Source organism: Electrophorus electricus, chromosome 22 (genome assembly GCF_013358815.1).
Source record: "Electrophorus electricus isolate fEleEle1 chromosome 22, fEleEle1.pri, whole genome shotgun sequence".
Lineage (NCBI taxonomy): Eukaryota > Metazoa > Chordata > Actinopteri > Gymnotiformes > Gymnotidae > Electrophorus > Electrophorus electricus.
Genome location: NC_049556.1, coordinates 6,599,987 through 6,670,651, shown reverse-complemented (window position 1 = coordinate 6,670,651; position 70,665 = coordinate 6,599,987). Strand labels below are relative to the sequence as shown.

Here is a 70,665-nt window from a genome sequence, read left to right as displayed (position 1 = left end):
GGCCGACTGTGGACAAGAGATGGGGAGATGGTGAGGCCTTTTCGAAGGAAGTGTGCTTTTCACCCTTGTTCTTCAAGAAAAAACATGGTCTCTATAGTGGCAATTACACCAGTGTTCCACTAACAGAACTCTTCGTGCTGGCTTTCCGTCATTACAGGGTGGAGTGACACTGACTTATGACCCCACTCCTGCTCTACAGAACGGGTGAGCTTGGAGTTCATCAGCTAAAAATGTTGATATTGCTTTTGCATTGTTTGAGAGACGGTGTTATACTCTTGAGTGTCTCACCCTGCTGCAGGTTCTACTCTTCACCCTACTGCATCACCCCCAACAGAATGATCACACAAACCTCCATCTCTCCGTACATGCATTCTCCCGTATCAGCATACCAGGTCAGAGCTGTCTCCACACCATGCTCTGTCTCCCAGTAATGTTCACTGTACTCAATTGCTCCACCCGTATGTGTATCAAAGCAGAGAGGCGGCCCTCACAAACACCACTATCTTTGACTGCCCTGCATGCATTTATCTGATCTGCGCTGAATTAATAATAAACACACTCTTTCCTGTACTGCAGGTACACAACCCATCTTGGGTACATCATCAGTCGTACCTCATGCAGCCAACGGTAAGTTATTTAATTACAGCAGCACCTCTATCAGTATTAGTACTGTATGGTTCCCATCTGTCTTACACTCTCTCTCTCTCTCTCTCTTTTTTTTGAACTGAGCACAGGGTACAGTTTTAACACCCACAATGGATCACACCCTGTCCATTCAGCCTGCAGCAATGATGGGGCCTCTCACCCAACAGCTCAGTCATCTGTCCCGGGTAGCACTGGCACGGTGGGTCCCGTTGCAGAGGCACAAGCACACAGTGTCTCATGGAAAACATGGAATATTTGCAGTAACAATACAATTACTGTTCTGATCCCTCTGTGTTTTCAGTATATACCTGCTAACACAGCTATGCAGGGGTCTTACATTACCCCAGTACACCCAAGTGCCTCCTGCAGGTGTCTCCGTTGAGGTAAAGCAAAAATAATCCAGCATGAAAAGTGAGAAGTGATTTCAAAACAGATTTCTTGCTCACAGAATAACACTCTCACCTCATGAAACCACAGGAGAGCAGCGTCCAGCAGCAGCAGGTTGCCATAGAGACGCCCCAGAGGAGCATGCAGCGTACTCCTACCAGCATGGCAAGTGAAGTGCAGGTGGGTGGGATTGCCCCATAACATATTTTACGTTGGCAATACAACCTTACATGATTGCCCTTGCATCTTTTAGAAGCCATAAATAACACTGCATATACAACACCTGCCCATTTTAGTTTTGCATGTCAAAGTTGTCAAAATCTCACTGCAAAATAATCTTCAGTTAAGTAGTGAGGTTTTTTCATCATGTAATGGAAAAGTTATTAAATATTTAAAAAGCTTTAAAACTGTAATTTGCCTCCCTTTTTTGGTTTCAGTTGGTGTAGTCACAATATTCTTTCTCTTAGTTAATCTCTGCCAGGAATCAGCGGATGGGAGCTTTACTGTGGGGCATCTGCTTGCAGTGTCTCCCTTATTTGCTGCTCTGGACCTCAGAAGAGTAGGCATTGCTGAAGAGGACCAAAGGATCATGTCTCTTTGTCGATTGAAAGGAAATAAGACATTAACATACTGGTGATTCTTCCAGGAGTGGAAAGAGCAAGCAGTGGGACGCTTAACCTTCTTTGGCAGCAAAAAAAATTTCAGGATTGAAGGAAGCTACTGGACTACAAAAGCTCAAAAGGAGAGCAATGAAAAGCCGCCAAATGTGCTCCTCTCTCTCTCTCTCTCTCTCTCTCTCTCTCACACACTCAGTCACACTGTCAATCTCATACATAGAAACACATTTTTCTGCAGGCAAAATATGATTTCTCCAATTTTTCTGGAGAACCAGAGTGAAACTAAGTTACACCTCCATGTCATTTTAGAATGTTCTTGTTGTGTCATTGCTTTGTTTTTAAAAACATTTTTATTTTTGTTTCCTTAAAATATTTTGACTGCTTTTAAAGTCTATTGTAGAGGTAGATTTTTTTTGTACATAGAAATTTTTTTTTTGCAAAGGTTTTGCTGCATTTTTTTTTAAATTGAATATCAAAGGAAGGGTCTTTAAAGGAATTTTAAATGCTGAACAATCTGCTTGGGAATGACTGTAAAGAAGTCATGATTTTTTCTCTGAAAAAGAAATGTTGGGACAACCAAGGGTCACGTCACCAGCCGATGACATGACTTGACTTTACTTAGTAGTTGCAACTTATAATTAAGGTCAGAGTCTCAGTTCATTAATACTGTTTTGCCTCTGTCCCTAACATGCTGCTTTGTCTCAGAATTGAGGTCATTAGTCTGAGAGATTTTTTTTTATTTAAAAAGGAACAGTCTTTTTCAGAAATTGACAGATTTTGTAGAACTTTTTCCTGACATTAAATGCCAATGGCTCGCGGTCTCCTTTGTATATCATTTTTAAAAACCAGTTCACCACTTATTTTCCAAAAACTTTAAACAGTATCAAATGACTTCATAAACAGCTTAATCTGTCATCTGAGACACACATCACTTTATCGTAAGCACCTTATTGGTATAATTTGTGTATAACTTTCCTGTTCTTACTACAGGACTGCTGCTGCTGAATGACACTGACATGAAAAGACCTCAGGAACATCACTAATAAACATACCTCCATATCAGTATTAATGCTGAGTTGAGAATAGTTTCACCACGCAAATATCTTACCAGTGAATAATGGTATAGAAAGTGGCCAATTGTCCATGTCAATACATGTCATGTCACTTAAAACTATTGGCTAGTGAGTGCCTGTATTTTAGAAGACACATCCCATCAGCAACATCAGTTTCCCCTCATTGAACGGGTAATCCAACCATTATTCCTAACAAAGCACGTTTATATTCGGTTTTTCTAGATACAGGTTTAGGCTAGGTTTTAATTATGCTGTCAGTAAGATTCTCCTCTTGAAAATCCTTCTTATCTTAGAACATTAATGTCTGAACCAGCCCCAAATGTGTTCACAAAAAGACTTTAAAAAACAAAAAAACACCACCTTTATAATCTACTGCTGGTGATCAAACTGCAGTCTAGTTTGTATGTTTGGCTTTAGTTAGAGATGTCTTCAATGAAGAACACACCACAACCAAAAAATAAAACAGTTTTGTACAGTATGCATCAATCCATTTTTACAGTGTCAGAGGTTTATTTCCAGGGATGACTAGATCTACATACAAAACCATAATAAAAAAGGTACAAAATGTGTATTAAATATGTCTTCAATTAAATTGTTCAGACAATATATGTACAATATAATGGGAGCAAATCTAAAAAGAATTGCTAGTTTCTAAATATAGTATTACTTACATAAAGAGAGAGGTGTGTCCTCAGGTGTCAATATAAAAAGGGAGGACGCTATCACTGCTGGTCTGCATGGGGAGTAATGCACAAGTTGAACTGCCGTAACTTCACAGGACTGGAATCCTGCTGGACTATATATCTACAGATATACCAATTCACCTGCTCAGGCCATCTCATCATGCAACAAAAATAACCTACAGGCCTTTCTTGGTTATTTAGTGTGCAGCGATGTCAAACGAAAGTTGCCTTTATTAAAATAGAAATACTAAAGTCAAAACTGCGCCACATAAAAACAATAGCCCTTTTGAGAAAAGGGGTCTGAATGCAATCAGTAGAGTGCAATGAGTGGAAAACACGCTCAGAAATGCTCTGTATACTACAAAAAGGTATGGATATCCAAAATATGATTTCTGGTATGATGCTTGTTCTGCAGGGTTTTTTTGGGTTTTTTTTTTGCCCTACCTTTTGACAGTTTACAAAAGCTTAAAGATTGTCAGATTTAGATGACTGTTTGATAGCAAACAGTTATTGGTCCCACACAGGCAGTCTTTTTGCAGAATACAAGTTTGAGATATTTTAATGCGAATACATTAAAAAACAAACAAAAACCCCCCAAACATTAGAAACTAACAATTATTGATTTCATATAAGAGTTGAAATGACTGGTCTGAATTAAGAAAAATGGGGGATTTTTTTTTTTAAACAACCATCATGGATGGCACTGGCAGAAGAAAATTAACTCTGACATTAAAATGTTGCAGAGGAATTATGGCTGAGATTGAAAAAGCATGTTTGAATTATTGAAGTATGTAGCAGATAGAGGGAAACGGTAGGGCTTCTTACGGGAGACAATATCCTTCAAGTTTGAGCCATCAGTCCAGTGGCAGTGAGCTGAGCACCAGTAAAACGGCGCACCAGCCGTGGACATGCAAAAGGCATAATTTCTGTCTGTTCCTAGCTGGGCTGAATCCTGTGGTACAGCCAGAACATTGCAGTCCTCATTTTCCCCATGACATACCAAGGTGAATCCTCAGTACAAGGTTCCCTCATCACAGAAGTCTCTGGTTCAAGATCTCCCAGGACCATTCGCCTCCGGAAATACGGCATATGTTTCTGCAGGCAAGAAGAATGGATATGAGGAGTCAGACCATGCACCATAATGGTGGCAGATTCTTCCATGCCGTGTTGAGTTTATTCACTGGGTAAATGTGATTGGCTTGTCTTTGGTGGATGTATTCAGCATATTTGCATGTGAACATTCCACAGTCACTACCATTCATTTGCTGAGGATCTCCTGCAGGGTGGAAAATAGAAAATCCACTTAGAGTCCCTGAATGATGCATCTGGTTACTCCAAAACATGCCATTAGCCAATATGCACTGCATTTACTGGCTTTATGTGGCTGATGTTGTATGCTCAAATATACTACTGTACGTAAAAATTTATCAATTTATTTTGGTTTTGAGAACTGAAAAACAGCTGCCTGAAGGCAACACAGTTAACGGCAAACATTAGGAGTATTCTTAGTCAAAGGCACACAAATGGTAAGCATTATGGTTCTTATCCAGATCTAAAAAAAAGAATTAGCAAAATTTCAGCAAATTTGGCAGTAGTAGGTATTTTCTTCACTAGTTTAAAAAAAAGAAAACATTATTAACTTAACTTCTATACTTCTACTGTTATGTCTATGGAATTCAGCATCATGTTTTATAAATGCACAGTACTAGAGTGACTCACACTGCGTTTTTTTACTTTGAAGAGTCCAGTCTGAGGTATCCAGGTCTTGGCCTTGTCTTGTCTTTATTTTCTTGCTTCAAATAACCTCTAAGAGAGATGTGAAGAGGATCCTCACACAAAGATAATAAAGCTTACAAAGCTAAATTCATAAGACAAAAAGGCAAAGGTTGCCGAGTCACCGGTTACACCCAGTGTTTCGTCATTCCTGTCTAGATCAGGACTTTACAGCAAAATCCTACATGCCTCATCATTGCTTCCTCCCATGGAGTCAAAATATGTGATGTTCTTTTTGCGGAAATCCACCACCTGACAGTGCCAGAGACAGGAAGGAGGAGCTCAGTTTGGAACCCCTTTCAACATTAGTCAATCCCAGCCTAATTTACTAGTCTAATCAAGATTTAGTATCTCAAGTATAAACTGTACCTCAGCCAAACCGGTAAATTCAGAAACAGCCTAATGAATATAACCTTGACCGAAATCATTTGCATGCCATAGCAAGCTGCTAGCATTTGCTCACATGCTGTGACTTACAGAGAGGCACCAGTGCACCCCCAGGTGGACAGGCACTAGGACGATGTCCACGGAGAAGATGTCCACCTTCTTGGTCCAGCGGCGCACGGCTGAGTAGCCAGAACTGCGCAGCTTGGGGAAGAAGAAGGTGTTGAAGGTGTAGACGGAGGGCAGGTGCTGCGCCTTGCTGCGCTCCACCAGTAGGTTCATGTAGAAGTTTATCACTGTGGGGTAAGAGGACGGGGCTCAGTCACCAGGTTTGTGGCTTAGGTGTAAAACCACAAAAATACCCTTTTGTCTAAGCAGCTACTGGGAATATGTTAAAGGATACACTGTCTGTTCTTTAGTTCATGTTGTCATGACCACATTGGACCACAAAATGTGGTGTGCATTGGTGGAGAGTGCTCCAGGGTCTGAGCAGTGCTACACAGTTTAGCAGCTGGCTAAAAACAGATGTTTCTTGGAAGTGTCCGTACATCCTATCTTAGGATTGTTATGTAGTCATTATGTAGCAGAATTTAATAATGCAATCTTGTGTTTCACTATACAAGTAGTTTTTGTTTGATTGGCCACAGCTAGCACTAATTTCCACCAGCATGGCTATGGGATTTTCTTTAAAGTGGGCTGTGCCAAGTGTACAGTAATATAATCTTCCTTAATTAGTTTTTTTTTTTTTTTTTAAAACAGTAGTTCTAGACAAAGATGTTCAACGCCATTAACAGATACCCTTATGGCATATTCTTTATTTTTGTTATTTTTACAGAAAATTTTCAAGAAAACTTTTTTTTTTTATGAGAAGCTTCGATGAAAATTACTAGATACACTGGTGAACTACCTGGTGTTAACTATCTGGCCCAGCTAGTCAGACTACTCTGGTGAAGCACAATAGTGTGTGTACACTTTAGCTAAATGTTATTTGTAGCATTTCCTATCTGATTACTTTCTGTAATCCACCATGTTAGAAGTTGGCATTCAATGTGCAGCAATAATTCTCAGAAATCCTCATCATGAACAATACTGTCAGTTGTAACTGCTGAGACACTCCCCTCGTCGTGAGCCAGTTTAGGTTGCTGAGTGTCTGCAAGTCTTTTACGAGTGATGGTGAGGCGGAAGCCCTCACTGAGCACATCATCTTGGCTGCCTGCTCGCAGAGCTCTGCTCACCTCCTTCTCCATAGCCTTTATACACACACACACACACACACACACACACACACACACCACACACACACTTAACATTTTATGACACGAAGATGGCAAGGTTAAAATCAGTCAAACTAGAATAGCCCACAAATAAAATAACTGATTGTTGATTTAATCAAAAAAACAGTGAAGAGAACAGTCTCAGATCAAATCAAACCAAAAACAGTTATACTATGATTTGAATTAGCTTCCAGATATGTATAAGTCAAAGGTTATCCATGGTGTAGATGAGTGCTTTCAGTTGCCATTTACCTCGGTCATCTCAGGGAACTCTTGCTCCTCTGCAGTACTGTCTGACTGCTCGGCAACAGGCGCCACAGGAACCTCCTTTTCCAGTGGAACACGCACGTTTAGCTCTACACCAGCTGGACCAGCTGACCCTCACCAGACAACGCTGGTTTACAACAATGAACAAGCAAAAAAAAAAAAAAAGGGGGGTTAGGGATATAGAACAACCAGTGAGCAGAGGGACAGGTAACGGAGGATCTGAACTCACCTGGCGCAAGAGTGAGATGCCAGAGCTTCTTGTTCTTCAATTAGCCTCCGCCTCTCTCGAGCACGAAAAGTCATAGAGGCTAGACCAGTGCAGGTGCACATGCGCATACATCCACCCCACCCAAGTGTAACATGTATGTACAAACCACACACACACACACACACACACACACACACGTACTTCACAATGCAGGCCAACTCAGAATTAAAACATCAGTTAAATAAAATGTCAAATGGACAGCAGTAGGGGACAGGAAATTGTTGTGAACTACAGAAGAGGAATAAGAGGGGCACTCACAGTTCTTTGATCCAAGTTCAGCTTGGAAACATGGCACGCTGCAGAGGCAGGGAAAGAACCATTGTTACAGCACTATTAAACTTCTGACAACAGGCGAGTCCTAGTCGACATGAGTTCTACAATGACACATAGATGTAGTAGAACTTCACGTGGAATTGATGCGGGCTCAGTCCTGATTTATGTGCAGTGACAAAAGCAGGAAGTCCTCCCTTCTTCCAACTTGGTAAGTTTTTAACTGTGATATTTGATTTGCTAGAAAAACAACAACACCCCCACAACTGTCTTGTTTCAAGTTCAACTTCTCTGAAACCTTTTTCTATAACCATGATTTGTTTGTCCAAGCAATTGCCTGGAAATGAGGCAACCTAACCACAGATGAGATCTAACTCATAACTAGGAATTAATGATGTAGATTTTTCAATGAAGAATCCCCAGAAATAGTTACTTTAGTCTAAAAATCTGCTTAATGTGCCTTGTCAAACCTCAGATGTCAAGGGAATGAAATCTTTCCACTTACCTGGAGCTCTCTGGGCTTGTGCCCTGCTGCTCCTTCACAAAAATGACAGAGTCCTCCATCATGAGCTATAGACGATATACAAAACAGATTTTTTCAATCGTTCAAGCCTCACAGTAAATGCTTGCTAAACCCAGAGCTTGATCTACTGCAAACATGCCTCTACTGAATTCTATAAAAGTAGCAGATTGCCCACCTGATGACTGGGTGTCCTGAGAGGAAGCATCCTGAAGAGCACCTGGTGAGGGCATAGAGCCAACAGCTGCCGCTGATCTCCCCGAGTCTGGCTCGCCGTCGCCATCATGGGCCCCAGGTCTGGGGCTCAGGGCCGTTGGAGAGCGGCCCAGGGCTGGGCAGGGTGCTCAAGGTGTGTGGACTTGGGGGAAGGCTGGACAGGTTGAAGGAGGGACTCGCCCGCTTACGTGAGCATGCTGGGGAGGCGCACCTGCAGCAGCCTGCGGCTAGACGTCAGGAAACTTGGAACTGTGACAGGCAGAGATTAAATTTAAAAAGTCTAAAATGCATACTGATTATTTCCATTAAGGTTTCAATCATCCACTCACTGCATTACCTCGTAGTATTAAGAGAAGGTGATGACACCAATACTGAATCATTATACATTATATATAATCTGATAAAGACCAAAAAGGAATGTGATGAGGCAATATGTTTTCATTAGACACCTTACAAATCCCTGTGCGATCGAATGCCTGAGGAGAGCTGCCATCGTGGATAGAATGACGAGTGGCGACCAGACACCACGGCCAGCAGCTGCCTGTACACCTCCTTCTCCTCCTCACGCACTGACTGTAATCAATGGGGGGTGGGGGTTTAATATACAAGAGTCATTACAGAGGTGCACAGTGTAACAAACAGACACCCAGTTTTAGCATGGGTGGAACTGGAACAGGAGGACATCAGACCTCTTGTGCAGTGCACCGAGTCCGAACTCGGCACTGACGGCCCGAGCTGCCGTGTGAAGGACTTCGCACCACCCGGATAGGAAAGCTCTTCTCATACATGCTTGGTGAAAGAGGTTTGCTAGACCCAGGGGGTAGAGAGCCGGCTGAGGACAAAGAAACGTCCTGACAATGCATCACACTCACGTTTGTCCATCTACCGTAAAAAAGAAAAACAGCAGCAAAGTAATATGCGATGCCAACTGCAGGAAGAAGACAAGTGAAGTGGACACACCTGGGAGATCTGTGTGGTCTATGGTACACGTATCGGCCGAGTCGGGGCAAAGGGCAGGGTTTAACAGCACAAGCATAGGTCATGCTGACAGAGTGGCCATTGGTTTGTGCTGCTCATCGAGTGGACGGTTTGCACAGACCGGTTGCCTATCGACCTTCGAAATAGTCACAGACTGCTCAGTCCTTAAAGAGTCTGCAAGAAAATGTCAAAATTCTGCTCAAACTTCCATGAAAGGTGCAGCAAGTACTGAAATAAATGAAAGCTGTGCTTGTCTTGTAACCTGACTTAATGATGGACTTCCACTCTACAGCAGCGGAGGGAACCACAAATGTGTCTTCAAATGTTCCAGGGGATCTTTCAACAAACTGTTAAAAATGACAAACATGTCAGCAGCAAGTGCAAAATGTTCAAATCTCAAGTAAATATTATAAATGTAGGTTTACCTTCAGAACTTTGTCAAAAACAAACAAACAAAAAAACAAACCCCAAAACACACAAGTTATATATTTTCAAGTTCAATATCTAAGAATGCTGAAGTACCTTGTTTTCTGTCCACACACAAGGTGATGCATCAGTTACAGGTGGAAGTGCTGGATTCGTTGGAGGTGGGCTAGGGGAAGCTGGGAGCATGCTCCTCAAAGTGGGACTAACGCTGCTGCACACCCAAGATGCCATGTTGGAGCCATGGTTCTTCATTCCTTCAGCGGCATTCTTCACTGTGTCCATAAAATCTCCTAACAAGGATAACCAAGGAGTGGCTGATAAATGCACCCAAGCCTGGACAATCATTGCACCTGCAGGTGGCAACGTATCCAGGGAGGATATCACTTTTGACATAGCGTGAATGTAGTGGCTTACCCATTCTAAATTTCTTGACACCTCGGTCCTCCTTCTTGATCAATTCCATCCCCATCTTCCAAACTGTCAATAACCAGGTTTGTGACGCATTTTAAACTGGCTCAGGAAATATTTTGCACTTTCAATCAACCAATTACACACTTGTTTTCATTTTACAATGATGACCTGGCCTACCACGTTTTCTTAATCGGGAACCCACAGAAAGGTGTGCTGTTTATCACTAGTGATTATTACAGCACAAGTTTTGCCGCCCACTTTGGAGTTATTATTGCTGCAACTGGTTTGTCCTTTAACTTACTATCCTGTACAAAATACTGGTAAACACACTTTGTGAATTCAACTGTCTGAATACACTCATACTCATAACTTACCAGTCTAAAGGTCTTTTTCTCCGAGAAGATCCGTCTTGATGAACTCTAACGGCGCCGGGGTGATCACCGCCAGCCGGTACTCCGTTGCGAAGATGTGCTATTCCCAGTTCCAATCCATTCATAGAATTTATTAAACATGTTTAGAAAAAAAAGCAAACCTAAACCACACAAAGAAACTTCTTAACCAGCAAGGTAGCTAACGTGGTTGTTTTAAATTTGCCTGCCAACGCAGGTCCCACATTCACGTCACTCCTGCCTGTCATTCGGCATGCTAGTACGTTAGCTACTTCTCACTGGCGACAGGACATTGTTAACCAGCTTCGTTAGAAGACCAGCTCCATCCGCAGTGGCTATAAATGAATAGTCAACATAACTTTGCTAGCTAGCTATCAAACCTTAAGTAATCTTAGACGTTTATCAACTAGCGTTAGCTAGTTATCTTGCTAACCAGGTTAGGTTAGCTTGCAATGCTAATAGAAGCTAGAAATGAATCCGATATTTTGTGTCTCAGCTGTGGTTAAATAGAATAAATCTTCCAAGTGTGCTTGTATCGGTGACTGGTTTTAAATTCAGTCGAGAATCCCAGAAGGTGTGAGAAGTACTCTGAATGAAAAACTGAGTACATAAAGTTGGTTTCCACGACAACCTCTCCCGCTTCTTCCTCATTTAAAACCACACACATGGCCGAAATTCACGTCTTAACGTTAAACGTTTTCATTGGCTAAACTACATCGACGTACGTCATCATCGCGCAGTACTCTGAGACGTGAATAGTTAAACCAGTCAGAAACGCTTTGTCCGGTTATAAATCCCCATCGCTTTAAATATTCATTCAACTAAATATAGGGCCCTTTTACCCTAAATCGACAGACAACCTTAACATATCTAATCATAATTGAACACCTTTATTAATTAAAACTCTATTATTGTTGTATTTTCAGAGCGTATTAAAATATAATTACAGGAAAATCTAGATAAGTAGCAATTTTGATTAAAAATCGATGCCTTTTAATTATGTCTGATATTAAGACCCCAAACGGAAGGCGTCATTGTTTGTGGAACAGTTGATTACGGTTACACTCAGTGTTTTGGTCCCCAATGATGATAATCCTTTATTTTTCAAAACTGTTTGAACACGATACTAATAAACGTAATAGCCTATTAGGTAATGGATTGTCAGTCATCTCGTTCTGCCTTTTTTTTTTTCAAACATATCTTAGTGTTGCAATATGAACGTTACTTCAGCTTCTTTTCCCTTGCTGGAAATATATCTTAGAATGTGTTTTCTTATCCATTTCATTTTGCTTGCAAACACTATTGCATACCAAAATGTGCTCACAATTAACCTTTCCTGCGTCAGTCCAGAAGCATGGCAAACCAGCAGCGCAAACTGAATTTTTTTTTTTTTCTCAACCTAATGTTGGAGGAAATTAAGAAATACTCTTTTCCAAAGCTCGAGGAACAACAGATAAAGATAAAAATATGAAATGGGAGAATATCTGCCTGTGGTGTCTTTAAAATATCTGGCACTGCGATAAGGAAAAATGACGACGTATACAGCATATACGTAAATGTATGAGCTACAATGAATTTTTAAAACGAAAATTAGCGGCCTCTATTCTTTTTTAGGTAGAACTGCACACGAGCTCGTTAGGAAGTTAGGAAGTAGTGCTTAGTTACGAACAGAGTGATTAAAATGTTCTTAAATACGATATTACGGTACTTGGATTTACGAACCACTTTGAGAAAACTCTCACCTGAATTGTGTCATTACTTCTGTTATATGGAAACACATACGTGAGAGAATACTCACTGTTATTCGTCGAAGATTCAGTTTGACAGAATATCTCGCTCTTAGCCTTATGAAACACTGAGCACATAAATATTTAGACTCGATTACATGAGTCATAATACGTTGAAAATCTGGAGACACTTAAAAACCCCTGTGTACGCCAAATATGTTACAACAACTCCTTTTCAACAAAGGATGTTGTGTTTTTTTCATGTAATTATTCCTCAGTGCTTATGATGTATACAAGCATGCAATTTATATAGAGGAACAGGAAATGTAAATTTAGGAATTTCTCATGCTTTGCATAAGAAGATAGTGACATTACACATTATTACAGTATTACTGTATAGATTAGCCTGTATATGGACTATTTAAAATAAATAGTTAAAATGGACATCTTGTTCCACATTATTATGAGTACTGTATATTTACATTTATTCTCCCCCTGCTAGCACACATGAAGCTATATAATGACACCATATTAATCAATAAAATCACTTACAAATTATTATTTATTATTCATTCACAACACTTCAACTGTTTTTCATACATTAAAAAGTAAAATAAAGAATCATACTATCAACATACAGTTGTTATTTGCACCTGTATTTGAACTGACATTTTTATTAAAAAAACAAAAACAAAACAAACACTGAACTGCACACCATTAATGGGAACACTATATTGATTAATAAAGAACATTATGATAAGAGTGCTGTGGGTTTTTTGGCAGAGAAAAGAACCCTACTGATCAATGTTATTCAGGAACGAGAATGTCAGAAAGAAGACCGCATATTATAAAATAAAAATATAGAAAATCTGAAAACTTCATCATAAACATTTAGATCTAACCTGGAAAAAATACATATTATAAAAATGATTCATTCAGATGTCAACAGGCACAACAACCACACATTAGCCAGCAGAAAATGAGGGTTTGGAGGACAGATGGGGAATTCAGTTTCTAAACAGTGAGTGAATTTTGGCTGCAAAAAACTTCACATATGCTTTTTTTCATGTGTTTGCATGTATTCTGATATATTTCACAGAACAAATAAAGCATCATCATGCATTTATGTATTTCACTTCTAATGTCTTCTATCAACAGAGCTTCAGTTTCACAACCTGCACATAAAGGTGTTAACCACACACATGCAGTAAACAACATCATAAACATCATAAACAAATACCATCTGGATATGTACATGTCCATAAGGCAGGACAAATGCCATCTCTAATCCACATATGCAAAAGGAGGTCCAGAAAACTATCAAAACACCCTAACATGAGGTTAAATCAATCTGTCAAAGAAAATAATGCATTAAGGCACTCATAAGCATGTCAGCAATGTACAAACTATGTGTCACAAAAAAGTATCTTATACCAGAACAGCATATTTCCAGCATATTATAAAAAGCCTTTCTTTCATGTTTTTAAAGCACAGAATGTTTCAGCAGACTGAACAAAACTAGGAGATAAAGCTGGCACTGTCAATTATTAGAGAGAACAGAACTGTGAGAATGCATGGAATAGAATAATACAACAGACTTAGGGAATGTTGAGATCAGTGGTGCAGATTGCCCTTAGACAGTGCAGGCAAGTTTACAACTAGGCTATGGAAATGTTTTATCTTTATCTTTGTTCACAGATATTTTGGGGGTTATATTAGGTTTACAGGGGAAAAAAGATCACGTACGTTTGTCTGAAAACTGTGATCGCTAGACAGACCAAGATACAGACGCAGATCACAGATCATCAAGACCTAGTACTGTTGTAACTGTGGAAGAAAGATACGGAAAGCAGAGAAGATCTTAATGTCAGAATTCTTTTTTAAAAATAATACTTAGGTTGCATATACCCACAGACAAAAAAACCCCATAATTATTAATATCCAATGCGGGATGTGTATTAATTAACATCCCTGACAATACGTGGAGTCCTGGTGTGGTGCTAGTGAATAGTCTGTAAACAATTTGATCAGATGCTATTTTTTAATCATTTAGTTGCCTCAAAAGCCAACATGCACATCATATTAATTGTGTGTTGTTTCATGCAAAGATGGGCAAAAAATAGCACAACACAAGTACACAAATGCAACACACTGTACCCAGATAGCATCCCTGTCATATAGAAAGAGAAAGAGTCTGGAATGGGAGAAATTACACTGAATGCTGATAATGTCTCCATGGACTTATAAAACTTTAACCTTGGACTTTCTTTTGTCATAGACTAATCAGTCATTGTTTTTTCTATGTCTACCAAATTAATAATGTGCTTAATGCGAAGTATGATGCAATTAAGTACTGATAGCCTAGATATATGTAACGATTGGCCACCCTTCTGGCATCCCTGTTTCCATAGTTTCCCTGTCATGTCTGTTTTCCTTTACCGACCTGTTCCTTTCCTTGGTTTTGTTTTCTCCACCCCTTGCCTGTTCCTCAGATCCAGTCCTTGTTTTGTTTTCCCTGTTCATATGTTCACCTGTGTCTGGTTGCTTAGTTTTGGTTATTTAATCCCTGTATTTTGGTTTGTTCATTTGTGTTTAGATTGTTTTCGTTATCACTGTCGTCGCCCTTGCATTGCCGTTTGCCTAGATCGTGTGTTACTGCTACATTGTTTTCCCTGTGTTTCTGTTTATCAGTCTCCTGTGTTTTTGTTTCCCTCGCTCAATAAAGAGCCTCCTGCATTTGCATTCTGCCTCTCGCCTCGTTCCTGCTGTATATGTTACAAAACATTTGCTGCCATATCTTGTGTATAATGATTATTTTAAGTGGATTAACAAACCACTGTAAGGTTGTTTTGACACTCACAAAGAATACCGACAGAATCAGGTTCCATGGTACACACTGTAATAAAGCTTTGAGTCAAAATGCAGAGTACACCCAACCATTAATTATAGCAATAAGGCTCATTTCAGTTGCATTGTGTCACAGATATCAAATAGATGACATATAAATTAATTCTAGAAACAAAGTTAAATAATGTGGCAGTATGATTGACATGTGAATGGTAATATGCCAAAATCTCACCTTGGTCCAGCACAGCAGGAAAGTGTTACTTGGGTAACTATAAATGCTGCACTGTTGCTTAAAAATGTAACACTGTCATTTAACTATTTAAGGTATTGGATATAGCAAGCAAAAGCTCTTATATCTGGGAAATAATAGTTAAATTCAGGTTGACATTATACAGCAAGAAGAATATTTAAAATGACACTATGCTGCCCAGTACCAGCCAGGATTGGACTGAATGTAATCAGTATTGGATCAATCACACACACACACACACACACACACACACACACACACACACACACACACACAGAAAGAGAGAGAGAGAGAGAGAGAGACAGAAACAGAGGGTAATTACAACAACAATACAATCAGAACAATCAGTTACTTTAGTAAGAGCATCACAGAACACACTCATTGTGTGACAGAGAGCTGAAGTACCAAGATGGCATACACCTGCAGATACATATAAACATCAGGAATGAACGTTATGCTTTTTATACATCTACTGTTCATCTCAACATCTCATCTCATAAATCTGGTTTCTCCTCTGCAAATATACCTTTCGAATGAATAACCGTCTTTTGTTCAGGTCATCCCAGCAGAACTTTGTGAGCATCTCTTCACCACCAGGGAGTTGCCACTATAACAGGGCTTCCACCTTCAACACACGTAATTATTAAGACATCTCTTAATAATAATAATGCCACAGTAACTGCATTTATAGTGATATATTTCTTTTATTTTTAACACATTGTTATTCTGGTTTTTATATAACTAACAATATAAGTACATTTCATTCCACTTTGTGTAAGAAAAGGTTATATGTGCAGACATGCATAAACTATTCCTATAATCAATGTCCCTTCACTCAGCTGCCACAGGATGGGCAGAAAAGAGCTTCAGTTGTGAAGTTATACTGTTATGAGTACAACTTGCCTCGTTTGAAGAGAAACTGCTTTTTGTAGATTTAAATGGATGCTAAATTTTAATTAATATTACCAGCAGTTGCCTCCATATAGCTTGGAGGGGCTGGAGGCATTAATGAACCATCATTAGTTTTGTTTGTTACTGAAACCTGTAAATAAGCACATATAAACAACAATGCATATGAATATTTGGGAATTCCAATGTATTTTTGCAAAGCCATAATCTACAGCAAACAATCCTATGTGAAGATGTTTCATTTATGTTTACATTTTTGGCTTGTAGGCAGACACTCTTATCCAGAGCAACTTACAAAAAGTGCTTTGTCATCTACTCAATGAATGTAGACTAGGTAGTACCGTAGGTTAAAGATACTGTTGAACTAGAATACTGCTGAAATACAGGAATCAATGGTAATACTAGCAAGCGCAAAAATAAACCTAAGCTCAATATCAGACAATGATAAGTGCAATAACAACACCAAACAAATACTAGAGTTTCAGTTACTCAACAGTAGAATGAAATGCCATAGGTGCAGGATCAGTGGTCATTTAAACATTCCACAAATAATATAAGTCTTCAGTTTTGCATTTGAAGACTGCAAAACTGCTGTCCAGACAGCCAGTGGAAGTTTGTTTCATCCTCTGGCATCCAGGACAGAGGAATAGTCTTGATGCTGTCTTCCATGAGACTTGAACCATGGTGCTTCAAGGTGAGCCATGCTTGAGGTTCCAAAGTACTCAAGGAATGGACCAGGACTATTTGAACTCTCTCCATGTAGGGAGGGGCTGTTCCAATTTTGACTTTGCGAGCATCAGGGTTTTAAATCTGATGTGGATGATGACATTTTTTACATTGTCCTTAGATGTCTTGAAAGGTGGCTATTATATGCAATTGTTTATAGTATTATTAATATTTATTATCTGATGGCGCATTCATTATTTAGTTTTGAAGAGCCACTATCTCAGGACCCCTGACTTTTGGTCCTGCCTTACATATGCTTGTAAATGCAGTAAGTGTTAATTTAACACTGGGCATGTGGTCTTCAGTATTTTCTAATGGACCTTGCAGTGTGAAAGTAAGTTCACGATGCAGTAATTCTGCTGTTCTATAGTGGCCCATACCACCTAAGGCTTATTTATATTGGACCATTAAGAGCAATCAATTATCAGTCTCAACTGATATTATGAAGCCAGTTTCTTTTAACTTAATTTATTTACATTTCTTTAAAAATATTAATTTCTCTGCATATCAAGCATTGTTCAATGTTCATTTTACCATATAGTTATCAAAAAATTCTCATTCATCATCCTCATTGCAATATTAGCTGTAAATATAGGTCTAGAAATTCTAGGTTTCAGTAGGTTGACTTTCAGGGAGGAGTTTTAGTTACCAAACCAAATCTTTCCATGTTATTTAGTCTCTGTGGACTTTATCAACAAATTTAAACTCCGCTGGATTCCCTGAGATGAAGCCATGGCAGGAAACAAAACCAGAGTCCCTATAGCAGCACATAACAGACATTACATAATCACCTAAATCAGTTATATGACAAAACATTTCCTGTGTAAACCAGCACGTTAAAGCAGACAGGTATGGTATAAAAGTCTTTAGGAGCTTACCTTGCATTAAGTCATGATGCCTGGGTGTTGTCCTGTTTATTTATTTGGCTGGACTAATTATCGATTCCAGAAAGTGGTGATGTAATCTTTCATAGTTCCTCAGGGTAAGACTGTAGTCACACATAAATACACATACACACACTTGTGTGCTACCAAATGAGTAAAAATGTTTGTCACAACTGTCTGCCTGCTCAGGTTGACCACCACCACTGCTCTAATAATCTAAGCCTCTTACAGGATCAGATAGATCCCATCCCTCACTTCAAAAGGAACATTCTAGTAACATCCAGTACTAAAGCACAATTGACAAAAGGCTGGACTAGACCAAATGTTACATAAAAGGGGATACCCCCCCTCCTCTTTAATGTGGAGTCAATAGTGCCTCAACAGTGCAATAATTCTAGAACCGCCATAAAGGGAATGTGAGAGTGAATGAAGTTAGATCATGCACAATCATGAATGTTTGGTATGACACTAGATTTTTGCCCTGAAATATACTCAATTGTACAGAATCACTTTTTATTGATTTATTAGGCTTTTACTCATTTTCCATGGACTAGCACTATGAAACTAACATGTTACTGTCAGAAGTGGTGGGTGGAATGTTAAGATTTTATGGACATGTTTGTTTTGAGAGCCAACAAAATATACTGTACTTGCAATAGAATCAGGCAAAAGATATTTTCAGCATAAGACAAATTCTTTTCTGATTAACATTTCAGAAGAACCATCAAAATAGGAGCAAAAGCAGCCAAGGATTTTTAATATTTTAGCAAGGTTACATGGCCTTGAGCAATAAAGTTAGGACATGTCCTAGTTTCAAGTTGTCAAACTGTCAGTATATTTCTTCAAAACACCTTTAACAACAGAGTCAAGCCATTACAGAAACATTTGTAAAGGTCAAAATCCAATACGATTACAGTTGCAAAGGCAGAACACCTGAAAAACCAGCTGAAGTACAGCCAATACTGTAAAACTGATACATAAAAAGCAACATAAAAACATCTCACTAGAAACAGAAGAAAGGCTTATGAAACTGTCTTTGGAATATGGCACTGGTCTAGTTCCCAACACGCAACCAAAAAAAACAAAACAAAAAACCCCCCAAAAATATACCACACACTGTAAATGACTAATATGGCAAACACACACAAAAAGCATTTTATTAAATGGCAAAGTAGGCTGGAATTCAAAGCCAACATTGTATATCAGAGTGCTCATATTAACTGATAACTCTTTAGTGTTAGATAATAATGCTCACTCTAAACATACTGAACACTTGTAGTATTTGTTAATTACAGTCAGTTTTGGAACACCAGCTGCCCACCAAACAAATTGAGTGTGACCTCCAAAAAAGGCAGAACACAGATGGAATGGACCTCTAAACAGTTCCAAAGTTTTGTGACAGTTTACTGTTCGTCAGCATGTCCCACAGGTGCACTGCAAACAAATTCCGTCTAGTGATATTTCTGCTCACTGGGGAGTGGAGGTAGTCCTGGAGAGAAAGGCTTTGGGTACCATACCTTATAGGACACATACCACCCCAAGATTCCAAACAATGTTCCCAGAACTTTGTGAATTGTATCATGGAAGTACACAGAGGTACAACCAAACATCCATATCCAAAGGACTACAATGGCATTCAATGCAACATACAGCACATCAAGAAAAGCAGTTCTTCGTTGTTGTACTAGGTATAGCATTGAATCCATTTCTTCAACAATTATGAGTGTCGAGTATGCTAAAATGAATGAGTGACCAGATATGTCAAAGCCATTCCATAGGAAACCAGCCTTTCTGCATTCTGCTTTTGTGTTGAATTTTCCAAGGACTACTCGCACAGACTCTGACTCATAGCACTCTCCTGTAATATCTTCAATATAGAAAAACGACTCTGTGCATAAATACCAAATGGCTGTTGCCACCACAAGGGACAAGAGTCGTTTTAAAACAAATGTGAGGTTTCTATTGTACGAGTTGGATAAAAATATAAATGGTAGCAACAAAACCAGGTTCCAGCTCCACGAGATTTTCACAAAATACCTGGGTGAGAAAGATAAAAACTCATTAGACCATTATTTAAAAGATAGGGACGGTCCATAGAGATATCTGGCTAAAAATTGTCTACACTTAGGATAGCTTGTTAGCTAGCTATCACTTATAACACTTCGGTCCAGTTATTTGCTTTAATGTAGCTGATCTCTCACTAAGACTGCTAGCGAGCTATTTGATTGGGTTTCAAAATGGGATAGGAAACTAGCCTTTGTCTACCTAAGTGTTTAGTTTAGGTAGCTTACCTGGCTAGTTAGCAAGATATATGTGCAAATAACGATAGCTGGCAAGATTAGCTAGTTAGGTGGAGATGTAACGCAAGCTATGCTAACTTAAATATCTTAACTAACGTAAATGGGGATAAGTAGACTAGTTACGTTATCTATATGTAGCTGGATATCATCTGTCATTGAAATAACCTCCTTTGACCGAGAGTAAAACTAGCTAACGTTAGCTAAATATTCGCACTTACAGATTAAAAATATTTCTTCTGTTACTGAAATATGTCTTCGGTACAACATCCAGCTCTTTTAATAGTGATCCTGTAAATGAAACACACAAGAAAAACCATTTCAAATATTTGCGGATAAACTTAAGGGTCCAAAAAGATACCAATTTATCCACAACGCTATTTAATACAGCCATGTTGTTTTTGCAGCTTCCTGATTAAGGTTCAAGCTGGTGCCATGACCCTGCTGGTTGCCCTTAACAACGGATCTGGTCTGACGTCATCATTACAGAAGGCGCACTGAGGATCCGGTTTGCAAGGTGTTATACTATTTAGTTCTTCCAAAGTATCCTATCAGTTCAAGAACTTATTTTTTTAAAAATATAGTAACTACCAAGTTAGCTTGTGTTTTGCCAAGATGGTCCAGATTGAACTGTATCCATGACATCACGCCGGATTATCAGAAATTGGGTTTAATGGTGCCCAAACGTGCCTCCCTGTCCTGAGTGTACTTCCATTTGTTTCTGGTGGTGATTGGATGAATCATACATACCAGACCTGACAATAAATAGCCCTGGGCGGAACCTCTATATGCTTAGGTACATGTCATAGGTGGTTTTACCTTTTATTCTGCCATGCAGCCACTGTTGGGCCCCTGAGCAAGGCCCTTAATTGTTTTAGCTCAAGTGACGCTGTATAATTACTGACCCTGTACTCTTACTGTAGCTTTTGGGGAAAAAAAAAAAAAAGCTGTGATATGTGAAGACTGCATTTTGTACTTGTACTAAACAATGACAATGAACTGAATCTTAATCATCCTTGATTCCGCTCACTAATTCCAAGTTCATATTAATGCAGTTGTTAAAACTTTTTTTTACACTTAGATTAGATGATTCCTCTCTCAGTATGCTGCTGAGTCTCTTATTCATGCAACCTTGATTATTGCAATTCTTTTCTCCCAGGTATTAACACCTCCTTCACAAACTTCAAATGGCTCTCAGAATTCTTATCTCAGAACATCACACCCACCTTCTGTTATCACCACTGGTTTCAGGTAAAATATTGCATTCATTTCAAAATGCTCCTCCTCACATTCAAGGCACTTAATAGTCTTGCTCCCTCTTATGTCCCTAATCCCCGGTACACCCACCCGTGCCCTCAGTCCTCATCGGCCAGTCTGTTATGTGCCTCATCTTCCAGCTTGGTGATCGAGCCTTCCCTAGAATTGCTCCGTGTATGTAATTCCCTTCCTCCCCAAGTCAGATTATCTGAATCCCTTTCTAAATTTAAAGTCAAAAGTCAAATGTATTTATATAGTGTGATTTACATATGTTGTCATAAAGCAGCTTTACTAATATAGCAGCTTTATATAATATTAGATTACAGATCCCTAATGAGCAAGCCAGAGGCAACAGTGGCAAGGAAAAACTGCCTGAGCAGAATTAAGGAAGAACCTTTGGGAGAACCAAGACTCACTAGGGACATTCCCAAATGATGCACTCATTGTCTTCACAAATGCATGTGAAGATGAATGCTGCAAGGTCATAAGGTGTCCTATTTCTCATTTTGTTGATCATTTGAAAAATGGCTCATGATTCATTCAAATTTATTCCCAAAAATACTAAAATAAAGTACTTCATGTCAATAAATTATCAATTGAATATAAAAGGACAAAACTGCCAATCTAGGACATATGTCTATCATGGAAAACACTCTGCAGTGGTCATACCACATGGTATTTTCAAGTTCAGCCAAATTTACAGGCACAGAATTGGCAATCTAAACAACATAAGATTCCCATAAAAGGTAGTTATGAAATCTATATTTGTAGGAAAAACTTAATATTCATTGTTTTTAGGTCATACCCATGGTATCCAAATGTGGCAAATACATACCAGTTGTTAAAAGAATTTTTCTTTTTCAAATTTGAGAGAGTTACAACACTCAGACAAAATTTGTCTGATAATGTCCATTTTATGAAATATGTGGTGCAACCATGAAGAAACGTCCACTTTGGGAGTTTTATGTTGAAAACAATTGAAAATTAATAGACAGGAAGTTGCATCATATACCTTGTTGCCAAGGTCACATGGACGCAACAACCTGTTTCCTACCCAGCGGTCTTTTTCCATGGTCGCAAGGCATGTTTAATAAAATATGTATTATCGGACAAAGTTAGTTTGTATGTTATAATGGAAATAAAAATACTTCGCAATTTTATACAAGCCTCCAAAACCCTTTGGAAATCACGCCAAATAGGGCAGAAAATAAAGACGAATAGATTTAGAGTAATTTAAAAGCAGTCAGGGCCAAACAGTGGCAATGCATGATATTTTGACACTTAAAAAAACAAAAAACAAAACAAAACAACTAACTAACGTTTTATACATTTAAATATTGCTTTAACTGAAGAAAATGCAGTTGGACCGAAAATGTAGTTGTCACGTCACTGACCCAAAAACTGATTGAATTAGCAAAAGAGTAGCTCTAGGTTGCTAGACTAAGCACCTTTCCCAAAAATGTTGGCTGTGAGGAAGAATGAGGCAGAGAATTGGGGTAAGTTCAACTGGGGGTTCATCTAAGGTGTGTGATTACAGTGATTTATGGATTAAAAAGTGAAAACTTCGAAGAAATACCCAGGCCCAAGTCATCCCCAAGAGTGTCACTTTTTGTCTAAGAGGTTTTGATATGTAATGTAAACATGACTCATGATTTCAAATGTAACCGTTCTAGTAGCTAGTTAATGAGCTGGTCTTCTCGATTCACTTTCGGAGAACCCTCAAGTGGACACTGAACACATTTCAATCTTTAGACGTCTGGTCTTGTGTGCATGATACTTCCACCTACTGGATGTTATTGTGTCTTACAAATGGCTTCCTGTTCTCTTTACCCAACTATATACCTTTGCGGATCGCTCCAACCAACACATTTTTCCAACACATTTTTCCCAATTATATTAGCTATAATTATTCTGTATTCGATTATCGCAAGGTATTTACTTTTGTTAGGTTAGCTAACTGACAACATACGTTTGGTTATCGCTCGTATCGTTTTGTCGTTTAATCTAATACGCGTCTGTATATTACATTCGATTAATATTAAAAGGCCAGAAAAATAATTATATTAATAGTCTATTATGCGTGAACTAAATAGCTGAATAATAACCCTCCAGTCATTTCGCCAAGAAATCAACGTTAAAAACCCGTAAATATTTGCATTTTTAACCAAAACAATAGCAAGATTTTGTTGATTAACGTAAAGAAAATATACTTGGGCAGAATGACGCAAAGGTTCTGAAAGTGAAAATTGGCTTTATGTGTCAGGTAACAGGGATCGCGCCCATAACTTTGGGTAACGTTATATAAAAGTTCACTCAACGTTACAAGGAAACGTTCTTAATTAACCTTGATGCAAGAATTTCTTGGATCCGTTCACCTTAATTATTGGATCTTTCAACTTTAATTATTAATCCCGCTTGGTCACAGAAGTCTTGTGCTCTGAAATGTGCTCTGCTACGACATTTACGTATTTTGTAATATTAGAGAACGAACTGTACATTTTGAACTCATCTGTTTATGATGATGAGATTTTACAAACTAAAGGACCACTAACCCAATCATGTTTTTGTCTTTATTCTTCCCTCTTTCTATGTATTTGAAGATGAAAATATGAAATCGACATTTATAATATTTTCCTGTATCTGTTTAAGGAAATGCTAATGTTTCTGATTTCCTATAAGAATACATATGAAAAAAATACTATTACTGTAAAAGTCATATTCTGTTTCTTCTATGAATGAGCTCATACTTAGCTAACAATGAAAAACAATGAAATCCTATGATATACACAGCTGCAAGTGCAACTGGAAAATAGCCAAATTATTGACTTCATGAGTTACAGTGTACATCACACAAAAGGTCTTAACTATATGCATCATATTGTATGTGTGTGAAATACCTATAATGTTTCCAGATTACTGAACAAACACAAATAGACTTAAATACTTGAATGAACTTGTTCCAATGCAGGTGTTTTCTACATATTTCTTATATGCCCCCACCCATTTAACAGATGATAGCTCACCATGGAGGAGCTGAAAATGTTTAGACACTGCAAGGTTACAATGTGCGTTTGTATTCAAGTGTCTAGACAGAGTGATGTCAGAGCAGAGGAAGTCAGTTTTGTTTCTGGCATATGGTTGTTCCTCTAGTCTCTAGCCTTGTAGTCACGTTTGCATAAATTTATGGGACTTCCCTTGACCATGCCAGTCAGTAAACTTGCTTCATTTATGAAGTTATGGAGCTAATTTTAGATGTCCATATTTGAAATGCAACATTTAAATGTTACAAAGACATTTAAAGCTTTTATGGGGCCCTCAAAAGATGTGGTTAGAGCTTATGCTAAAGCATTTGGTTTAACAGTTGACTGACACTGCTGCAAGATGCTCAAAACATCCTTGGTCATGGATATTTGCTAATTCGGCTTAATTTGGGTAGACCACAGAGTTGGCTGCTTTTCCTCACCCAGTTAGTGCTGAATCACCAAGTGCTGAGAAAATCTTCCACTGACTACTCCGTTATCCTAATTCCAGTAAAGCCAAGTCAAATCAAGCCCATTGTTAGTGTTCTCCTCCAACTATCCATCATGGTGAATAGCTACATTGCTTGGTAAATTTACTCTCCGGCCGCCAAAACAAAGTTTGGACTGCTGACATGAGAAACGGATCACTGTGCAGCTGTGGCAGTAGAAGTGGGGGGCAGTGCGCAAGGATTCTGGGATTTATACTCAGTGACACGCTTCACACAGAGTCCTGAAAGACATTGTCAGCCCCTTCCTCTTCTTTTGCAGTGGAGGGAATAATCACACAGCTGCGTGCCATTCCCACCCACTATTCCTTTCTCACTCTCTCATCTTTTCTTGCAGGTTCAGCTCTCTTGCACTTCAGGTGGTAAAAAAAGATGAGATGCCACAGACAGCCACACAGACTCAGTTTCATTTGGCCTAACAGATTGCAGTTTGCATGTGGCTTCAGAATGGCCTCCTGCCTGGCGGCGCTGGTCACATCTTGGGCGGCTTGCTGGATATTGCTGCTCAGCTTTTTTTGCCGCTGTTGATGTGCAACGACGTACCTATTAAGTATGTGATAGAGCTAACATGGATCTGTCTGTTGCTAAGTATAAATGCAACACAACAGGTCTTTGTAGTTTCAATTGTAGCAGCTTGTTTTGCATATCATTCCTGATAACATGTAAAATCATCTTACATTTTCAGCCAAGAAATAAGGACTACACAACTGAGAATGTAACAAATAATTTGGGCAAGCATATATTGCACCTGAAATACTTAATGGCTAAATGTGTAAAAGTCTATATCCATGTGTTTGTGGTGTGAATATGTATTAAAATCTTTGTTGGCTTCACTTGCAACAGAGGGCTTATAGTGTGAACTTAAGTAAACAATCCTGTTCACTGTAGTCCTTTTTTCAGTTACTAAACAGAAAGAAAAAGTCTAAACAGATGTCACCAGGCTATGGGATGAACTTTGACATGGGAGAACAGAAACCTTTGGCTAACCCTGAGAACAGCTAACTTCAGAAGTTTCTTAGAAAACACAGCTCAAATGGCAGGCACTAAATCACAAAGTGATAGAGCACTGCTAGTTGCAAAGTCCTTCTTGTAAAGTCTTTGAACTCTTTTGAAAGTGAACCAGCTTGTCTGACTATGTCTAATATCATGTATTATGCTATCATAGTTTAAAGGTTTCTTTGCATGTTGAAGATGTCAAAAATAAAACCGGAGATAATTGTGAATTACTACAACGATTCACTTAAATATCCTCTTGTATAGCTCTGCCACCATAATTTAAGCTCTTTACAGCACTAGGAACAGTTGCTTACTTATAGCTCAGAAAACAGAAAAACATTGTAATGTTCAGTTGTCAAGTCTGTCTGTAATGTGTCAAGTCTAGATCAGGAAATGTTTGTTGCCTAATATTGGAGAACAAGAACTTAAGCTTATCCATCTTTAAAGGGTCCTCAGAATGTTTAAGTTTCCCTAAGTGTACAATTCTGAAATTTCTGAAACCATGACTCAAGTGACCCAAAGCAACTTGTACTAAAACCTCTGACTAAGCACATGTTTGCGTTGTGGAGCCGTACATATTTTTACTTCTTGTCTTTACATTCAAGTCCACCAGTGTTACCTTAGACCACAACTTTGTTGGGTATGCAAAGAGACTGACATCAAGCAAATTTTACTGAATGTAACTAGATGCAGTCCATGTTTCATGACTTTTTATAGGTCCCATTCTTGTGTCAGTGTAAGAGACAAGGACATAACCGCAAACATTTTCTTTGTGAAGTCCAATACTCTACCAAAACGACTTCAGTGATGGACCAGGGTACATCTGGTTTGACTGGCAGGAACTAAAACCTGTCATGTTAATTATAGTAATACTGGGGTGAACATCACACAGCCTTAGCAAACAGTATAAACATTCACAGTGCCCTAAACAAGAAGGACCCAGTAAGTGATAATGCCAGATGTCAGTGAAGAAGAATGCACTTTACTCTGTCTACAAAGCAACAACTCAAACCTGTGGAGAGAAACTAGTTTAAGCTTTATTACTGATGTTTGTGGTTAACATTTGGCTACAGTGACATGGACATTGTGTGCAAGATATGTAGTAGAATATTTAAAAAAAAAAAGAAAAGAAAAACATATTTTCTATAATAATTCTCAGCAGACATGACCAAGATGTTGATTTTAGTAGTATAACTAACTTGGGTGTGGACCAGCAGAGCAGCTAATCCCCACACTGTTAACCACAGTAATGAATCCATTTTAGGATTTCTGTGCTCTCAGTGATTCCAGGCTGGGGAGTTGAGCCAGCCCATTGCGTGTATTTTGGCACAACCAGGAGTCTAGCAGCGGTTGTACTGCAAATTTCCTAAGCCTTCCTGGAAGGCTTCACATCTTTGTAGAATCCTGGATAGCTGATGTGCTGGCTTAATGGCACAGGACTTCAAAAACTGGTGTTTTTATATGTTTTTTTCTCTCACTTTCATGCCCTTCATGTGTTTACCTGACCTCTTTATTGTGTTTGGTAAGAATGTGCTGGCTGTGTAGAGAAATCTCCTGAACCTTCAACTATGAGGCCAAAGCAAATGCAGGTGAGGAAAAAATAAATAATAGGACCAATATATTGTGTGTCAAAGTCACCCTTTAATAATAACTCAAATTGACTTGTAAGTTTAAATCAGTGTAATAGCATTTGTCCTTTAAATGTTTACATGGAGAAAATTACACCTCTCACCAGCTTTTGATTTTTTAAAATAAATTGCTATTGATTATTTCTGTTTGGAAAAACATGACCATTGGGAAGCTCTGTGCTCACACAGAGATTGTGCTGAAAAAGCAAGAAAGCCAATCAACATGTTTTATGGACCCAAAAAGAGCAAAGGATTTCTCTCATCGACGTCAGATGGTCCCAGACACTGCCGCCCCAGTTAAAGGGTCCCACTGCACGTCAAAGGTTGTTGTTTGCGAAGGCTGACACTTAAAGCTCAGAACTTCTCAGATGCTCCCCTTCAGGATTGCTGATCTGTACCGAAGTGCTGGAATTCTATTTGAAGGTATGCACAGTGAGGACATCTACAGCTCAGAGCTGCCTCTTTGTCTCGGGAGATTGCAGGCTTCAGTTCAGAGGTATAAATCAAATTGCAGTTTTCACGTTCTTTTAAAATTTACTCTCTATACAGATATTTGTGAATAATTCAGCACAGTAGAGATTAGGAATATTGTGTTGAAGTAATTCAATAAATGCTTCTCTCCATTGCTACGTGCTTCTTTTATTCCAGATGTGAGGCATTTTAACGGCCTTAGAACATTCTATTCACATACAGTGAGTGGATTTGGTCTATATATTTCTCCAGATTTGAACAATAGTTATTTTGGATGCAAATCCTTAATGTGCATACAATATACAATAAGTGTATTATATTTTATGTGGTAACATATGCTCTTCATTTTTGGTATTTATGTTTGGGCTTACTACGGAATACATAAATGCATAAACGCAGAACGAATTTACTCAAGTTCCTATTGTGCTATCATTAGCCAAAAATAACTGTATCTGGAAAGTGACCCGAACCATCTTCATGTCATGAAGTAGGCCACCATAATTTATTTAACGAGAATTTTCATCAATTTCTAATGCATTATTCTCTTGTCCACTGCGGCCAGATCACAGAGACGCGCCATGCGTGTGACCTGTGCCCACTTGTACTTGGCTGCCATCTTGTGGGCGACACCGTGCATTCGAGTGGGCGAGGCTCAAACCAACGCTACCGATGTCGCTGGCGCCATCGCCTCTGACGCAGAGGCAGTATTGAGTCCACGGGGTAGGAGCAGCAGCAGCATGCTTCGCAGCCGGTGGAAGCGCTACATTTCCTCCCGGGACATGACAGCGTTGCTGGACTTCCACAATCGCGTGCGCTCCCAGGTCTTCCCGCCCGCTGCGAATATGGAATATATGGTAGCGTTAATTCTCATCATCAGTTCTAATTTGTTTTCAGAGTTGATGAGACGTCATATTATCACACATTATATATACACATTATTATATTATATTATTGTTATTATACTATAATATACACACATTGGGTTGCCGATATTGCAACTCAATACACACTCCAGTCACGATACAATTTTTTATGTATACTTTTATGGGCTCCTGGTTGTATTTATAATGCTGATGTGATACCACTCTGTAATGATATAATGCCACATAGTAAGTATTTATAGTAATAATGAGGGTAAAAAGGTTCTCCAGTTCCAAAGCTGGAGAACCTCAGCCCTGCCATAGGGTAATTGTGTTCCTCCCATATACATGCAGCCAACATCTATTAGGATACAATAATGGAAATCCTATTTATTTAAATTAAGAATTTGTTCTTTATTCTTTTCTCTTCGGAAAGATGTGGGATGAAAGGCTTGCTAAGTTAGCAGAGTCCTGGGCCTCCCATTGCTTTTGGGACCATGGGCCTCCCCAGGTCATGAAGTACATGGGCCAGAACCTGTCCATCAGCTCAGGAAGGTATTAAGGGCTTGTGGATAGCTGACACACTTGAAGCCATATGCTCTTCTCTACTTTTTATATCTCATATTGCAGCTTTCCATTTTGACTGGTATTGTCTTACCACATATCTTTAAGATTAACTTTCTTTGCACTCCTTTGGAAGACCTATCATGTGTTAGCTTCAAAAAACATTTCCTCCTCCTTTCAGGTACCGGTCTGTTATCGAGCTGGTGAGGTCATGGCATGACGAGAAGCAATCCTTCTCCTACCCCAACAGATGCAATGGTGCTGTCTGTTCCCACTATACACAGGTGTGGTTTTTAACAAAACCAAAGTAAAAAAGCTTAAAGACTAGTACCTGGTAAGATGACCTATTGTCTTAGCTAAATGAACAAGGTTTTTATAATTCCCATGTTTATTATCTTCGTGCATGGCATTGGTATTTATGTTCAATTGCTGTATATTAAAATATGAATACTGTTCATTGTGGGTGTACAGATGGTGTGGGCTAGCACCAGTAGGATTGGGTGTGCCATCAACAGGTGTTCAAACATGAATGTGTTTGGCAGTATGTGGAAGGAAGCCATCTTGTTGGTCTGCAACTACTCTATCAAGTAAGTCCTGATTATATACTTTTACACTAAATGGAACCAATCCAAGTTTAAGTAACAACATAATTTATAGATCATCTCAGCAATTTTAAGTAGTAAGTGATAATGGGATTACTGTGAATATGTTGTTGTTGCAGGGGCAACTGGTTGGGAGAAACTCCATATAAGTTGGGGAAGCCATGCTCATCTTGTCCTTCTATTTATGGAGGATCATGTAACAAGAATCAGTGCTCGATGCCAAAACCCAGGAAGAAGCTCAAGAGGTTTTAACAACAATAACAATGACTGAAGGTTATTATGAATCATTTATGAATTATGACTGAAGAAGGAACTTCAAAGCACATTATTTTTAATCTTGTACCACTAACAATTCAGACTGTCTTGCAGTGTGAAATGCTATGGCGTTCCTGCCCTTCATACATATTTTTTGCTACAGCTGAAGTAACTAGCAAAAAAAAAAGTGAGGAAATGCATAATTAAATGGTCACCCATCAACACTTTGTTTAACTGGTCAAGTCACAGGCTAAATTAGTCTTTACTCCTTGTTGTTTCTTGTCTGATTCCTGAATTGTTTACAGTTTTCTGTATGTTTGCCAATGGGCAATGTAGTTAGGTTAATGTTGAGTTAGCAAACTTTTATTGCTTATGTGCACCCAATAAATTTTCTTTGGAATGGATTTGTGCACTGTTCTATAGTATCTAAATCACTATATTTATGAGATGTGCGATGGAAGAACAAATGTCAAGATGAGTATAACTGATGTATAACTTCTCTATGGATATAACATTAAAACATATAAAAACACAAAGTATAAAAAACCTAAAGTATAAACTGTAAAAACACATAATAAAATCAACAGTGTCAAAACAACAGTTATAGTGTCAAATTCATCCTTAGGTTTAGGCAAATTAGGTTCAACAAAGTACTCAGAAAAATCACATACTAATTGCAAGTAAAGTAACTGAAAAGCAATTAACAATGACTAATCTCTGCGATTAGTCAAATTAATTAATATTAATTGTATTATTAATGTTATTAATATTTCTGGACTACTTCCAGTTTCCAAATGTGGCCCAAGTTTTTTGGAGTTACAGATGCTCCCCTTTTGTATTTGTTTTTCAAATGTGGTCTATCTGAACTAGTATTATTGCATCAGTGGACAATTTACTTACAATTGGTTACATAGATGTTTTGATTCCAGTAGGCTTGTTAAAATTAAGTAAACAACAACAAAAAAAAATCAAGATTAAATTATACAACACACACATAGAGAAAAAAATACATACTGACTGATTGAGTCACATTTCATGATATAGGGTACTACTCCACACTGATAACAATCCTTGTTGGGGGGCATCCCACAGTGTGGTGAAGTCAGAGTTTTGGTCAGGAAGGCTGATCCTGCGCCTACTGTTAGGAAAATAATGAAAACAGCTTGGTATCATGCCCTTAAGGCTTCTATTCATCCAGCATGGTCAATTCTGCTATGAACTAACAGCAAATTGGTATATAAAACCATAAACTGCAAGACAAAGTAAGACCAAGTTTAGAGCTTATTGCCTTGTCAGAAGTGTAATATTGTGTAATGTGGATAAACAAAAACACCATACACTGGTACTGGACATTTTAAAACCTTATATAGTAAAAGCTTTTCTTTAGAACACCATACTTGTTCATTTTGGGTATAGTAGATCAGATTATGAATAAGTCTTTGTTAAAACAAAAGAAGAACATTTCACATTTCACTCTGTCATTAATCACTTGATATGACAGTATGAGAAGACAGTATGTGTGGAGTTTTGTGACAACTAATTTCCCATGAGCACAATCAAAAGTGAAAACTACTGTGCTGTTGTGTAATTCTATGCCTTTAGCTGAGTCCATCATTTTATAGCCATGGGAACAGCTGTTCCTGCTGGAAACTCATACAGGACAGCTACTGTATCATTTTCCACAGGTTCAATGCAGTCCTTTGTACTGGTCTGATTTCCTCATATTTCTATACTTGTTTATGACCGGATCCATTAAAATGTAGCATATGTTTTCTTCCACTGTGATCCATATTGTAAATATAATAACTCAAATGAAAAGGTACTGTTCTGCCACCTCAAAGTAAATCTTTTTCATTTTTCCCTCCTGACTAATTGAGTCAGTCTTTCTTTTTCTGCATTCTTCATTGTGAGACAACCTATAAAGAAAGACGCAGACCTTGAAAAATGGGGTGAAATTATAATAAATTGCCTGTTTGAGTTTCTATCATCCTGTTGCCATGGCTACAGCTGTCATATGGATTGGTCTCTATATGAGCTTGGTTACTGTTTAACTTCCCCACCCACATTTGCCCAGATTAGGAAAATCAATAAGATAACAGGAGTACCGGCCTTAGCCAGCGCCAACAACGCCTTCCTCTGAAACACAGAAAGCTGCACCAAACTTTTACATCTCTCTCTAAAAATTTACACACGTTCAGTGGAAAGGGTGACCAACATCTGGCTGTGCTGAACAGAAGAAAAGGAATGGTCAATGTTAACACTCAGGTCAGCACTAATATGGAGCTTCCGTATGGTGAGTACACACACTAGTTCCCTCTCTTTCTCTCTCTCTCTCTCTCTCTCTCTCTCTCTCTCTCTCTCTCTCTCTCTCTCTCTCTCTCTCTCCGTCTCCGTCTTTCTTTCTTTGTTCTCTCCTGTCCTTCTGCGTACAGCTTAGACAAGGTGCTGGTGGATTTGTGAAAGGGCCCAGATATTTAGCTACAGGTTTCAGGTGGCTGATGTGGATGTGCTGTTCTGTGGGATTTTCATTTCATTCAGGACAAAAACTGCCATTGATAGGTTTGTGAGGTTTTTGTGCAAGCTGTAGTTTAGGAGGTGGGGCAAAGTCATGATGGCTGGTATCCACTTGTAGCAGGTAAATGATGCAGACTCCCTGGGAGAACTTCCTCTTTTATGAGAGGGCTGGACATAATGCAACAAATGATTTTAAGGAAAATAATAGTGAATATAGTAGATAATAGTTATTTAAAAGTAAAAATTGAGAAATAAATACTCTGAGCTAACATGTACTCACATAGATGCACCACATTTTTATTGTAAGAACAAATGCAAGAAGAAAATAACTTTATTGTTCTAGGAGTCTTTTTGTCAAGGAAAACTTGACTAAACTTCTAGATTATCATTACGACTTCAAATTATTATCATTCTGTTTCAGAAAAGCACAAAGAGAAGCAGTGTTATAGTTATAAATGATATGTCTGGCATCAAAATGTTTAAAGGGTTTACTTTGAAAGTAATAAATGTTGCTTTGCATTCTAAATTATTCCTGCATAACACACTGGCCCTCTATGCTTGACATCACAAAGCACAATGTTCTGGTGACACCACTGTTGTACTTATATAGTACTTGTGTGACTCTTGCTTCTTACTTAGCAGTTATCATATCATGTTGTGCGACTGAAAAACCTTTTTGTTTAAATCTTAAAATAAGCTTTAAAATGCTTTTTAAAGAGTTTCTGGACTATTCAAATAGTGTACACTTTATGAGACAGTTATGGCAATATGACCACACAGGTCATCGGTTGTTTGAGTTCTTTGAGTTGTCTTTATTTACCTGTATATGTTTGCTGGAAGGATGTTAGGTAATAATTGTAGCATTAATGTTTTAGTTGAATGCTCTTGGCAGCCATGATGCTTAAGCCTCTTTCTGCCCTAGATCAACTTGAGGAATTGTAGTGTTTTATTTCCTTTGAAAACAAAGAATGCTTCAAATCACTGTCAGGCCAAGCTTGCTGTGACATTTTGCAAACTCTCATAATAGCCATAATAAAACTGAATATACATTATAAGTTACAGCAGAACACATTGGTTCCCTTCTATATATATGCATAGAGCATTCTGCAAATACAACTCTTCAAACTTCACAGTCAACACCAATGCATCAATCTTTGTTTTTGCTGATCTGGATATCATGGAGATTTTTGTAGGTTATATGCATAATGTCAAGTACAGAATGCAGATATTTATAGAGTCTCATAGAAAACAATCCTGTGATACAGTCTCAGTTAGTGTGAAAAAGGACGGGAAAAAAAGAAAAATACAGTGTGGTTTTCCAACTTCCACAAGAGGCCTGTAGTGAGAATCAGCTTGGGCTAATTACACAGCCATTAGAACAAAGACAAAGAGCTTTCCTGCAAAGGTAGTAGTAAAAGTAAACACAACAAGAGCAGTAAACAGCTCTGAAACGAGAAGCTTTGTTTGCTCTGTAGGCCAAATGATTCCATAGAGGACACCCAACAGCTGAGAGGGCTCACCCCTGCAACATGGACATAAAGGCACAGGAACGCTTCTTAAAGTGAATCAGGCTGTCTTCTCAGCTTTGGGAGTATTTGTTCCTGATCAACAAGGTCGCTTTAAAAATAAAATGGCTGTCTTTGTCCTTCTGAAGTAAGGGGGATGTGAAGGCATTTCCTGCTGTGATACCTCACTTGAGTGTCAGTCTGGCCTTGGAGTCAATGCAGAGCAGGGTAGCAACGGTGAAGTCTGATTTTCCGCGATTCTTCTGCCAGGGCACTTACCTTCCTCCTTTTAGGAGATCTGAATGGTGTATGGCACACACATGACATGTTTATAGTTTTACATTATACTATTTTACATTATAGTGTTATGTTTTACATGAACCACAGAAAAGGTAAGATAATGCAGGTATACTAATGCAGAGTGACTGTAGTCCCTCAAACGTTTGCTCACATCTAATTTTCTAAAAAAAAAAAGTTTCCTACAAACATCTAATTTTAAAATAAAGAAAATAAAATGTTTATCAGATGGATATTCTAAACATTGCAATTTACCTATATCCATTTTTTCTTAAAAGGGCAGCCCAGTGTAATTTTGATTGGCAAAAAAACATGATAGAATACATATGTAGAGAAATGTGGAGTAGATGTGGTGACGTTATGGCCATGATTTCTTTTATCAGTGGCATCTTGATAATAAATGTAACTTGATGCCACACATTATCATTCACATCATCTGCACTCATTCAGTTTTTTCTTTCTCTATTATGTAATAGAACACGATATAATTTTTGTTCTCCTGTACAATTTCAAAAGATGACTCCATACTCAACAAAGAGGTAAACTTACACATCACAGATATGTCTGCCAACGGCTAGCCTGGTACCGTAACTCCAAGGAAACGGAGGTGTGCAATGGGGAATTATCCATGTGGTTGACACTGTTAGACTGTGAATGCATGCCTCCAATCAAATCTCATTGTGACAAGCATTAAAGGATTAGGTTAGCTGCCAATCAGTGTGTACACTGCAAAGAGGTAGCAGCTCTCCCACACCAACATCCATACCAGGAGCTCAAATGGGCAGACTGTTACATGAAGGAGGCTGAGGAGCCTGAAACTGGCCTGCCAGAGCTCAGGATGTATGGGGAAGATGGCGTTGGTTACCTCAGCACTGCTCCAGGTACTGGTCTGCTAGAATTAGCACACATTTACATACTACAAATCGAGCGACACAATTGTACCATTTTACTAACTATTGGAAAATGGTGAGGTGTTTGCTTACTCGCATGAAAATGATGAAGCGATGAAAAAACGATGAACAAATTGAACAATGAATGTTGTGCCATGTGCTACCACAAGCTACTAAACTCTGAGGGGGAAGTTTGGTACTAAACTAAAATTTATTTCTGTGAGAAAGTGTTTCAAATTGCATATACAAAGTGTTCCAAAATCAGGAAGAGTTCAGTTTCTATATGTCACTTTCAAATGAAAAACATCTCAAATTCACTGCCATTATAGCTTTCTATATCTATTCAGTGTATGAGTGTTTTGAATATAACTTTCTGAAACACTGAGAGAAGGTATAGAGCACCTGTCTTTCTGTGTCAGATTCAAAATACAGGAAGAACTCCTTTCATTTTAGATTTTCTGTACTGTGAGAAAGAATTTTATCCTCTCCACCTATACAATGAAATAATGCTGAAGCCATTGTTTAAACCTTTGCTCATTGTGCTTCTTCACTTTTTTGGAAGGTACAGATTTATGTTGATTCAGGACACAATTCATAGTCACAATGAACTAACATAGCCTCTCTGTGTTAGGAAAAAACACCTGTTGACCCATTAACAGTAAAGTGTCCACATACCACAGTTTCTGCTCCATCATTTTAGGTTTTAAATTGTACTGGATTTTTCTTGTTTATCTGGTGGATGGACTATTTGGACACACACACACACACACACACACACACACACACACACATACATATATATATATATATATATATATATATATATATATATATATATATATATATATATATATATATATATATATATATATATATATAGAGAGAGAGAGAGAGACAGAGAGAGAGAGAGAGAGAGAGAGAGTGTAAGGTTCTAATTTGCCACATGGTGGAGCTGCTCTACACAAGAAAAGATGACAGAATTGTAAATTATAAATTCCTAGCCAACACAATCACAATATTTACTGTTTTCAGGGAATTTTATATGGTCTAATGGTTTACCAAACAAACAAATATCCAGAAAAAAGGCAGTGAAAGGTTCATTTTTAAGACTTTGGTTACATAATTTGATCAGGAAGCTGATAACTTTCCATCCTGTGTTTAGACGGCATTTGGATTATTTTTATAACAATAAATTCTTTGATACACACTGGTTGTGTATGAAGCAAGACTTTTTAGCTTTTCCATTCCATAATTGCTTTGTAGCACTGTTTTTGTAGGCACCATTTGCTGAGTAATTCTAAAGGGTAACAATATTAAGACATATTTTTAAATGTTTGGAAAGAGTTTGGAAAATATTTATAAAGATCATCTAGAGCTGGATCAGTTATGCTAATATTTAGAAAAGACAATTCGGAGATTAACATGATATGACAAAAAATAATAGATTTACATTTTCATTTTTGAGTACAGGTTCACTGAAACAACCATATTTTTAGATTTTCTGATGCAAAGGTTATTGTTTCAGTGATGACTAAAAGGCATGATTAGTGTCCTCTCTGTATCTCAGAGTCAGCAAAGTGGGGCCCACAGTCAGACCCGAAATCTCAGCAAAACAACGGTTAATCATTGAAAGGACCTTATCGGAGACCATGATTGATTTACGAAGAGCATTGCGCTAAATGTTTATTGATGCCATTTTTTACTTATGTCATATTCAGACATCCTCTTAAGTGTTTATCCTTTCATGAAAAAAGAAGATTGATTCTGTTCAAATTTCAGTGACATTAAAAATGTTACATCAGTTATTTCTCAGTGAAAATATCTTAAGGAAAATATTACATTTTTTGATTATGTGATTAAAATCAAGAGCAATTATATGAATGGGAGAGAACGTAAATTTGGACATTGTTCTGATGAAGAAAATCTAAGATGAAATCAGTGCAGTCATGGTGCAGACAAGCCATGGAAGATCCTGCCAATGTCATTTGACCTTTTTCCCCCCGCAAATGTCTTTATTACCCAGCAATGTTGAGGTTTAAACAGAAATACTTTATGGGGACTGTGCAATATTAGGTGATAGAGGTTTATGATTACCCAGACTCCAAATAGTAAGATGGGTGAGGACTTTGGAAACTTCACAGATTATGTCCTTGTTAATGGTTATGGAAGAGCCTAGATCTGTCTTGGAAGCTCTATTGGGAATCAGCATAGCAAAATATTCTAAAAACATGCAGCACAAACACCAGTGATAAAGTGGACAAAAACTGCTGCTTCATACTTGCACATCGGTTCCAATCGCTTAGGTCTCAAATAAGACAAGTCATATAAATAATACATTTATCTAAATATTTGAATGTTGGTTTATTTTTGTCAGAGAATGTACACCAGAAGGTTTGAAATCGCAGTTGCATGAGTATAGTACAAAAATATAAGAAAGCCTATAAGTAGAAAAACCCAGAGCAGGACTTAGGTAGAATATTAGCTAGTCACATAAAATAGCTGAAATTATGTCCCACTATGAATTACATTAGTAAATTTTCTTCAACATCATTAAGTCTTACCAACACTTCAGATGGAATAACTCAAGCAAAGAAGCCTCATTTTGCTTGTCCAAGCTGTCAAACAGTAGCCAAATAAAATGATTCTGAATTGATATCAGTGAAGTGCACTTTTTCTTCTTGCACTTATATCTTTTGCTCAGTGCACAGAATGCTCTGATTCATCTTATCGACTAAAATCAGTTGACTGAAAGGTTTTTCTTCCAACAAACCCAAAGCCAGACAACAAAATCAGCTAAGGGATGGGATTAGGCAGTTCATGCTTATCTGTGACTCCTATAATGACCCAAACACTCCACAATTTAGTCTCTCTTCTTTGCTTCACCACCATTGATTTAATTTCAGAAGGCCTCTCGAAAGTAGGACTGCTTTAAAGAGGAGGGGCATAGATCACGTTTATCAGTTCTCATTGTACACACAAAGATATGAAAGATTTATCTCACTAAATTTAGATTTTTGCAAATCTCATAAAACAGCAGTAACCGCAAAAAACCTAAATAATGTTAAAAGTATATATTTTCCATACAAATAGGAGAACGCATTCTACCCCCACAGCCAATTTTCAAGGGGTTTGCACAAGCTGTGTGGTTTGCAGATAGCAATCTGTTGACAAGGTCTTCCATGTCACTTTGCTACGTACCTGTGCCATCTACCCCAGTCAGTCCACACAGCCTGTTCTACTGGCCTCAGATGTGCTGTAGGAAGTATACTACCACTCACCCTCCCTCAATCCTATCAAGGCAGCTGAGCATCACAAAATCATTTTTTTCTGTGCCAATTTGGCCAAAATCAAAAGAGACAGGGAAACAAATATATTCCCAAAGTTATTCCACAGGTATTCCAAGAATGTGTTATTATTCCATGTGGGTTGGAGTATGAGAGTGCTGGTCATTTAGCTCGCGTCACTACCACTGCATCCCATTTGGTCAGGCAGTGGAAATGAAAAAGACTCATTCAAGAGAAGGTACAAATAGGCAGCAGTTACAAATGGAGTTTGGTCAGTGGTCGGAGATCTCTATTGTGAAGATAGACAGGACTTTGTTCACAAACTGGAGTTTGAAGTTTCAGAGAGGGGGAAACAGGCAGTGGAATTACATCAGCCCTGAGCAGTCCTTTGACTTTTAGCCCCAGGCGGCATAGGTGACTGATTATAGGACTCGGACATGACATGGCAGCCTTACATCAGATGCAGGAGACAATCAAGGAAGGATAGAGGATCCTCTCCCATGTCATCCATAAACAGATTCAAAGTTCATAGCTCATGCTGTAAATGCATGTAAGCATCTAGTTGCACATGACAGAAAATGTCTCACTCTTCCTTGTGACTGGTGTTGTAGCTTGATGTAGTAATTCCATAGTTCCTGGTCACATTAGTCTACATTGACATAAACACTGATTTTGATCAGGTACTGAGAAATTTGTTGAAAGCTTTTCACCCTTATTTGAGGCATTTGATCCCTGAAAGACAACGTGTTTCAATCTGAACACCTTTAATGGCATCAGAAGTTTTCTCAGAACTGTGATTTACAATCCTGTCAGTGAGTGACAGTGACGTTATCATTAAAGAATGAGGTAGGAGATTCACATCAGTTACTCACAATCATTAAAGGGTCTGGGTCTTCAGTATTGATTAAAAAGCTGAATGAAAATGCAAGACATTGCTTGAGTAATAGATTAATTTATGAATGAGTGCCAGTTCGTCTGTTAATCGGGAAGCCTTTTAGTGGATGGGCTATTAAAGGCAGCCAGTTGGGCTTATCTGAATGTATCTAACAAGAGTGTGGTTGTGAAACACTACAGAACAAATGCACGTATTGATTTATTTTTATGTCTAAATAAGCAGTGTATCCACTGTGAGAAAGATATATTCACAGTAATTAACTAATGTCCAGTGAAATATTAAATAAATGGTTTAATATTATTCCTTTCAAGCCTGAGTCCTGATTTAAGTTAATGTTAGTGCAGCAACATTCACTTCACAATATAAGTAATAGCCACAGCTGGGAGTAGTGCAGGCTGCCAGTAATTTAACAATTGTCTTAATAAAAAATAACAGAGTGAAGCTTGCACTCAGTAAAGTATAGCAACATGTATGTCTAACCTGCTCTCTGTTGCTAAAGCAGCTCCTTTTCAACTATTCCTGGTTACAAACTACACAAATACACAGGGCTGTAGCAAACTGATTAGACAAACTGATTAGAGTTAAACTAGTTGGTTAGTTTGTGAAGAAACCTTTCCCATGTCAGGAGTATAATGATCTTGTGTAATTCTTTTGAATCTGACTGCTTGAAACACTCTGACTTTGCATGTGAGGGAGAGAGTCATAACCTTGCGGATTAAGTTTTATTGAGCCATCCAGGGCCACAGTGAGGAGATCACAGAGCCATGAAGATCTGAGTTATGATAAAGATTTTAATGGTAAGGGAGATAAGATTTGCAGTGTGTGAGTCACTCCTCCCTCAGTGATTCTTTGCATTATTATTACTCCCTAGGTTAATTGTTGGTGTGGTTAGGACAAATCTTTTAAGCAAACAAGATGATGTGTAAGAAAAGGATATGTTTAGGCTGACACAAACATCTAGGACAAGCTGGCCAAATATGTGAATGAACAATATTTGAGATATAGATAGAAATGATTAAATTCCTCAAATAACTTTTTACAATTTTAAAACACTGTCCTGTTGTCAGTTTAGGGCTTCTGAACAAAATCTCCACCTCGACCTGTAAAAAACCATTGCTGTTAATCTAAGGTCCCAAATGTGAAACATCAATTGCAGGTATAAATATTAAGTAACATTTTGTAAGAAAATGCTGAAAGTTGCAGATTTGGTACTAATGTGATCATTAAAATTCTGACAACAGTTGTTTTTTTTCCTAGTACAAACAAAAAACCCATAAAAACGTTTTTGTACATAAGTAGGTGGGAACATACCACTGAATGTGTCCCTAGCTCACAAGTAAATTGCCAGTTATCCAGTATGTAAGTCTAGGTGTTTTCCAGCCTATTCCAAGCAATTACAGCAAATTTAATATGCACAATGTCCAGAGGGATCTGGAGTGTCAAATAAACCAGGACATTATCAGTAATGTTTTTACACTGCAATTTATACATACACTCTTTTCTTCAGGAGAGCAACCAAACAACAATATGCAACAGTAATGGCCTCTGACACAGTGAATCACTTTGTTAACTCATTCCTCCAGTGATCATTTGGTTTTTCCCAGTTTAAGATAGGTGATGGACATTTTATATTGTATTTACTGCATTTTGGTTTACTTGGTCATCATGTCAGTCAGCTCCTTTTTCGCCTCATGTATGTGGGGGTAGATGCAAGGATCATGAGTATGGTTTTACTGCCCTCATGGCTGTATGAACTGGAGAGTGTTGACCTGCAACTTTGTACTGTCACTTTCCCTTCTTCAAATATATCCTCTACTGTGTTTGCCTTGGCTCTTATACCTGTGCACTAGTCATGGTTATTTGCGTAAATGCACCATATATGCTTTCCAGTTGAATAACAAACCAACATTTTTACATGTAGGCATGTTAACGACGATGCAGTAATAGGTACTGCATTGAAAATTACATAAAGCACAGGCTGGTTTATGGATAGTAACAGCTGTTAATTAATAGCTCTGAGGTGACATTTTCAAAAATCTTGAAGGACAAATATTTTAGCATAGTAACATGAGTATCGAACACTCTCCCTGATAATTAATATATATAACTCTTTGGCCCTGTACAGCACTTTAGTCTTTATGATTTGCTTTTGGCCATAGTACACTGCATAAAGAATATTCTTTGATCATTTTAAATGCATTCTTTATTAAAGTGTAAGTGCTAATGCTCTGTAACAACCTCAGAACAGACCTTAGTACCAGTATCAAGACCACAACTTTAACAAACAGACTGCAAACTCTTTCACCACTCATTTTATTTAGATAAGCTGTTAATAGTAATGAGTGAGTTATGAGTGGCAGGAAGTAGAAATGCTGTCTATTCTTTCCTCTACAGTTGGAACAGGACCGTATGCATACTTCTGTAGAACAATGAGTTCTTTTACATAAAGTTCACTGTTTTCAGCTAGTGAGAGTCACTGCTTTTGTTTATTGTTTAAGAATTAATAGAGACTTAGAAAATCATTTGAACATGGAAATCAGCCTAGCTGGTTTTCAGTCTTTTTCTGCAGGTACATAATATAATACAACTTGAGAAATATCTCTCTGTGGTGGCCTCGATGAGGATTGTAGTGAAATAGGCTATATAAATGTGCTGGCTATCTAAGAAACTGGCTTGGACTGGTGAGACAAACAGTTAAATCCAACTAGAGCAACATGTCAGGGACTGGATGTGGTTGCTGCAATCCCAAAGTTGCTAAACCTTTACTCACATTAGATATTGAGAGAGAGAGAGAGAGAGAGAGAGAGAGAGAGAGAGAGAGAGAGAGAGAGAGAGAGTGAGAGAGAGTGAGAGAAAGAAAGAGAGCGAGAGAGAGAGAGAGAGAGAGAGAGAGAGAGAGAAGGAGAACATTTGCTCATCTATATCTAAAAACAATCCTGATTTAGCACTTAAAAAGGCAGACAATGATTAACCTAAGGGCCACCCCGCTCCAGGACTGAGCCATGGCCTAGGGGGGAGGTCTGACCTGTCAGTCAAAGTCAGTATCATCTTTGCCCTAGGGGACACAACCCATGTCACTCAGAGGTGTCTACCTCTCTGAGGGGGCGGGGCTTGGTCTAACAGGGGGCGTCCAAACTTCACCGAGAGGACAAGTCTTTGCCCCCAGCATCAGGTAGCTGAGAATGCGTTTGTCCAAAGCACTAGCAGACATGGAGATGGCAGACTATAGCGAGGCCCTGGACCCAGCCTACACCACCCTGGAGTTTGAGAACATGCAAGTGCTGGCCATGAGCACAGGTGAGTCATCATTCTGAACTTTGAGTCCTCTGACTTTATATTGGCTGCTGTATGTGTGGTCAACTGTGAGGTGATGTGATTTCATAGGTTTTTGGATTTTATAGACATTTGTAGCCTTCTGTTGGGATGCCCCCTGTGGGATGAATGTTTGTGATGACTTATTTCAAATTTCCCACACTGACTATGAAGGCAGGTAACATATAAGATGGATTGACTGAAAGTCAAGAAGCTTTGGGAAAGATGAAATTTGCAAGCTCTGTCTTGAAAGGTGGCTTGGGTCATGTTTCATTCCAAGACAGAGTTACACCACTAAAAATCCCAGTGCGATTTCCTCCAGCTCTTCTTACCTGATGTTGGCTGTGGACAGTTAAGGATAACATGTCTATTCAGAGTAGTATTTCCAAGGGTGTTTGACAGTAAAATAAACTGATGGAAACTGTATATTGAAGATAGAAATATTGTGCCGTTCAGTCTCCCAGGTCTAGGTTAATAAAAACAAACTGATTCCATCAACAAAAATATCAATACATTTTAATTGACTATATCACTGATTAATGTTGCTAAGCCATGCAGTGTTTGACACTGTCGGCTGTAGAATAGCTGCTTTGTATATTATTTTAACACATCACCGGTGAGTGTCTGCATAGCTGTTTTGTGTTAAATAATACTGAATTCTTACATCTTTTTTAACTGATTAGTTTAATTAAACTGCACAACATTATCAGTTAAGCAATGATGAGATGTTCTTTCTCATTCAAATAATGACTCAGTTTAAAATCAGCCAGTTGACACATCTGTTATGTAGCATGCATTTTCCTTTGATCAGCAAGTTGCTGGTTTGGCTTTAATGTGCTCTTTTGGTGATAATCATTAAAACAGTATGTTTTTATTATTTTACTTTGTTTTTATAGGGTTATAATAATAATTTAATAAGGTCTGCATAAATTGTTTAGATTCTGATATTTAAAGCTATCTATCTTCTTTGGTGGATATCTATCTATCTATCTATCTATCTATCTATCTATCTATCTATCTATCTATCTATCTATCTATCTATCTATCTATCTATCTATCTATCTATCTATCTATCTATCTATCTATGTTTGTTTATTCATTTATTTATTGTGATTTGCATGAATCAGTTAAACTTCAGAAGTGCAGCAGTGGAACACAATCTCAGATTATTTTGGAATTGATGTTTGTATTTTCCAAGTCATGTTCAAGTTTAATTCAGTGTAAAGACTTTTAAACCTCAATCAAATATTTATTTTATAATATTTATAATATTTATTTATGTATTTTTGACTATTATTCATGTGTTAATGGCTGCTGTTAGCAAAGATCTGTTCTCTTGATATGGTTTTAGATATATTCACTTCTGGATTAATTAGCAAAGACTACTTTGGTGGATATTTTAGAACAGTGATTTATAGCTAATTATAAGACTAGTCTTTTCAAACCATTTCCTCTTCCAAATCTGTTTAAAAGGCCACTTTCAGTTATCTGAGTACTATTTAAAGAGACCAATAAGTTCAATTGATCAATAATTTTAACTCACTTCTCTTATTTCTTAATTTCTTATTAAACTTGAATTGAACATAAAGATTATCTTAATTGTATACAGTTGTTTCTCTTATAATGCTTAATTTTTCTCGTTTAATAACTATTGAGTCATTATGTTTTTGTTATTTCTCATAACGCCATTATAACAATACATCCAAACACACCCTTAAATAATTTAAAATTCTTATAAAAATGTAGTGATTATAACTAACATTTATTTCTTATAAAGAAAAAAGGCAGCTTGGGTTTTCCACAAAGCTGACTTTGCAATTACTAAAAGTTGAACATTTCTGGTTTTAGACTCCTCGCCAGCTGAGAGTGCCAACATGAACACTGCCAACCACCTGGGTGCCGGTACCCTGTGTGCAATCTGTGGGGACCGGGCAACGGGCAAGCACTATGGAGCCTCAAGCTGTGATGGCTGCAAGGGCTTCTTCAGACGCAGTGTGCGCAAAAACCACATGTACTCTTGCCGGTCAGTATCTCCCTCAATAACAGTATCTGCAACTACTTTATTCTGCACACATAAGGTTTATAATTCTTATATGGCTCTTGTTCTAAATTTGGTGCTGTGTGTTCTTGCTTATATAACAGGTTTAACAGACAGTGCATAGTAGACAAAGACAAGAGGAACCAGTGCAGATACTGTAGACTCAAAAAATGCTTCCGGGCCGGAATGAAGAAAGAGGGTACATACCCATTCAATGTTTAATGAGATTCACATAATGCTATAATAGCAAAATTAGAGTAAAAGAAAAGTTCACATCCTATTTGATAGAAGCCGCTGTATGTGAAGCACAATGGACTTTTTGCAACATCAGTGTAAGACGAGCAGTTTGTCAATGTTCACTTCCCAATGACTTGTGTGGCTAACTTGCACACTAATGAACAACCAAACCTTGAGCATTTTTTCATAAATCCTTTGTTGATGTTCTCTTTGGCACAGCTGTACAGAATGAAAGAGACAGAATCAGCACCAGGAGGTCCAGCTATGAGGACAGCAGTTTACCCTCTATCAATGCACTCATCCAAGCCGACGTCCTCTCCAGACAGGTTTGATTAAAATGTGTCTATAATATAATGACTGCATATGTCTTGGATATTTTCTAGAATATTATAGATTAAAATATATAAACAGGAATAGGTGTGATAAAACCTTCCTATGCTTTAGATCTCCTCTCCGGGACCTATCATTAATGGTGATATCAGAACAAAAAAGATGGCAACTATCACAGATGTGTGTGAATCTATGAAGCAGCAATTGTTGGTACTGGTGGAGTGGGCTAAATACATCCCAGCCTTCTGCGACCTACCCCTCGATGACCAGGTATGGAGGACCTGAAATCTGGAGCTACTCCTGCTATATGGCAACAGCACCAAAACATTCTAAAGCCTAATCTTCATCTTTGGTGAAGGGGGCACAACTCTGATCCTAGTGGGCCAGAAACCAGCACAATTTGGTTGTTTTGTTGTTCTTGCACACCCAGTAAAACTGAGGAGTGGAATCAAGTGTGTTTGGGCAGGGAAATTATCAAATTGAGCTGCAATCTGGCACTCTAGGTCTGGAGATGTTCATTCCTGGATGCTAAACTGTCTCTGTTGTGTGCATTAACTAAAAGGTTCCAGTGTGGATTTAGTCACCGATTACCACACACACACACACACACACACACACACACACACACACACACACACACACACACACACACACACACAAAAGAAAAGGCACACATCATTTACTATGATACTGTGTTCTAATGGATATTCATTTTATAATTACATATATATTTAGATAACTGGATATACTGGACATACTGCATATATGTATTGGTACAATAGTCTAGCTAAAGTTGAGTAGAAATGTGTCTACTGAAAATAAAATGTGATGGCAGAGACAGTGAAGGAGGAACATTGGGATCTGTAGTGGTATTGGTTAATGTGTTTTGATGTCTCAGGTTAGAAAGTGATGAGTTAGTTTGAAAGTTTGATCTCCTCCCGAAGACCTCCAGAATCATTAACATTGCAAATACCAGGGCAGGGTAACTCATTCATGGATTTTGACCATGTAGTGCAACGTCTCCTACACACTGCTGTCCACACAGAAGAACACATACACAACCTTTTTCTGTCTCACTGCCTCCCTATGCTCTGTGGGAACATCTGATTTGAGCTCTAACCTTTGTAGTAGTAATTACACCTTTTCCAATGTGCACACTTTTTCACAGTTCTCATGTCTTCCCATGTTTTAAGTGTTAAGGCATTTAATTTAAATGTATAGACCCTACAGATGTTTCTGAGTCACCTGTATATGTGTGTATGTTTCTGGTTCACCTGTATATGTCACCTGTTTACTCTCAGGTGGCTTTGTTGCGTGCTCATGCGGGAGAACATCTCCTTCTTGGGGCTTCCAAGCGCTCCATGCTGTACAAGGACCTGCTGCTATTAGGTAAAACTTCTTAACTTCATATTTTTAGACTTGAGACATCAGGGGACTGAAGTGTCCATTATAATGGCACTAGTATCTTTAGTAAGTTTTATGTCAGATAAATTTTACAAGTTCAGTGTAATTACATTAAAAGTAATTCTGCCTCACTCAGGTAATGACCACATAATTCCTCGGAACTGCCCTGAGCTGGAAGTGAGTCGAGTAACAGTGCGAATCCTTGATGAGTTGGTCCTTCCTTTCCAGGAGCTCCAGATAGATGACAATGAATATGCCTGTTTAAAGGCTATTGTATTCTTTGATCCAGGTAGTCAAACCATCTCCAAAATGAGTAATTACATTGTTTTACACATCTGTACAAATACCAGTATGTAGACTATTGAAATTATTTTGATCAAACAAATAATGAATTTATTAAACTTTCCCTGCAATGGTAGATGCCAAAGGTCTAAGTGATCCAAGCAAGATCAAACGGATGCGCTACCAGGTGCAAGTGAGTTTAGAGGACTACATCAATGATCGACAGTATGACTCGCGGGGACGATTTGGCGAGCTGCTGCTTCTGTTGCCAACACTACAGAGCATCACTTGGCAGATGATTGAGCAAATCCAGTTTGTTAAGCTCTTCGGAATGGCCAAGATAGACAACCTTTTGCAGGAGATGCTTCTAGGAGGTAAGGATGAGAACCACTAAATTTGGTTTAAATTGTTTACTTTGATTAAATTGTTTCTGCCATTTATAAATGGAACGGTCTAATGTGAATGGCAAGGCTAATGTGAAATTAAATCAGTTATAATCACCACATTGTTATCTTGCCACATAGACTTCCACACACACTGAACTTTTGTTGACCTTTAAGTCTTTTCTTACAGGGTCTGCTAATGAGGCCCCTCATGCTCCACCCTCTTTACACCCGCACCTTGTCCAGGAGCACCTCAGCAACAATGTCATTGTGACCGCAAACATGGCCACTTCTATTCACAATGGACAAATGTGTAAGTTCCTGAACCCAAACATTAGGTTGGTTTTGTGTTGGCAAGTGATGTATATTTCTCAGTGTATACTCTCATGTATGGCAGCCAGGTAATTGGAGGGACGAAAAAGCAAGCCGAAGTAATCCTTCTGCAAGCTAATCAGGCTTACTTTATCAAAGAGAGCTATTCATCTTCTTATTTTTTCACCCTAATACCTTCAGAAATTCAAAAACCAATACTTTCATTCTTTCCACTCTTATTCTTCTGTATTCTTGGAGTTTAGTTGTATCCTTACATGGTCCTGTGATTTAATGCATTTTCTCACTTTTTGTGTCCATAGCCACACCTGAAACTCCAATTCCTTCTCCTCCATCCGCTTCCAGCTCTGAGCATTACAAACTGGCCCAGGGGGTTATAGCCACAGTGCCCAAACAGACAGCAGCCATCCCCCAGCCCACAGTCACCAAGCAAGAGACCATTTGAGACCATCACAGCAAAACCTTTCTAAAAACTTGTGCAGTAGCACTAATGAACCACACAACCACACATCAACACAAGGCTGCTTCAGAGACTCTTTACATAAAAGTAGTAAAATATGATAAATAAAGCTCTTGGTAAAAGGATCTGCCAATTGATGTAATGTACATTTCATTCTTTTTTTTTTTTCATTTTTCTCTTTACAAATATTAGAGTGAGCAACAAAGGAATTTCCCAGTTATAGATAATTGCATGTAGACCACCAGGAGCAGTAGTCAGCAACCTCAGGAGTGTACAGTGACTATGCTGACTTTTAATGCATTCTAACCTCACTTGTAGGCTAATGCATTTTTTAAAAGTAATGGTGCCTATTTATACTTATCTTTCTCTTTCTCTCTTTCTCTCTCTTTCTCTGTATATATATATATATATATATATATATATATGAGCAAGAGAGAGAGAGAGATACAGAGAAATAGACAAATTCATATTTAAGAAATGTTACAACAAACCTTTAATCTGTTAACATTCAGATGTTTATGTTGTACAGTATTGTAATGACTGATTTAATATGAATGATTTTTTTACAGTACTTGACAATAGGGTACATAACATTATGCCTTTAGATTTTGAATAAACTGCTCATTATTAGCTATTCAGAGAAACATGTATATTTCCTTTCCTTGTATCACAGACAAATATATGCATCTGCTTCTGCTTTGCCTTGTGAACAGAATATATATATATATATATATATATATATATATATATATATATATATATATATATATATATATATATATATATTCTGTCTTTATTTTTTTGTGATTAACACAAAAGAACTGTTTAAATGTCCTGTTCTAAACCATTACTTCATAATTAAGGAGTGAAATCTATTTTTCTTAGAATATAATAATTGCTTGAAGTAAGGTTTTGAATGTTTGTCACAGAATATGAAAGCCACATGTTTGTTTAACACACACATTTACTAAAGTGGTCGTATTAGGATATAGAATAACGTTTGGAGAATTTTGAATAAAAAAAGTGCCTTGCCATGCATTACTGCCTTCAATGACAAGGGTGATTTCAACCTTTCAATGTGAACTCATATTAAATGACTATGTTATATTTTTACTTAAACATGCAGTCAATTCATTTTGTTTTTCTGTTTCATAATTTATCAGTTTTATTTGATATACAACAAACTACATACAAACAAAAAACTTTTTCAGCATCCAGTTTGTCTTAGACCAGTCTGGTCCTCTTCCCATCATAGTGTTAAGATCATCTTAAACGAGAGAGTGCTCAGTGTAATACTTGCTCTCTCATTTAAAGTTGAGTGTTTTACATACTTTTGGGAAACCCAGTCCTGAGCAGGAGTTGTTTTAAATATGGTTAATGAATTATGAAATGTTTGTAGATGTTTAGAAAAATCACCTCTCAGTATCATTAACGTGATGTTCTGGCTTTCTTGATTTTATTGCCTTCTAAACACGTTTATTCGCCTTTTCCTCAAAATGACTTAATTGTCATAACTTAAAAGGGTAACCAAAAATAAAGTCACAGTGCATCACATTATTGAAGTTAAGAAAATAAATCTAAAACCAAAGTATATTTACATAGGAGTATTCCTATAATCTTCAAATCTTTGAAAAATAAGATGATAAAAGTAACAGCCTACGTGGCATAGGATGGTCAAGGAGTTTAGTGCTGGGGGTGTGTATTGGACTGATAAATGTCATAAAACAATTCAAGATAGCTTGAGGGCTTCATTCTTATATCTGCAAAGCTATGTATGAGTCAATACTAAGCTTCCCACTCCACCAAGGCTAATTACTCACAAATCTCCCACCATGAGAGCACTGGGACATGAACAGTCAAGAAGCCATGCTGTAGAGTACACAACCTGACTAAACTTTAACACATGACATGTTAAAATTGTAAAAGATCAAGAAATGTGAACTGACATCTGGCAGAGCACCACTAGCGTGAACTTATTTGTGGCATGCTAAGTGTGACAGAGAATCTGTCTGAGCCAAAACACATATATGGTTTGACTCCTACTGGTTTGATTTCTATGTTTGTGTGGTAATACTTCCACAAGCTTTGTCTACATGCCCAAGTCCCTTTCTGGCATGACCTACCTCTAACTAACGTGTTGCTTGCTTTATGAAGAAGACGCAGGGGTGTGCATTCTTAAAATTTGTTTAGTAATTTCATTCTAATTTTATTTATTCTAAAGTGTATATTTTTTATAAGGAATATTAGTTTTCATCGATGACACTTTGGTTAGCATAATAATAGAAATTAATCTATTAAGCACGAAGGCTTAGTAAACTCTAGATAATTCCTCCAAAGATAAGGATTTCCCCCAACGTGGCAACACCGACCGAAGTGACGAGCCTGACGTAATCGTGTACATGTCACAGGATAACCAATGGCAGAGCGGTCCTCTTCCTGTACACGGAAACTAATTGAAGATTTGCTGATTTGCTTGACAGGTAGGTTATCGTTTTGTAGCTAGCTACCTAATCGATGTCGTGCAGCTACATTTTATTTTTTTTGCATGTCAGAAGCCGCAGGAATATCAAGAAATCAAGCACTGACATGTATGCGCATTTTGTTATATGTTTTATTTAGCACATAAAATAGCATGCTTCTATGAATATGCAGCTCATATTATAGCGCCGGAAAAGTAAATAAACATACTAGCTATCGTTAGCTACCTAGCTAAGCTAAGTAGGTTAATTAGCTATTTATTTGACCTTTCGCTACCTCTAATTGATTAGCTATATCACATTGATTCTGTTTTCCTAGTCACATATAACAAATCACAACCGAGCAGCAAATTGGAAAATGTGTCTTACTTTAGTCAGTTTCTTTAAAACGTCTAGAATACGTCGTCGTAATCTTTCCCCCTTTCTTTTAGTTAGTTGTTGGTACCTTTTTGGTGCTTTTTGTTGACCTTTATGTTAACTTTATTCATTTAACTACGTTTACCTGCTAATTTCAGACATACACAGGTAGTCCATGGCAGATCGCACTGATACTACTTCTCCGTTGGAACCTGCGGCAGACGTGGGCTTTCCTCCCCCTCCTCCCCCTATCTACTCTTGCACTCTGACCCCAGAGCTGGTGGCCAAGGCACGCGAGGAACTGCAGGAGAAGCCTGAGTGGAGGCTCCGAGATGTGCAGGCGCTGCGCGACATGATCATGAAGGAGCAACCCAATTTGAGAACACGGCTGGATGATGCATTTCTCCTACGTTTCCTTAGAGCCAGGAAGTTTGATTATGACCGGGCCCTGCAGTTGCTCCTGAACTACCACGGCAGCAGGAGAGCCTGGCCTGAGGTGTTCCAAGACCTGAAGCCCTCTACAGTGAAGCATGTACTGGATCTGGGCTTCCTCACTGTCCTCCCGAGGCCAGATCCTCAAGGTCGCTACATCCTGTGCTTAAGGCCAGGTGGGTTAATCCAGTTGTAGAAATAGCAACATTAATTGCTCTAAGATCTTTCAAAGTATATCCTTATATAACGCTCTTTTAAAGTAACTACATTTCTTATATTTGCCTTATACAGGGAGATGGAAACCAAATGACTATCCATTTGTAGACAACATACGGGCCATTTATTTGACACTAGAGAAGCTGATTCAGCCTGAGGAGACCCAAGTGAATGGCATAGTTATTCTAGTGGATTACAATGGAGTTGGCTTGTCTCAAGCCTCCAACCCAGGTCCTCTTCTGTCAAAGAAAGTTGTTGGGATTCTTCAAGTAAGTCCTTAGTTTAGTAGCAGATATGATGAGATGTTTTACTTGTTACAAATTCTTATGGAGCCAGCTGTTTAAAAGATCTTAAAGACATTTTTTTCCTGATCACTTTCATTTTAAGCCAATCACTAATCATCTGATTTTGTATTTCAGGATGGATTTCCAATCAGAATAAAGGCAGTAAATATCATAAATGAGCCTCTAATCTTCAAGGGTATATTTGCAATAATTAAACCTTTTTTGAAAGAGAAGATGGCTGAAAGGGTAATTGAGATTATGTTTCTTGTGATCACATTGTTCCCTCACCATGTTTTTTTTAAAAGAATGCTTGGACATTGTGCTAATTCTTTACCTGAGGTGTCTTTCTCTTTCTTACAGTTTGTCTTGCATGGCTCTGATCTCTCATCGCTGTACCGGGTAATCCCTCGCTCAGTGCTGCCAGAAGAATATGGTGGGATGGCTGGCCATCTAGACATGTCCGTTTGGGCACACACTCTGATGAAGGCTGAGGAGGAGTTTGTGGTTGAGTTCTGCCAGCCTGATCCTCTTGAGGGTGCCGTACTGCCTGACTCCTTGCTCTTTGAGGGTGAGCAGGTTGGGGTTCAGGGTGAGGACTCTTACAGAAGCCTTCGTTCTCAGCTCTACTATTGCTACTGACCTACATCAGCTTTTGTTTATTTTGAAATGTGTCTTTTTTGGTGACTGTAAGGTTCAAAGGTCCATTTTAAATTTCTTAAATGCATAATGATAGCTAAAGAGGTAAGCACTGACTTGCCTTCTTGAGTTAAAGAAATCTTAGGCTAACAGAGTTAGTGTTCAGAGTCAGCATGTTTGTTCATTATTAAATTGCTCTTTTTTTGAATCTTGTAAGAGAATGTGATTTTATCCCATCTGTGAAAAAAAAGACCTATTCCAGTGGTTGTTCTTATGTGTAAGTTGTAGTTTTTTCTTTACTTAAATTATTGTTGCTCACGCAGACTGTTCCAATAGATTTTCCGTTCAAACTAGATTTGTATTCTCTCACCAGGAGAAATACTGTAGTAGTTTTAACTAATTTATATATTGTTACATTTTAACTCTGAAGTAAGGCGCATTTACATATGCTTGTGTTGTTTGCACCTCACAATAACTACAGAATGGCAGTCTGACTAATGTGCATTCATTGTTCTTTCCTTATTAATCTTTTTTGTTTACACTTTGTCATATTCATGCCTTAAAGTTCTGCATTTTACCCTTTATAAGTTCTTTGTGCTTACAGCAATATGTTATAGTTGGTTATTAAAGTTGAATTTGCATCTCCACAAGGCTTTCTTACATGTGGGTTTGACCCTGCAAATTAAATGTAAACACCAGCTAGTAAAGTACCACCTAAACATCATGCTGAATAAACCTTTTGAGCCCAAATATGCTTATATAAAAACCCTGGTTTAAGGGGCCAAAATAACAATTCAATATATGCTGTTTGGACATGTGTAAATACAGAATAACATTGTTCTAAAAATGTCATTAATCTGACATTTAAATTTAATTTGTTTTTGTCTTGTGCGTGATTTAGTTAGAGGGCACTGAAACACTCTCTTCAAAAAATCTTAACTCGTTCATTGAGTATTTACCAGTAGATGGAGACATTGTACTTGCTTTATGAATGGTTTAAAAAATAAACATGCATTTCGGTTTGCTTTCTGGCTCAGTGCCTTGGTGTGGTCACACTTCGCCAAAACTGAGAAACTTTTGGAGTTTAATGAATACTAATGGTATTGCAAAAACCATTGCATATCCAAATAAACAATGATCTCACCGAGGTTCCAAGCTTTACCTAAAATGTTTTAACTATTTGTCGGGAAGCAGTTTAAAAAAAACCAAAAAAAACCCCAAACAAACAATTGAACTTAATGGTTAAAATAATTTTTTCATGAGCTGACATCCATGTACCCCATTTGCGACAAACACACTTTTTAGTACAAATAGCGGATGCACACGAAGCGGCATGTGCCCATTGGAGAGAGTGAACTGGACATCCGTAAAGCGAGGTGGGATTGGTTGTGGGATAACTCCATTTTGGAAACAGCTGTTCAGGACGGAAACTCGCTCATTGTTTTCAAGGTGTTGTCAAAGAAACGTTGGTCTGACATGTTATTTTCCATCGACATATTCCCCTCATTAAATACATCGAATAACTATAAAATGGTGGAAAGAAAATAGGGCATTTATCTTGAGAACCTAAACAACAGTCGAACGGCGTGGTAACAAGTGGAGAATACTAAGACGAATAAAGGTTAGTCGTTGATGAAATGTTGCATCGATACAAAGATTAATATGCACACACCGCGACATGTAAAAGAAATCGATATGGAAATATCAAGGATTTTTCTTTCAGTATTACAATAGAAGAAATGCAGAAGGTAAGGCTGTCTCATTAGACTTTTGAAAGGACAGACAGAGCAGGCTGATTTAGTGATGTACATTCGCATCCTAAGATAGAGGGGAACAGCTAGCTATAGCATTTTCTACTTTGTAAAGCAGACGACGTTAGTATGATCACACTACCCTGCGCAGATATGTATATATACCGTATTGTAGGGTTTTGCTGAATGTTAGCTAATATTTAAGAGCATATTAAAGAAAGGTTAACCTAAGAGCATGTTAGAATTCATTCTGAATTCTTTTGAACTTGCGCTAAGTCAATGTCCGTGTAGGCCTTTTGTAACTTCTCAAAAAGTTTTCGTGTCTTGAGCTAACTTGATATCGAAGATATCCCAAATAGAATTTGAACATGTTTTTGTGACATTGCTTGAAACCCAAGGGAAATAGTGAGTGTCCTTTAGGTGGTGATATCTTGGTGCCCTCTCTGTTCACTTCAAGAAGGACATAATTCTGTGTGCAACTCGTGGGAATACCATGTTTCACGTGACCACTAAGTAGCGACCATTAGGAGGTGTCCTTCTGCTTCGAGGCAGTTTAGAAGTGAACAAATATATGTAAAACATTGGTAATCTGAATAAATAAAAATATTGTTAATTTGTTGAAATTGTAGTTTACATTAAAAGTAGAAGTAAAAACTTATACAAAAGCTTTATCCACATGACATTATCACACATTTTATGCAAAGAAGATGAAAAGCAGATAGCCAGTGGAATGGCTGGTTGTCAAAAGTTTCATTGTTTATTTATTTTTAAATTAGATATATCTGCATTGTTTTGTTTGAATGTAAAATAAGAGAAAGTATTTTATTATTCTGAGGGTAAATAGTTGTTATTTATGCATTTTGCAGAGACAATGAATTCAACAAGATGAATGATTACATAACAGTATTATGTAAAATGAACAATATCATGAAAATGGTAAATCCTGTGTGAATCTCACAGATGATGCCAATTAGAGGTTAGTTTTTTTTTGTTTTTTTTTTCCTGAAGCAGAAACGGTGCTGCCAGCCATTGTTGAAGGGTGTAATATTAATCCTATTTTTTGTTTATAAAGACCTACATTGCCAAGTCATTTTTTAAAATCTAATTTGGCTTTGTGTGCTATCAGACCTGTTAATGTTGAGTTACACTTGAGGCGCTCAGCTAGAGCTGCTGAGTAAATTGAATGAAATGAACACAGGCATGGTTAAGTTTGTATGGATTTGCCTAGCCAGTCTGTCCTCTCTTCTAACTTGGAGCAAATCAAATCACTTTACGCCCACATCCTTTCCGATCAGTGGGAGAGAATAGAGCTGCAGCTGGGTGAGAGAAGCTTATGGCTGAGGGCATGAGCATCTCTCTCTATCCCTTTTCACAAACACAGAAGTTGATGGCACCAGTTTTTCTTCTTTTTCTTCCTTTCGCCAACTTATAATCATTCCGGCTCTTGGATATCTTTGTACTACATTACCTGGATTTGGCATGAATTTGGTAAGTACTAAAACCCAAGAATATTGCTGATTGGTTGTGGTCAGTAATACTGAAAGTGAGTCTTTGGTCAGAATAAAGCAATAAAAGAACATGTGGCTCCTCCTGGTTGCTTCTAAAAGCTGAATAGTCTAGCATTGCTCACCCAGTGTGTTACTTTGTGCTTTTTGGGGTTTTGTTATGCATTTTGTTATGTTAGTCTCAGTGAAAAGTCTTCAGCCTTCTGCTGGTCACTTTCCATGAACTACTTTGATGGACCCAGCTGAAGAGTTGTGTGGTAACCTGCAACTGAAATTCACAGAATTCCCTGAATTGATCTTTTCCTCCACTCTGTGTGTATAGTAGCTGGGTAGAGGTTCTATCCATGCTGAACTACATTCAGTATCCTCTGGGTGCTGACCTTCACCTAAGCTTTCAGAATATTTCAGGAAAATATTCAGGAATCCAAGACCTAAACACCATGCACAATTTTGGATTTTCATGTGAACCTCAAGGCCTCAAGAGTAAGCATTATATGCAGCTGTGTTCTTGTCCTTTCCCCCAACTGTGCACGTCCGTCACACAGCGGTGTGGCCCCTCCCACTCTTTTTTATGCTCCCCCTCTGTGGTGCCGCAGCATCAGGACATCCCACCTGCTTCATGTTAGATGGTGCGTGACCTGCCACAGAAACGGACAGCAACAAAAAATAGTGAGCTAGGCCAAGTTCTGCCCTTCGCTTTGCAGCAGTGAAGCAGTTTCCAAAGCCACTTTACATGTCTTAAAAACAACAGGTCTCAATTAGAACGTGTTGTGGTGGGTGGGATCATAAATATGTTTTAGCATTAGTTATGTACAGTTGCTTATGTGTATTCAACTCAGTTATTTGATGTCAGGACAGTAATAATGGCACTAATATTTAATGCACACATTGTTAATTGTTTTAGATAGATATTGACAGACCCAGCCTTTTCAATCTGCCATCTTTTATGGAGGCAAATTCTGTTCTGTTCTTGTACATGACAAAAAAAGACATTTGTGTTTACCTTTGCTATGATGTAACTGAAACAGGGTTGTTTATGGATATATAAGAAGATATATTTGAGCCAAATATAAGAAAATTATGAGAGGGCAATTGGTGCCAGATGTATTGTATTTTAATATTATATTCACAGCACAATTCTTACATAAGAAGCAGCGCAAAGTGCTTCACAGAAACAGTAAGGCAACATAAATGAAACTGTGAATAATATAGTATAGGGACATAAACAATGTGTGTTTAATATTAAAGGAAATGTAAAACAAAATTCATCCTTGAAATCGAGGCTTCTTAGACTTGTGATTGGCTTAAACATGCCAAAATAGCTCAGGCAAGGCTTGCACTCCCTGTAGAAAGCTCATTATTATTTAATACTTGATCTGAAATCAAAAGGTTTAATGGGCTCCACTTTTCTGTCTGAACTATCAGTTCGTGCATTAGTAAAAGGGTGACTGGCACAGACCTTGATCTCATTCATCTTTTTAAATTGTTGAGGCTTTGTTGTAGGAGGTAGTGTTCTGTTTAGAAACCCTAAAATGTTGAGTTTTGTGATGGAGTTCTGCATCAGTTCAAAGTATCAGTTCATTGTTTTCATTGTAAAGACACAGCCTTTTGCTCAGGTTCTATAGGGAATCAAATACCCTATTGAAATTTATCAAAATGACTCTTATTTAGCCCTTTGTCATCTACATCCTCTGTAGTGTTTGTCTTCCACCACTTATACCAAACCACAGTTGGCAGTTAAATAACAATTATTCCAAGTTGGACTTCTTGGTAATGAAGCTCCAGATCAGAACTCTAATTTACTTGTGTGATTACCAAGAAATGAATCCCAGAAATGAAATCCTCTTTGCCCTTAACAAATGTACGATTTGTACTGTATTAGGCAGATTTGCTTCTATCCAGTCTAATGATTTTATCTTCCCATCATCCTGTATTAGTTGTAAGTTACATTGACCACACTAGCACACTCTTTGAAGGAAGCAACTGTAGTGTAACTATAGTTTAGTAAAGGAAGCTACAGTTAAGCAGCTAAACCTTAACAAAAGAAAGACATTTATCCAGTTTAAAAACTGCTCCAAGCATTCGTTACCATAATACACGCACTTCTTATTGTTAATGAACATTTACTTTGAAGATGTAGTATATGAATATAACTAGATATTTTTACTTTGTGGACCTTTTAGTGCACTTTAGAAGATAGCATGCGAGTCATGTATGGGTGAACCTCAGTAATTCCATCTTGATCCAAGTGTAACAGTAAACCTGTAAACAGCCACTCCTCCATCCTGCCTGACTTCACCATACCAGTTTATCTTCTACTACAGTACCTAGCATTTTTAAAAAAGCACTGTGATGAGTGCAGTGTTACTTTTATTAGAGTGATGCAGTCAAAATATTTTACAGGAAATTAATGTACTAACAGAATTTTTTGTATGACTTTTTAGTTTTGTTGTTGGTTTATTTTTTTATGCAAAGTCTGGTCTTGGCACTAATCCAGAGATAAATACTTATACTAAGGTGGTGAGGGTGGGGTGTTATGAAATATCTGCATGAGAGTGTTACCTTTACATATAGAAAGGTCTGTTACAGTACTCACCAGAGAGTTACCAATTAAAAGCATTGGCAGTAGCACAGCGGAAAGAGGGAGGTGTTGAAACCCGAAGCGTCTGTCACTTGCCACCACTTCAGTATAAAGCAAAGGATTGCTTCGTGTTGTGTGTGAGAAAATGTGCAAATGTTCAGAAATATGGAGATTTGTTCCTCAAAAAGAAGAAGGATATGTAGAAGCTTTGAATGGCTGTTATTTGAATTGCATCTTAAAATGAAAGACACTGAACAGCAGTGCTAGTCTGACCAGAGATGCATGAACACCTGTAGTGGGCTGGCATTCTCAAATGGGCAGCTGTTTATAGGAGGGGAGCAGAAAGCAACTACTCTTTCAAATAAGTGCTGGCTTATGCAAGAGTGAATAGGGTAGTCTTGGAGTCTGTGCACTTATCTTAAGAGCAACTAAATGGATTGCTGTCTTTAGGCTGGCCAGTCTATTCAACTTGATTATGGGCAGCTCTCACATATCTAATGCTTGCTTGATAAAGTAGTGGCAATATTATCAAGTGCTCTCTCTCTCTCTCTCTATCTATCTTTGTATAAACTTTTATATCATTATTCTTCTACTCTAAGGGGGCATCATAGTTTGAGGACATTTGAAATATGGTAGTGCTTGCCTTTTTTGCCTTTTCAAACTCATCCATTTTAATGAATTTGTAAATGTCTCTGTTCAAAATGAAAATTAAATAAAAAAAAAAAACATTGTATGTTGTTTAGCTCATAGCCTTTTGAGTAGGCTTCTTCATAAAAGACTATATATTCATGTTATAGTAACTGTAGCACTATATGAAAATGGCTGCTGGATTTTTCCAGACATGCAGGATGTTTTCTTAGGAGATCTTTGATGAAAATTGTCTCTGGTACTTTTAAAGGTTTGTCTGGTACCACTGTTGCTAAAAACAGGCTCGTGGTCTGGTATTGCTGAAGAGAAAAAAGAAGTTTTAAAAGTTTGCACTGTAATTACTGTGGCCTTGGTAACAGTTGGGCCCTTGGCATGAAAGTAATTCATGATGACCTGTTTGCCATGATAGAGAAGTTTGTTTAAAAAAAAAAACTTGTTTGACCGATCTAATGAGGAACACGGTTTTAATGATCCCCTGAATGGTGCGTTGAAGCATTCATTTAACATATCTAAATGATATGTTTTCATTATGTGCAGAAAAGCACCAAGTGCCCCAATGAGACTTCAGCAGCAGTAGAAATCTACTCCATTCCTAATGACTCAATGATCATAGCTGCTGGTTCATATTCCTCCATTGACCTCCCTGGCCTTTGTTCATAACATCGCTGAGAGCTCCTGTTACTCATTGTTCAGAAGGCCTTTATTCATAAGTCAACAATAAATGCCACAGTGGAGGCTCTTAATGGAGTCTGTTTGGTCGAGATATAAACCATCCCTATACTGCACCTGGAAAATTTTTTTATATTTTGCATTATGTTTATGGCCAAGTGGCAAAGCTAACATGATTTGACAGCAGCTACCACTGAGAGTGACTTTCACATTGGTGGAACATTGGTAGGTTATCTCTGTTATCTGAAGCTTAAAATCAGAATGTGTGGAAATCTGTGCACTTCTAACATTCTGGTACAAGGCAGAGCTTCTGGGCTACTGTCTCTTAGAATGAGTTCCTCATGCTGTTTTGATTCAATAAGTTTATTTGAAATTAAGGGAGATTTTGTCTCATCTGGCCTAATATCTTCCTGAGTAGAAGAGACAATTTCCTACTCTGCCACTAATGTGTTTAGAAGAGGTAGTTGGTAACCACAATGTGTTAAATTTGAATAATTAAAAAATCTAAATGGGAAGTGCGCTGTGACTCTTTGAGATGACTAATCCAAAAGGGAATCCACTATGAGGAGAATGTGCATAACAATCATGCAATCTTCCCAGATGGTGCATACAGTGTCTGTATTAATCATATTAGTCATATAATCTATATATACTTATACTTTCTTGCAAGCAATGTTAATGTTAAAAAGATTTGTTAGGGCTCTCTGGGATAAGGATAACTGCATTAAATTCCAACCTCTCTGTCTTACATGGACTGCATTTCGACTAGAGATCATGTGGGTAATGTGATGTGTTTTGACCATACTGATCAATGGCAGAATCAACACTTCCTTAAAAAGGAACAGCATCTCTGGAATATGGAGTGACTTTAACAGTTTATTACATATATAAGAGGGTGGACAGGGCTCTTTTAAAGGCTCTTTTTAACCTTAGTGAATTTTCATATAACTTTAGACTCATCAGGCAGATCAAAACAAAAAGCACATTTGTGAGCCCCGTATTTTAACCCACATTCCCTCTCCCTTCTTGAGTCCAAATGGGAAAATGGTAGCTCTTTGGTTGAGGTTTTGACTAAGGGTTGCCCCAGAGACCAAGCTAAGCTGCTGTATTTCAGACTGATGGTGGAGGATGTTTTTTACCCATTTATGGAGATGACAGATGGGCCAGAGTTTTCCATACATCCTGCATTTACTGGTCTCATGCACACTATTTAAACATTCTTTGCTCATATCCAACTGCCCTTGGACACTAAAATATATGAACCATGGTTCTCTTATAACACAGCAAATGTAACCTTTTCTGGCACATCTCAGGCCATCTTATGCTGTATGGCGTTGAGTGTGAATACAAAGTAGTTCATGTTAAGTTCTGTGCTTTGTGCCATTGTGGGTATAAGTGAAATGCCCGTGAAAGCTGAAGCTGCTCACTTTCTTGTGGGTGGGGTGTTATTGTCAGTGCTGAATGCACACACCTGTTACAAGGCTTCTGCTGCCCACTGCAGCCACAGCCACCTCCGATGTCCTCTCCCGGTCTCCCTCCTCGGCACAGAGCTCCATTTCATTAAACTGGTGCACATCGGATTACAACAGTGAGAGATGCTGTAAACGCACTGAATTAAAAGCAGATAGGAAACACACAGGTGTCAAATGTTGAAAATTTGAGCCAAACAATACAGTCCCACCCCCACTGCTTTGAAGTCAAACCATGGCTATATTTAGACCACTTGTTTTGCTTATTTTTGCCTGAAGATTTTAGAAAACAGGCTAAAGTATTTCACATGTGACGGTGGTGATGTGTAGGAGCTATTTCTGATGAATTTTGGTGAGAAATAAATATGTAGAGTTGTTAAAATTAATTAAAATTCAAAATATGCACAATATATGGCTGTACCCTAAAGAGCACTGCATTATAATTGGCCTCCTTTAATTTTATGGAAAACATCAAGCCAACAGAGAATTCATCTGGGCAGAGACCTCTTAAAGGGGCAGACCTATTTTTCTTTACAATTAATCTCCTGTTGTTTTGTTAGCATTGCCTTTTAATAGAAGAGACATACTGTAGTACATTTAATATGTTAAAAAATAGGTTTACACTTAATTGCATCAGGCTTTGCTACAGTCAAATTGCACCCAATCATTTATTGTCTGGTGAAAATACCATTTATATGGACTCATTCTTGCCGGTTGTCTTAAAACTGAGCAGATTGTGTTTGTTGCAGAGTTCACCTTTAAAAGAGGTCAGGAAGCCCTACACATGTTATTTTCCCCCAGGTTCAGCTCTATTGGCTTTCTGTGGCTCACGGGTTTCTCCACTGGTGAGCATTGTGCTATCTGGCGGAGCTGCTTTGAATTCCACACTCTTCAAACTCATGTGAAGGAACTCTGAATGCTACCACATGTGAGTGAGGTCACTGAAAATGAGTGGCAAGTCTTTCACTGTAATAAATATAGGAGATGTTCTTGTTCTCAAAGTTTCTTTCTTGTCCTGAGATTAGGAATATCAGGAAAACGCCACCGGCATTATCATTAGGATTTTAAAAGGCAAGATCTAATAAAAACAGGCATCAAGTGGAGCAGCCAGTGGTCCCCCAAAAACTGTTAAACGAGAGTGAACAAACAGATGGGGCAAAAGACTGCCAAGTAATTGTGTTTTAAATGTGATTGACTTGCAAAATAGCGCCTAATAATGTTAGGGAATTATCACACAATTATTCAAATGTGTATATTGATAAGTTTACTGTAACAATTGTAATTTCTAATAATTGCAGCAATTGTAATTTCTTATAATTCAGCTGAATTTAGTCAGTTCTGCAATTAGTCCTTGCATAAGAAATTAAACAAATGATTTGGGCCAAAATAATGGACTCATGTAAAACAAATCATGGTAAAATTTATATAAAATTGAACACAGTGAAATGCAACAAATATCCAGCAAACATCCTTATGTTCACCATGCTACATCCTCCATTCATCATGCTGTTTTCCAAAGTTTACACTTCCTGAAGTTGGCTAAGCAAGGAAAAACTGCTAAGATAGTTGTTTGGCATTAGATGAGATGCCTGTGTTACCTGCTAATATAATTGGTTGGCATTAGGTTAGATCCCTGTGTGTAACAGGCTTATATCTTCACAGCAGCAGATGTTTACTTTCTCTCTCACACATACATACACACACAAATTGTCATCACTCTCAGGAAATTACTAATTGCTTAATCCGATCGGATAGAATCAAGTCAGACAAAACAAAATTGCTTTTGAATCAGGGTGCCAGTAACTGAATCATATGTCTTGATTGAGTTCATCATTGAGTTGATGTTCATATGGTTCCCCACCCCAATAATGATAAATGTTTTGACCATTTTTTAATTGAAGTCATTAGCTGAAAGAATGCCTTGGATGAGTCATAGTGATAACACACAATACTGGGGAAAACTTGTTAGGATGGTTTGCTTATTCAGCAGAGATTTCAGCGATTTGTTAGAGAATTAATTGCAGCTGATGTACTCTATAAGAATGTTTTTTAGACTTATGTAATGAGCACTAGCCAATTATATACATCACAACAATGTGGGCATCATTTGTAAGTTCACATGTATATTATTGTATTTAGTCAGAAGTATTGGGTCTATAATGCATTGTAGTTAGCAAGAGTAATGGTGTGTAAGTTCTATGTACATATAAACTTACATGTTCTTATATATATATATATAGATATATATATAATATAAAAAAATCACATCTCAGATGAGTAATTACCTTTACTGCTCCTTCTGCTTTAGAAACAAATTTAGTGTTATTACATTACATTTCACCGATTGTGTGTACTTGATGTGTGGATCATGTCTCCCTCTCTCTATTTAATTTCCTTGGAACATTCCTTGGTATTCTTTTATTCACTCTTCTTCCTGTTCCTGCGGTCTGCTTGTCTGAGCCAGGCCCACTGTGCAGCACTGTTGTTGCTGATGAAATCCCTGACCCACTTTAATGTAGGCCGAGAAGAAGCACAAAGGGAGGGTGAATAGCTAATATGCACAAATCACTAATTCCTACACACCCTGACTTGAAAGCAGTTTGATGTACTTAATACAACATAAAAGCTGTTGCAAAGCACTGAACAGATAATGTGTTTCCTGTTTTTATTCATCACTTATTAGTTTTTATCTCTCATTTGCTATAAGGCTGCAGTTGGAAACACACTGTCAAATAAAATGCCCTGAGTACAAAGCCAGTGAAAATTTGAAGAAAATGTTAGAACATTTTGTGAAGGTAGGCTAGGTGGTCTCATATAAATGTTTCTGCCACTGTTATAATTAGGCCATGAAATGAGTTCAGGAGCTGATTCTATTAACTTAAGTGCAGAAATAGAACCTCTGGAGCAATAATTACTCTAATTTTTCAAGTAACGTTCTTTCATGGATTTTAAGGAACTGGAGGGCTCGGGCAGATTCAATTAGCCTAACGTAAATATCTCTACTTGCCACTTTACTGGGTGTTGTATTCATCGGGCCCATGTAAAATAACATATTTGTATGTAGCTAAGTAGTATTGAGGTAATCAGTCATTCTCTTTGTGTGTGTCTCTGTTCCTCTTGCAGGTGGAATGAGAAGGCAGGTCATGGGCAGATGATGGATGTTGAGTCATCATACTCAGATTTCATTACTTGTGATCGCACAGGACGGAGAAATGCAGTGCCAGACATTAAGGGAGAAGGAGCAGTGGTGGGCACAGGTGAACTAACCAAAGACATGGCTCAGATGGCGCTGAAGAAAGGAGGTAGATCTGCTTCTGATAAATGTCTTCTCTGTGTGTGTACATGTATGTATGTATGTATGTAGTGCTTTGAGATGTACCAAATATGAACAAGGTCAATCTGTTCATTTCCTCTTCTGACAAGAGAAGTTCCTTTCACTATTGTGTGGTCCACTCAGTAAGGGAAGGGGCTGAATATGTTTCTGCATATGTTAGTAAGCCATGTTATCACTATCACTCAAGTGCTGGCAAGTAGCAGTGTAGGATGCATTTAAAAATATCTAGTGTATTTTGATTATTCTGTTTTGTGAAGAGAATAATCTATTCAGACATTTGAAAAACACAGAACAGTGATTGAACAGAAATACAATCAAGAAAGTTAGCTACATAAACGCAGGAGAAAAGGGCACTGGGGAACTAAACAACAGAAGTACGTTTTCTTATCTCAACAAGCCTAGGACAGCTAGCAGCTATGAAAACAAAACACAAAAGCAGGCTAAGGAAAATACAACATGGAATACAGGGAAATACAAGGTACTGGAAGGACTGGAATATGAAAAGCTGCAAACCTTTCCCAAGGGAGAGGTGAAGTGCTGTTCGAAGACCTAGCAGAGGATCGAGGCTTAAACAGCAGAGCTTAAGAGCAAGTAATGAGAGCCAGGCATTCATACTCAGGCAAGATGGAGTTTTGAGATTACATTGCCAAGGCTGTGGGGCTGGTCGGTAGAGAAAGAGTGGTTGGCTTGCTGGCTGGAACCCAGACATCCCTTCCCAGGAGCTGCTCCTGAGGCTGCCTGGTCCTGTCTCCTCAGATGACCATGGGCCCTAGGCTCTGGCTGGTCAGGTCGGTGCCGATGGAAGTCAATCAACAGAAGGGGATCCAGAACGTCTTCGGGAGGAACCCATGAACACTCTTCTGGACCGTAACACTCCTAGTCAACCAGATACTGGAGCTGTCCATCTCTCTTGTGGGAGTCCAGACAACTTCTTGGAGGGCAAATCAAAATTCAGATTCTTGGTGGATAGCCATACCCTCTCTCCAGGTCTGTAAACTGGGTCCTTCGTGCGGTGGCAATCAGTCTGTTTTCTGTTGTCTGAGAGCCCTATCCAGATGTATATGAGCAGACTCGCTTCGCCAACTCCATTCATCCTCTACCGGTACTTCTAAGTTGGCTGGGATCTAGGGGACCCAAGGTGATTGGTGTCCTGAAAAGGTACTGAAAGGGTTATAACTGAAGAATATTGAACAAGAATGTTCTCGGGATATTTGGCCCAAGGGAGTAATTTGTACCAGTCACCCTGGTGGTCTGCGCCATAACTATGCAGGTCATGGCTAAATTCCTGGTTGAGTCACTTCACTTGGCTGTTGGCTTTGGCAGTCTGGTAAGCTGTGGGGAATCCTGGGAGAGGGAACAGACAACATCCTTTGGAAAACTGTTCCACCACCACCAGTGTTGTTGTGTTACCTTCAGATTGTGCGAGGTCACTGACTAAGTCAGGTGTGTCCAGGGTGGTTGAAGTTTGCCAGCCACTAATTGTCAGCGAATCTTAGACTAAGCACATATTATACAATGTAGGTCTTCTCAAACTTCTAGATGAGAGCATGAAGACTGAACCACCAATAGCGATCTAAAAGCAGTTGAACGGTTCTTGTTACTCCTGGATTACTGGTAGCATTGGCAGTATTTGCCTATGCACCTCGGAACATGCACCTTGTTTGGTGGCCTGTCACTGGGACCAGGGTTACCAGCTGCTCTACTGGAAATCTCATCATCTCTGAGGACTGGAGTGACCAAGTAGGTGGGCTTGTTTCTTAGGCTGATTGTTCAGGGTTATGGTGTCTTGATAGGGCATCAGTCTTCCCAATTTTTGGAGCTGGGTCTGTAAGAAATTGTGAACTGAAACCATGTGAAGAAAAGCCCACCTGGATTGGCATTATGGAGATGAGGCCATTGCCACATGACTTGCACCTTGCCTTCCTCCGTGTGTACACCTTCTACTGTGATCACATACACAGACAGGTGTAACTGGCAGCAATCTTGCCAACAATCTTGTTCCAGCAATCTTGCCAACACCAACCTCACATGACCAATATGCTCCTTTATAACCACAATTTCTGAGTTTTAGAAAGGAGAAACTTGGACAAACAATGAATTTTGTAACTGAAATCTCCACCATTCATTACATTTCTATTATTTCTGTGGTTTGGAGATCTTGGAATCATGGGAAGGAACAGGAAGTTGACTCGCCTTGCCTTGATCCACAGATGGAACTGATTCTGAGACAGCCAGTAGCTGGTTTAGAGACTGAACCAGAGTGAGTTGATTAGTTTGTTGTACCTGCTGTGTGAGCTATTTGTTAGAGTTGGGAGATCTGCTGTTGTAGTGTATGGATAAATTGGCTGATTCTATCTGGGAGTTAACTGCAGTACCTAAAGCATCTTTTGGAAGTTGCCACACCATTCTGTGACGACGGGAGACCGGTAGACAAGGATGCACACTGCAGCAGGTTTAATTTGAAAATCAGCAGTGAATTAACAGAGACAATCAAGAAACTTAGTTTATAAGCACAGAAGTAAAAAGGCACTGGGACCTTAACAAGACAACTAGAGACAAAAACTACAGAGTATAAGAACATGGTAGGCTAGCTAAGAAAACCAAGCACAAAGGTAGGCTAAGAAAGATGGAGTCATGCAGTGCTGTGTGAAGAGCTGGCAGAGCTTTGAAGATTAAAGAGGAGAGCAGGAAATTATCCAAATCTATTTGAGATTAAAATTATTCCAAATTAAATTACTTGATGGGTATTTGGGGATAGTGCTTAAGTAGTCCACCACATAAATATGTAAATGAAAATAAATTAGCAATATCATATGTGTAATATATGTATTTCATGTGTATATATATTGTTAATAGGCTTGTTCAGTACTAGCAATTTGCAGGTTCTCTCTCCTAAGAGCATAATCCTCTCAAGTATAATTTTTTATATATTTATACTTTTTTTAATATAGTATTTTTATATATAAGCACACATGACCTTGGTGATCAGAGCTTGGAACAATCCATACTTCCTTAACCATTTCCTAACTGCATGGAATCAGTTCCACACCTGTGAATGGTGAACTGGGCAACACGCTTGTCTCTGTTGGATTCTTTCTTTTGTTAAGCTTGCTGTTGTTGAAGTTATGAAGAATCTTTTGACCCATACTGTTGATTTGCAAGTCAGCATTATTGATGACCTGTTGCATTCAAGAAAGCAAACATGCCTGGTTTTAATAATGTCTATAATGAGGAAATATCAGTTTCTTTCTCACAGTCTTATTAAATAATAATCTTGTCAGGAATTTCCCAGCAACCATTTTAGACTGAAGGCTTTACAGTGGGGCTTAGTGCTGTTTTCTCAGATAACTTCCTAATGTGATCACTTCCTGGCCACTAATAGGCATACTACAAGCTTAAAGGATGAAGTTTTGTTAATAGAAGTATTTATACATTTTATTAATATAATTTAAGAATAAACATTACCATAATCAACCATGGTAGCAATATGGATTTATATGGAAACAATAAAGCAATAAGAGTCTGTTATTTCACAAATATTGTTTTGCCTTTTGATTAAATACATGCAAAACACGGTACTTATGTCTTCACATATTTGTCCAAAACCCTAAGAACTTTCTCAATTAATACCTGTCAGATAGTGTCATATCAAAAACAGTCAGCAAAGATGCAGCTATGCAGATAGAAGTGCGCTGATGTAATTAAGGTTTGTGCTCCAGAGGTAGATGCTGCCGGGACTTCTCCCCCCGAGGCAGAGACATCAGGGAGCCTGGAACAGGAGCAGAGTAAAGAGCAAGTGTCTTAAAGATGGCGCATACAAGAGAGAAGATAAGAGGAGCACCCAACCCGCAACTGCCACTTTCTCTGCCATTGCCAACTCGTCAGACTAGCAGAAACAAGGAGCTGTTCCCACAGGAGGCCCCACCTCTAGCCATGTGCTGATATATACTCTAGAGACTCTGTCCTGGAGACATCACTACACAGAATGGATTTGTTACTACCACAGACTCCATTTTGAGGTCCCAAGAAGTTTGACAGGGTTGTATTGTCATTCCTAAGAAGAAGCGTGTTTTTGACACCTTTTCATTCTAATACTGAATACATTTTATGGGATTTATGGGAAATATGAAACTCTGGGCACAGAAGTTATATATGCTATCAGTCCAAGAAGAACAAAATGCAGCTGTTTGATATGCTGAGAAAAATTCACTTTGACATTTTTTATAGTAACAGGTGTAGTTGTAACAGAATGGAATAAAAAAAAAAAATACTATTTATTTCCTAATTTAGGTCAATGGAATAGTATTTCTATGTGACATTATATACTTTAAAGTGTATGTAACATAATTAACGATATTTATATAGTATGAGTTAAAGCTTTTTGCCCACTAAATGCCATGAATTTGTTTCCTTTTTGTATTGCAAGTACCTCAGAATAAATGGCAGTGACATTATTGCTGTGCTTAATGTGTTGCATATGGTAATGTGCTCACACTACAGAAATATGTTGCATACCATATATGGGTAAATGAAGGTATATTCCTATTATTTCATATTAATCATTCATATTAAACATTCATATCAATCATTAGGTAACATATGTGCCTTGAGATGTCTGTGGCATTTTTTAACATGGGATGTTATACTAGATAAAAATTATTGCTTCCTTTGTGGCTTTGGAGTGGATTCCTGTTTTTGAGTGCTTTAGAATAATTGCAGACTAAAATGTGGAACATGTAATTAGGCATGTAATGGGGGGCTTTGGTGCCAGCATCTGACACTACCAGTAATTATAAAAGAATTTTTGAGGCTGCATGAACATTCTTTTTCTGGCTGCTCTTGTACCATTAATAATATAAAACTCTCTTGGTTCTTATTTCATTTTGACTGATGTGTCATGAGAGACAGACCAGCTAGGACTGATATGAACAACTCCTATAGAAAGATCCTTATAAGAAGTGGTTATTCATGCATTTTTTGCTACAGATATATGAAGACCTTCTAACAGTAATGAGACTGAATTATCTCATAAAGCTCTAATGTAATGGAAATCCCTTAAAGGAACAGACTGTTCACTTTGGCCAGAAAACCTAACAAGCCAAAGAATGTGTAGGATCTGTCTGTTTTGCTCAGATTAACTTGTCAAACCATAATCCAAATTAGCAATTTAGTCTCAGCCCAGTCAACCCATACAGGGTATGTGTTTATAGGAGGGATCTCTGTGGTGACGTGTTTAGGAGGTAGCGTTTAGAAGAATTTGTGTTCAGTTTTTGTTCTTTCAAATTTAGGAAAAGGGCACAAAGCAGTCTTGCCGTTACAATGACAGCCAGCATGTCAAACCACACATGTTTGAGGGCTCTGAGAATTTATCATTCCATCCAGTTCTAAAATAGGCATCGAAATGCCATGTTTTTCACTAATCCACCATGAAATAAGTACACTACAAACACATAAGATGCAAAACGATTTGTATTGATATTTCACTGCATCATATAGGCATGGCTCTTGATGGCATTTTTAAAAGACCTGGGTTGGGTGTTCAAAAAGCACCATAAGACAAACATCATCATTAAATGGTAGAACACACTGAACACAATCACTTTCATGTAAAATCTTAACACTACTACTGCGTTTGGGAAATGGGTCTGCACTATACCCTCACCCTGCTCTCCGATTTACAGTTCAAAACATTTTACAAAATGTTAAAAAATATTTTAAAATAAGTGATCAAATTTATTAATTTAATTGAGTGGTATTTAAGCCAC

General features: G+C 38.1%; 7 protein-coding genes, 1 long non-coding RNA gene and 1 pseudogene across 11 annotated transcripts in view; 6 read left to right on the top strand and 3 right to left on the bottom strand.

Moving 5' to 3' along the window:
* The window catches only part of rbms2b (RNA binding motif, single stranded interacting protein 2b), a 20,308-nt gene extending 19,103 nt beyond the window's left edge, over positions 1-1,205 (top strand). The window contains 10 exon segments of the mRNA XM_035521684.1: positions 1-30; positions 158-204; positions 299-392; positions 577-627; positions 735-825; positions 828-844; positions 947-985; positions 987-1,028; positions 1,123-1,158; positions 1,161-1,205. The exon segment at positions 1-30 is cut by the window's left edge and continues 80 nt beyond it. Coding sequence (XP_035377577.1) covers positions 1-30; positions 158-204; positions 299-392; positions 577-627; positions 735-825; positions 828-844; positions 947-985; positions 987-1,028; positions 1,123-1,158; positions 1,161-1,205 — 492 coding nt within the window.
* Positions 1,206-3,213: 2,008 nt separating this feature from the next.
* si:dkey-21c19.3 (sentrin-specific protease 1) lies at positions 3,214-11,237 on the bottom strand. Its single transcript, XM_035521691.1, is given in 28 exon segments — positions 3,214-4,466; positions 4,468-4,504; positions 4,590-4,615; positions 4,617-4,681; positions 5,125-5,179; positions 5,181-5,211; positions 5,351-5,430; positions 5,656-5,867; positions 6,688-6,724; positions 6,726-6,812; positions 7,089-7,230; positions 7,309-7,411; positions 7,624-7,667; positions 8,147-8,199; positions 8,201-8,211; positions 8,340-8,451; positions 8,453-8,590; positions 8,592-8,619; positions 8,832-8,950; positions 9,067-9,209; positions 9,336-9,443; positions 9,446-9,529; positions 9,618-9,702; positions 9,878-10,071; positions 10,196-10,232; positions 10,234-10,258; positions 10,567-10,670; positions 10,672-11,237. Coding segments are annotated over 28 exon segments (2,223 nt in total). The 5' UTR covers positions 10,705-11,237; the 3' UTR covers positions 3,214-4,436.
* A 2,222-nt stretch (positions 11,238-13,459) lies between these two features.
* On the bottom strand, positions 13,460-16,997 carry LOC118240656 (annotated as a pseudogene).
* A 1,656-nt stretch (positions 16,998-18,653) lies between these two features.
* fitm2 (fat storage inducing transmembrane protein 2) lies at positions 18,654-20,661 on the bottom strand. Its single transcript, XM_027016470.2, has 2 exons — positions 20,443-20,661; positions 18,654-19,961 (listed from the first exon to the last, which is right to left on the bottom strand). The coding sequence occupies exons 1-2, from the start codon at positions 20,613-20,615 to the stop codon at positions 19,376-19,378; spliced, it is 759 nt and encodes a 252-aa protein (XP_026872271.2). The 5' UTR covers positions 20,616-20,661; the 3' UTR covers positions 18,654-19,375.
* On the top strand, positions 19,895-26,189 carry LOC113581373. The gene is made up of 4 exons (XR_003411061.2): positions 19,895-19,965; positions 20,629-20,738; positions 21,381-21,472; positions 25,342-26,189. It is a non-coding gene; the product is annotated as an uncharacterized LOC113581373 (long non-coding RNA).
* A 1,755-nt stretch (positions 26,190-27,944) lies between these two features.
* r3hdml (R3H domain containing-like) lies at positions 27,945-30,784 on the top strand. 2 transcript variants are annotated; one of them, XM_027016506.2, is made up of 7 exons: positions 27,945-28,124; positions 28,277-28,320; positions 28,662-28,953; positions 29,396-29,514; positions 29,705-29,807; positions 29,995-30,110; positions 30,245-30,784. In XM_027016506.2, exons 3-7 carry the CDS (start codon positions 28,678-28,680, stop codon positions 30,375-30,377), a joined length of 747 nt encoding a protein of 248 aa, XP_026872307.1. In that variant the 5' UTR covers positions 27,945-28,124; positions 28,277-28,320; positions 28,662-28,677; the 3' UTR covers positions 30,378-30,784. The 2 variants fall into 2 exon arrangements, with proteins under 2 accessions (XP_026872307.1, XP_026872308.1); XM_027016507.2 differs by lacking the exon at positions 28,277-28,320 and having other exon boundaries at positions 27,945-28,051.
* A 12,065-nt stretch (positions 30,785-42,849) lies between these two features.
* hnf4a (hepatocyte nuclear factor 4, alpha) lies at positions 42,850-48,926 on the top strand. Of its 2 annotated transcripts, none has more exons than XM_027016501.2 (10): positions 42,850-43,062; positions 44,926-45,100; positions 45,220-45,314; positions 45,572-45,678; positions 45,797-45,952; positions 46,984-47,071; positions 47,223-47,375; positions 47,506-47,742; positions 47,942-48,064; positions 48,384-48,926. In XM_027016501.2, the coding sequence occupies exons 1-10, from the start codon at positions 42,948-42,950 to the stop codon at positions 48,524-48,526; spliced, it is 1,392 nt and encodes a 463-aa protein (XP_026872302.1). In that variant the 5' UTR covers positions 42,850-42,947; the 3' UTR covers positions 48,527-48,926. The 2 variants fall into 2 exon arrangements, with proteins under 2 accessions (XP_026872302.1, XP_026872301.1); XM_027016500.2 differs by having other exon boundaries at positions 47,223-47,399.
* A 2,018-nt stretch (positions 48,927-50,944) lies between these two features.
* Positions 50,945-53,968, top strand: ttpal (tocopherol (alpha) transfer protein-like). Of its 2 annotated transcripts, none has more exons than XM_027016469.2 (5): positions 50,945-51,021; positions 51,534-51,983; positions 52,099-52,292; positions 52,443-52,553; positions 52,668-53,968. In XM_027016469.2, exons 2-5 carry the CDS (start codon positions 51,551-51,553, stop codon positions 52,944-52,946), a joined length of 1,017 nt encoding a protein of 338 aa, XP_026872270.2. In that variant the 5' UTR covers positions 50,945-51,021; positions 51,534-51,550; the 3' UTR covers positions 52,947-53,968. The 2 variants fall into 2 exon arrangements, with proteins under 2 accessions (XP_026872270.2, XP_026872268.2); XM_027016467.2 differs by lacking the exon at positions 50,945-51,021 and adding an exon at positions 51,028-51,129.
* Positions 53,969-54,327: 359 nt separating this feature from the next.
* Positions 54,328-69,567, top strand: pkig (protein kinase (cAMP-dependent, catalytic) inhibitor gamma). Its single transcript, XM_027016499.2, has 4 exons — positions 54,328-54,564; positions 62,368-62,494; positions 64,690-64,868; positions 68,620-69,567. Coding segments are annotated over exons 2-4 (267 nt in total). The 5' UTR covers positions 54,328-54,564; positions 62,368-62,492; the 3' UTR covers positions 68,706-69,567.
* The last annotated feature ends 1,098 nt before the right edge of the window (positions 69,568-70,665 follow it).

Excerpts from the sequence above, each read along its gene's own strand:
- fitm2 (XM_027016470.2), bottom strand. The coding sequence starts at position 20,615 with ATGGCTGTATTAAATAGCGTTGTGGATAAATTGGTATCTTTTTGGACC. Across the intron at positions 19,962-20,442 it reads AGAAGAAATATTTTTAATCT|GTATTTTGTGAAAATCTCGT; the intron begins GTAAGTGCGAAT and ends TTTCTCACCCAG.
- r3hdml (XM_027016507.2), top strand. The coding sequence starts at position 28,678 with ATGCGTGTGACCTGTGCCCACTTGTACTTGGCTGCCATCTTGTGGGCG. Across the intron at positions 28,954-29,395 it reads CTGCGAATATGGAATATATG|ATGTGGGATGAAAGGCTTGC; the intron begins GTAGCGTTAATT and ends CTCTTCGGAAAG. Across the intron at positions 29,808-29,994 it reads TCTGTTCCCACTATACACAG|ATGGTGTGGGCTAGCACCAG; the intron begins GTGTGGTTTTTA and ends GTGGGTGTACAG.
- hnf4a (XM_027016500.2), top strand. The coding sequence starts at position 42,948 with ATGCGTTTGTCCAAAGCACTAGCAGACATGGAGATGGCAGACTATAGC. Across the intron at positions 45,101-45,219 it reads AACCACATGTACTCTTGCCG|GTTTAACAGACAGTGCATAG; the intron begins GTCAGTATCTCC and ends CTTATATAACAG. Across the intron at positions 48,065-48,383 it reads TATTCACAATGGACAAATGT|CCACACCTGAAACTCCAATT; the intron begins GTAAGTTCCTGA and ends TTGTGTCCATAG.
- ttpal (XM_027016469.2), top strand. The coding sequence starts at position 51,551 with ATGGCAGATCGCACTGATACTACTTCTCCGTTGGAACCTGCGGCAGAC. Across the intron at positions 51,984-52,098 it reads CATCCTGTGCTTAAGGCCAG|GGAGATGGAAACCAAATGAC; the intron begins GTGGGTTAATCC and ends TGCCTTATACAG. Across the intron at positions 52,293-52,442 it reads AAGTTGTTGGGATTCTTCAA|GATGGATTTCCAATCAGAAT; the intron begins GTAAGTCCTTAG and ends TTTGTATTTCAG.
- pkig (XM_027016499.2), top strand. Across the intron at positions 64,869-68,619 it reads GATGGCGCTGAAGAAAGGAG|AGGTAGATGCTGCCGGGACT; the intron begins GTAGATCTGCTT and ends TTTGTGCTCCAG.